Source organism: Lithobates pipiens, unplaced genomic scaffold (genome assembly GCF_037356315.1).
Source record: "Lithobates pipiens isolate NorthernLeopardFrog02 unplaced genomic scaffold, aLitPip1_a1.2 Scaffold_16, whole genome shotgun sequence".
In the NCBI taxonomy this organism is placed as follows: domain Eukaryota; kingdom Metazoa; phylum Chordata; class Amphibia; order Anura; family Ranidae; genus Lithobates; species Lithobates pipiens.
The window spans coordinates 364,169,671-364,241,759 of record NW_027507748.1 but is presented as its reverse complement, the minus strand read 5'-3'; the positions used below and the strand labels follow the sequence as shown (position 1 = coordinate 364,241,759).

At 44.6% G+C, this 72,089-nt stretch overlaps 1 long non-coding RNA gene across 1 annotated transcript; it reads right to left on the bottom strand.

Moving 5' to 3' along the window:
* Nucleotides 1-33,567: 33,567 nt before the first annotated feature.
* LOC143982905 (uncharacterized) lies at nt 33,568-62,136 on the bottom strand. Its single transcript, XR_013274530.1, has 3 exons — nt 61,988-62,136; nt 37,888-37,986; nt 33,568-33,880 (listed from the first exon to the last, which is right to left on the bottom strand). It is a non-coding gene; the product is annotated as an uncharacterized LOC143982905 (long non-coding RNA).
* Between the last annotated feature and the right edge of the window lie 9,953 nt (nt 62,137-72,089).

Sequence of the window (72,089 nt, the reverse complement as noted above, 5' to 3'; positions counted from 1 at the left end):
GTTAAACAGGGGCAGAAAATTGGGCCTTTGGTTTTGGTGGCGCTAGAACACTGAAAGCCCTAACAGTTACTCTTGTTGGGCACAGGAACAGGCCATGCTGTGAAAAATTAGATCCAATATTGTAATTACATGCCCCTGTTAAAAAGGGGCAGAAAAATTGGACCTTGGGTGGTGGTGGTGCCACAGCACTGTAACCCCTCACAGATACTCTTCTTGGGCACAGGAACAGTCCCTGCTGTGAAATATTAGATCAAAAATTGTAATTAAAAATTGGGTCTTGGGTGGTGGTGGTGCCCTAAATCAAAAATATTGTTGCAAGCTAGCATCATCAAGATTGAGGAGGATTAGAATAAACAGCATAGGCAGTCTTTAAGGGATCCCAGATCCATAGCAAATTCAATCAGCTACATCAGCACCAGACGCTTGATAGCTGCTGATCCAAGACTGATTATTTTTTATGAATGTGAACCTATCAACAGAGTCTGTGGACAGGCACACTCTTTGATCCGTTACAAACCCTCCAGCAGCACTGAATGTGCATTCAGAAAGCATGCTGGATGCAGGACAGGCCAGTAGCTCAATTGCATATTGAGCAAGTTCTGGCCAGTGGTCCATCCTCAAGACCCAGTAACCCTATTGGAAAGGTCTCCAAGTCTACACTTGCCCTTAGATATTCCTGCACCATATAATGCAGACACTGGTGATGGTTGCTTGAACCAATCAGACCTTGATGCTGAAGACTGAAAAATTGGTTAAAGGCATTGATCAGCTGGCCACCTTCTCCACCGCTCTTCCTCTGACTGAACAAAGCCTCAGCAACATGTTGTCCAGCACCAGGAAATGGTAAACTCCCAGGGTCTGGAAATGCATTACTCAAACCTTTCTTCAAGGTCTCCTGAAGATGTTTCATCCTCTGCTCCCTTTGGGCAGGATGAGTTCTGCAACTTTAACCTTGTAACATGGATCAAGAAGGGTTGCCAGCCAGTAATGATCCCTCTCCTTGATACCATAGGGTCCTTTCGCAGGCTTCGCAGGGAGGCGATGCAGTGCAAGTTTGCAGAGGCATTCGATTCTGAGTCCTCTGGGTCACTAAGGATTACATTATCCTTAACTACCTCCTCCCAGCCATGTACAACTCCTTGGGGTTCTGGGGACTGAAAACCATCCCTTAAAGACTGCTGCTGAGTTTATCCTCTACATTCATGCTGACACAATCCTCCTCCTCTTCTTCCTGTGTGTTTGGCGGGCCCGCAGGAATGCTATCCGGATAAAGGGGGCATTGAGAGGAATGGAAGTCCTCTTCTTCCTGCTGCTGTTCTGCCTTAAGTGCCCTGTCCATGATTCCACGAAGCGTGTGCTCAAACAGGAAGACTAGAGGCACAGTGTCACTGATGCATGCATTGTCGCTGCTCACTCTTGTGGCCTCCTCAAATGGTGACAGGACAGTATATGCATCCTTGATCAGTAGCCACTGGCGTGGCGAAAATAAGCCAAGTTCCCCTGACCCTGTCCTGGTGCCATACTCACACAGGTACTCATTGATGGCCCTCTGCTGTGTGTGCAGCCACTGCAGCATTGCCAGCGTTGAGTTCCACCTGGTGGGCATGTCACAATTGAGGCAGTTGGTGGACAGGTTGCATTCCATTTGAATGTCAGACAGCCAAAAACTGGCATTGTATGACCAGCGGAAATGACCACAGACTTTTCTGGCCTGCCTCAAGAGATCTTGTAGGCCTGGCTACCTGCTCAAGGAACGCTGCACCACCAAATTCAGGATGTGTGCCAAACATGGAACATGGGTCAAGTGTCTCTGTCGGAGGGGGGAGAGAAGGTTATGCCATGGTCGCATACAACCATTCCTGGCTGAAGCTGGCATGGCGTCAACTACCTCTGAGCCTGTTCCTGTAGAGCTGACAGAATCTCTGCCCCAGTGTGGCTCCTGTCCCCTAGGCATGTGGCATCTTTTAGCCCAACTGCTTGCATAGCTCCTTGAACGCTTACGGAGCACCGCTGGTTCAGAGAACAAATCTACAGAAGAGGCCATAGAGTAATAAGAAAAGGAGGGGGTGGAGGAGACCAGCATTTTGGAGGTGTGATGGTGGAACAAGCTCCAACAACACTGAACCCTGTCCTGCATCCTTCCCAGCTGCCAGCAGAGTTACCCAGTGCACAGTGAAGGAAAGGTAACGTCCCTGCCCATGCCTGCCGGACCATGAGTCAGCAGTAATGTGAACCTTACTGTGGACCGCCCTGTCCAACGAGGCAAAAACATTGCCTTCCCATGCCAGAATGGCCTTCAGTGAAAATAAATGGCGTTTTGGAACCTGCCACTGGGGTTCAGCACATTCCACAAATATACCAGCTTAAAAGGCAGCAGTTGCAATCCTAGCAGTTTGGCCAAGCTACCATTTAGACACCGAGCATGTGGATGGCTGGGACCGAATTTCTTTTTACAGTTCAGCAACTGGGGTAGGGAAATTTGCCTGCTAAAATCAATTGGTAGTGTACTGCTAGCAGATTGGCTACAAGTACTTGGGACACCTATTGCTATACCTTCATTCCTCTCAGTGCAAGTTTTTAAGAGGACTGGAGATATAGCAGGGTTGGAGATCCCAGATGAGGAGCAAGGAGAAGTCCGTATTTTTCTTTGATGTGGGTCTTTCAAGTGCTGTTGCCAATGGACTGCATGGCAGGTCGTCATATGTCTGGTCAATCATGTGGTGCCCAAGCGGATGCTGTTCTGGCCACGCTTGATCCGCTTCAGACATAGGTTGCAAACAGCAACGGTGCGATCTGCTGCACATGTGTCAAAAAAGGCGAACACCAAGAATCTTTTAAAAGTCAGCAGCGCCCTGCACCTGTGGAGCTCTGCAGTGTGATGCAATAGGGTGGCTGCCCTTAAGCTGCACCCTAGATGACATCCTGCCTCATTGGAGTTGGGCCTCCTCCTCCTCACTTTCATCCTCTCTTCTCTATGGCACCCAAGTACAGTCAGTGACCTCATCATCCCTTCCTTCCTTGTCACTAGAGCAAACTTGGCAGTATGTTGCAGCTGGGGGAACATGATTGCCAGTTTCTTGTCCTTCTGTGGCACCCCCTCTCTCTAGGCTCAAGCTACTCCCTTCCTCAACCTGGCAACCAACATCGGAGCCTTCAAATCACTCCATCCTCCAGCAGCATGTAACTGACACTGTGGTCAAATAATTCTGGGGACTCCTTCATGCATGATGGTGTGGCTACAAAAAGGAGTGACTGTGTACAAGGAGCCGGTGGAATAGGCCACTTTGGCAGCTGCGTTGGAAGGCAAACTACTCGGAGCCTGGATGACAGAGGATTAGTTATCCACTCCACCAACTCTTCTGCATGTTATGGCTCAATAACACGGCCAGCAACAGAAATAAAGGACAAGTGTGCCCCATGGCCACCTGCAGAGGATGCACCATGTCCACGACCACCACTGTTGACTGTAGGCACAGAGGCTGCTTGCCCTCTTTTAGTGGCCTGTAGCCTTACGAACATGTACTTTTTGTTTTGCAACACCACACTACACTGTTGTGTATACCTCCTGAAGTGATGGCCAATAGCTGTCACCCCAGTCACACCATCACGTTTTTGCGCACTGGTGAATTCATCAGGGCCAGGAGAAACTGCCCTACAGACAAGGATTTCTTGCAAGAATGCACAGCAATTCAAAAGCAACTCAAAGAAAGGGGCTATAATACACGGTCAATAGCTAGAAATAAAAATATAGCATTTCATAGCGATCGGGTGGAGATGATTCCGCATAGTGGCACAAATAAACACAAACAGTGTAATGATTACAATAGAAATAAAGTTAATTTTGTCACTACATTTTCTTTAGACTACAACAAAATTGTTGCGATTCTTAAAGCACATCTCCCCATTTTGTATGCTGACAAGGATCTGTACTCTGTTATCCAGGGGGGTTGCCAATTTTCCTGTAGAAGGGCCCCCAGTCTGGGAAGTGTGTTGTCATCCAGCTTATTTTGCTCTCAGAGTCAAACAAATCACAGACCTGGCTTTCCACTGTAGGTTCCTACGTGTGTGGCCACAACAGTACCTCAGTTTTTTCTTTTTCTACCAAGAAAACATATACCATCAAACAGTACATATATTGCAACTCTAAATCGGTGGTTTATGTTATTCAGTGTAGTGCCTGCAGTCTACAATACGTTGGGTGCACTATACGCCCATTGAGAGTTAGAATCTCAGAACATGTGAATGACACTACAAATATTAATGCTAAAAATATCTCAAATATGTCAAAACATTTCCGGGAATTCCATCATGGTAATCTTGACACTTTTTCCTTTTTTGGTGCTGAACAGGTTAAAAAAAAAACAAGAGGTGACACTCATCGTATTTTGCTTAAACGTGAAGTGTGGTGGATCCATACCCTCAATACTAGAAAACCGTATGGTTTGAATGACAGGGTGGACATGAATGTTTCTTTACATAATCGCATTTTTTAACATAGTCGCATTGTTTGATACATTTATTGGACCATTTTAAATATGCTTTATTTGTTCATGATATGTCCCTCATATGCCTGCTGTGCTTCTATCTTTCTTTTCTCCATGTGTTTTTAATTGTTTTGAGTGCTCTGATTAGGATGCACCCGCCCCAAGAGCATCCGAGTCGCCAGCCCTTTTCTGATTCAAGCACTGCCTGAAGTGTATTAGAAACTATACACCACTGAATGCACTGTATATATGGGCTACACTTAATTCAGAGTGCATATATATAAATATATAAATATATATATATATATATATATATATATATATATATATATATATATATATATATTATATCCTAGACTGATCACAGACCTGGCAAATCACAAACCTGGCTTTCCACTGTAGGTTCCTACATGTGTGGCCACAACAGTACAACAGTTTTTTCTTTTTCTACCAAGAAAACATATACCATCAAACAGTACATGAATTGCAACTCTAAAGCGGTGGTATATGTTATTCAGTGTAGTGCCTGCCAGGGGTCAAGTCCTGGGGAAAAAAGTGTGGGAACTCCCACCCAAGATCCACTCCCCCCACCAAAAAAAAAAAATGATACGCTCGTATGCACAAACGCTTCAAAAGTGGTATTTTTCATCCAATTTTCGTATTCTGTGTAGGAAGCTTAACTGTTAGTACATAAAAAACAATTCTCAATAAACATAAATACGGTAATTCTCTGAATAGTCAGCATTCATTCAATTGTGCTTCCATGCAAATGTGAACATCATGTTCTGATCTTTATTGGGGAATTCTATTTTGTATATAGAGTGTTTATGTGGTGAGTTTACACTTTTCATTGAACAGAGTTTGGATAACACATGGTTAAACGGAAAGGTCATAAATTAACTGCACATTATCTGGACAGAATGCTTGGGGAGATAGTGATGTGTTCCTGCTTAGGAGATGTATGTTAGCTTGGGGGGGCTGCAAACTCTGCAGGGCTCCAACACACACTCGCTGCTATTCCAACCTAAGCTATTTCCACATAAACTTCCCTCCTGGCATTAAACTTTGCCAGGTATTGTGCTCAGCTTACCACCCCAAACTGATGTTCCTCCGTCAGCTCACCTCTCTCCCTGCATGTCCTGTGAGCAGAATAGCTGTGCTCCTCCTCTGGGTTCTCTCATCATATGGCACTGAAGAAAGAGGAGGGGGAGATTCAGCGGGACACACAGAGCAAGTATGCAGGACAAGGAGGGGAGGATGAGGAGACAGAAAATCAGGAGGGGCCGGCGGGGAGGAGCGCATCATGAGAGGTCTGACTAAATACAATCTCTTAGCAGCAGGGACCTGATCTACCTGTCAGCTAGCTGTGATTGACAGGTAGATCGAAGCGGAAGCTGTCATGGGGCCCCCTACTGGCAATGCCTGAATGGTCAGGTGGGCGGCACTTACTATTGCGAGCTGTTTCGGCGGCTGCTAATGTAGCACCTGCCATACAGCTCGCATACTTCAAAGTCTTGCAGGACATGGCTGCTAATGGGAACTGAGTTCCTGTTTGTGGAAAACGTACAGGAACTCCGTTCCCGTGAGTTCCCGCAGGACTTGAGCCCTGGTGCCTGCAGTCTACAATACATTGGGTGCACTATACGCCCACTGAGAGTTAGAATCTCGGAACATGTGAATGACACTACAAATATTAATGCTAAAAATATCTCAAATGTGTCAAAACATTTCCGGGAATTCCATCATTGTAATCTTGACACTTTTTCCTTTTTTGGTGCTGAACAGGTTAAAAAAAAACAAGAGGAGGTGACACTCATTGTATTTTGCTTAAACGTGAAGTGTGGTGGATCCATACCCTCAATACTAGAAAACCGTATGGCTTGAATGATAGGATGGACATAAATCTTTTTTTAACATAATCAAATTTTTTAACATAGTCGCATTGGTTGATACATTTATTGCACCATTTTGAATATGCTTTATTTGTTCATGATATGTCCCACATATGCCTGCTGTGCTTCTCTCTTTCTTTTCTCCATGTGTTTTTAATTGTTCTGATTGCTCTGATTAGGATGCACCCGCCTCATTCGTGGGGTGCTTACTCTCAATATCAATTTTTAAATCAAACGTATGCTTTGATGAAGGCTTCTTAGCCGAAACGCATCAGTGTAGTATGTACCCGTGTACCCATGTAGCCAAATAAAGGACTTTTATTCAAGAGCATCCGTGTCGCCATCCCTTTTCTGATTCAAGCACTGCACTGAAGTGTATTAGAAACTATACACCACTGAATGCACTGTATATATGGGCTACACTTAATTCAGAGTGTGTGTATATATATATATATATATATATATATATATATATATATATATCCTAGACTATATATATATATATATATATATATATATATATATATATATATATATATATCCTAGACTATATATATATATATATATATATATATATATATATATATACACACCGCCTGAAGGGTATTAGAAACTGTGTACACTGTATTAGATACTGCGTACGTCACCAGAAAATGTAGTAGAAACTGTACACACTGTATTAGATACTGTGTACACTGCCTGCACTGTATTATAAACTGTACAATGGCTGCACTGTATTGTATACTGTGTACCACCACCAGAAGTGTAGTAGAAACTGTACACACTGTATTATATACTGTGTACACCACCTGCACTGTATTAGAAACTGTACTACAGCTACACTGTATTGTGTACTGTGTACACCACCAGAACTGTAGTAGAAACGGTACACACTGTATTAGATACTGTGTACAGCAACAGAAAATTAGTCGAAACTGCACACACTGTATTAGATACTGTGTACACCGCCTGAAGTGTATTAGAAACTGTACACACTAAATTAGATACTGTGTACACCACCAGATACGTAGTAGAAACTGTACACACTGTATTAGATACTGTGTACACCACCTGCACTGTATTAGAAACTGTACAACGGCTGCACTGTATTTTATACTGCGTACACCGCCAGAAGTGTAGTAGAAACTGTACATACTGTATTAGATACTGTGTACACCACCTGCACTTTATTAGAAACTGTACCATGGCTGCACTGTATTGTGTACTGTGTACACCACCATAAGTGTAGTAGAAACTGTACATATTGTATTAGATACTGTGTACACCACCAGAAAAGTAGTAGAAACTGTGCACACTGTATTAGTTACTGTGTACGCCACCTGCACGGTATTAGAAACTGTACAACTGCTGCACTGTATTGTATACCGTGTACACCCCCAGAAGTGTAGTAGAAATTGTACATACTGTATTAGATACTGTGTACACCACCTGCACTGTATTAGAAACTGTACTATGGCTGCACCGTATTGTGTACTGTGTACACCACCAGAAGTGTAGTAGAAATGGCACACACTGTATAAGATACTGTGTACACCACCAGCAAAGTAGTAGAAACTGTACACACTGTATAAGATACTGTGTACAATGCCTGAAGTGTATTATAAACTGTACACACTGTATTAGATACCGTGTACACCACCAGAAAAGTAGTAGAAAATGTACACACTGTATTAGTTACTGTGTACACCACCAGAAGTGTATTAGAAACTGTACACATTGTATTAGATACTGTGTACACCACCTGAAGTGTATTAGAAACTGTACACATTGTATTAGATACTGTGTACACCACCAGAAGTGTATTATAACCTGTACACACTGTATTAGATACTGTGTACACCACCAGAAAAGTAGTAGAAACTGTACACACTGTATTAGTTACTGTGTACACCACCAGAAGTGTAGTAGAAACTGTACACACTGTATTAGATACTGTGTACACCGCCTGAAGTGTATTAGAAACAGTACACCACCGAATCTAGATATAGGCTACAAAGAATGCAGAGTATATATACACACAAGACTGTATATACAGTATCTCACAAAAGTGAGTACACCCCTCACATTTTTGTAAATATTTTATTATATCATTTCATGTGACAACCCTGAATAAGTTACACTTTGCTACAATGTAAGTAGTAGTGAGTGTACAGCTTGTATAACAGTGTAAATTTGCTGTCACCTCAAAATAACGCAACACACAGCCAATAATGTCTAAATCGCTGGCAAGAAAAGTGAGTACACTACTAACTAAAAATGTTCAAATTGAGCCCAATTAGCCATTTTCCCTCCCCAGTGTCATGTGACTCGTTCGTTTTACAAGGTCTCAGGTGTAAAGAATTCTCTGAGGATCTGAAAAAAAATTGTTGCCCTACATGAAAATGCCAAGACACTGAAACTGAGCTGCAGCATGATGGCCAAGACCATCCAGCGGTTTAACAGGACAGGTTCCACTCAGAACAGGCCTCGCCATGGTCGACCAAAGAAGTTAAGTGCACATGCTCAGCATCATATCCAGAGGTTGTCTTTGGGAAATAGACATATGACTGCTGGCAGCATTGCTGCAGAGGTTGAAAGAGTGGGGGGTCAGCCTGTCAGTGCTCAGACCATACAACACACACTGAATCAAATTTCAAGCGTGTGTGTCAAGCGTGTGTGGCAGCAACCAGGTGAGGAGTAAAAAGACAAGTGTGTCTTGCCTACAGTCGAGCATAGTGGTGGGAGTGTCATGGTCTGGAGCTGTATGAGTGCTGCCGACACTAGGGAGATACAGTTCATTGAGAGAACCATGAATGCCAACATGTACTGTGACATACTGAAGCAAAGCATGATCCCCTCTCTTCGGAGACTGGGCCGCAGGACAGTATTCCAACATAACAACACCAAACACACCTCCAAGATGACCACTGCCTTGCTAAAGAAGCTGAGGGTAAAGGTGATGTACTGGTCAAGCATTTTTACAGATCTAAACCCTATTTAGCATCTGTGGGGAATCCTGAAATGGAAGGTGGGGGAGCATAAGGTCTCTATCAGCTCCATGATGTCATCATAGAGGAATGGAAGAGGTCTCCAGTGGCATCCTGTGAAGCTCTGGTCAGTGGCGTAACTAGAACCTTCAGGGCCCCAATGCAAGAAACCATGAAGGGCCCCCCTGAACCCCAGCCAGGGCCCTTCCCTCCGAGTCCGGCGGTGGAACTCCAGGGCGTGGTCACAGGTATGACCTTTGTGAGCCCTGTAGTTCCACCACTCGTATCAGTATTTTGTTTTTATTATATTTTTTAAATTTTTAGGTGCCCCATTGGGGTCTCCGTCCCCAGAAGAGATGAAGTCCTTTTCTCCAGGGCAGATGAAGTTACTGCCCCCAGGTGAGAAGGGGTCTCCATCCCCAGGGGAGGTGGGGGCCCGTCTCCACGTGAGAAGGGGTCCCTGTCCCCAGGGGGAGATGGAGGGGGTATGTAATGGTGTGTGGGGGATGGGGTCCTCTCACTCACCATGACCAAGCTGTAGGCCAAGCACTCATCCATGTTGGCTTGGGCTCCATCCAGTGTGCTGGACGGGTGATCAGCATATCTCCCAGAAAGACCTTTCATCATCTGTGTATGACAGGGGAGGAGGGGGGCTGGCAGACAAGCCTGCAGTGTCCTCCGGGGAGCCGGTTCTCAGGGGGGGCGGGACTCTGACTGGGGAGAACAGACATCGGACTGAGCGGCAATGCATGGAGCAGGAGAGGGGTACTCTGAGGAGCCGGCCGAGGACACAGGTCATGCGGGGAATGCACAACTAAAGAGCAGCCAGTGCGATAGTCGAGCATGGAGCTCTGCTAGCCACCCTCCACCTCCAGCCACCCGTGTGCATGGTGCACTGGTACCCCTAGCTGCCTATGCTGCTGCCGGCTATATGTAGAGGGGACTGCATGGGCCCCCTGCATCACAGGGCCCGGTTGCGGTCGCTACTGCTGCACCCCCTATAGTTACACCCCTGGCTCTGGTGAACTCCATGCCCAAGAGGGTGAAGGCAGTGCTGGAAAAATAATGGTAGCCACACCAAATTTTGATACTTTGGACCCAATTTGGACATTTTCTCTTAGGGGTGTACTCACTTTTGTTGCCAGCAGTTTAGACATTAATGGCTGTACGTTGAGTTATTTTGAGGGAACAGCAAATTTACACTGTTATACAAGCTGTACACTCACTACATTGTAGAAAAGTGTAATTTCTTCAGTGTTGTCACATGAAAATTTATAATAAAATATTTACAGAAATGTGAGGGGTGTACTGTATATTAATACACCACCTGAAGTGCATTAGAAACAGTACACCACAGAGTGCACTGTAGATATAGGCTACACTGGGTGCAGAGTATATATATATATATATATATATATACACGAGACTGCATATATATATATATATATATATATTAAAGCGGGAGTCCGCCGGGAGTTCCGCCGTTAGTTTTTTTTAAAAAGCCAGCAGCTACAATACTGCAGCTGCTGACTTTTAAAATAGTGACACTTACCCGCCCAGCGCGCCCGCGATGTCGGCACCCGAAGCCGATCTCTCGATCGTCTCTCGGGTGCTGCCGCCGCCATCTTGGGTATGGGAATCAGGAAGTGGAGCCTTTCGGCTTCATTTCCCGGCTCCCTACTGCGCATGCGCGAGTCGCGCTGCGCAATAAGGATGGTCCCCGCTGTCTCTGTGATCCGTGTGTTTCCCAGCAGGCAGCGAGGGACTTTCGGAAAGGGGCGTAGATTCTGTGGAAAGGGGCGTACCTTCTGCAGAATCTACGCCGGAAGTGGGTGCAGATACCTGTACTGTACAGGTACCTGCACCCCCCTCCCCCCTGAAAGGTGCCAAGTGTGGCGCCGGAGGGGGGGGGGATTCCAATGAGCGGAAGGTCCACTTTAGGGTGGACCTCCGCTTTAAAGTGGAAGCAAACTCCCTTATCGTTTTCAGCCAAGGAAGCTGCCATCTTTGCCTCTGTTTAATCTTCAACTGCTATGGTGCTGCATGTGTGATTCGTTATGACACCAGCCATTGGATGGCTTGATAGTTTGGCTGAGAACACAGCCAATGTGCAGTTAGCATTCCCGGCATGCCTTTTTTTTTAACTGTTTAAATCCATGGGTTTACTTCCACTTTAAAAATATATATTAATACCTTGCCTGCCCACTGACTGAATATTGAGTAAACACTGAATATATAGTCTATGCTAAATGTAGAATATATATATGTAAACAAGAAACCTACAGTACACTGCTCAGCGCCAAATTGTCCCAGCAATTCTGAGATATCTATTAAAATATATGCAGGTAGAAATAAAAACAGAAGTTAAAGTGGTTGTAAACCCTTACAACACACTTTGACCTACAGATAAGCCAGATTAAGGCTTACCTGTAGGTCTAAGAAATATCTCCTAAACCTACATGGTTTAGGAGATATTTGTCGAAAGACAGGTACCGCTGTCTATGGCGCATGCGCCGTAGACAGCAGCGCGCAGGCGCACTGAGCGTGCCACAGTTAACGGCGATATGCCGTGAGTGGCGGCTCCCGTGCGCAAGCGCGGGAGTGACGTCATTGCGGCTCTGACAAATGACAGCGCCGGAGCAGCGAGACCCACCAAGAAGATGGACGCTCCGGACTACAGGGGACAGCGGTGACTTCGCTGGCTCCTGTGTCAGGTAAGTGACACATAATGGGCTACTATGCGGGGGGGGGGGGCGTGAAGAGATGAGAGTGTCCGGCTAAAGTCTGCTCTATGGCGGTTTAACATGTACATTGGTACACAAATCATTGCCGAAGTCAGACCCTACAAAGTGCCCTTGCAGAGCTGCAGTGGGGTGCCGAGTGCAGGGACGCTCCCTGTGTGCCTCCTGCATTCGGCACTAGTAGACATCCATTACATACACTTCTCTATCAGAGGAGTGAACTCCGCTGGACAGATCATTTCTAGTCCCTGCCTCTGTCGTGATGTCATTCAGAGGCTGGGACAGGAAGAGAGAGAGGCACAGCGAGGGAGCATTACTTCCGGGTATCGCAGCTCCGGGGCTGTGGCCAGAGCTGCGATGACGTCACTCACGCGCATGCGAGCGGTAATTGCACACTCACTGAAGCAACAGCACATATGTGCCATTGCTTCAGTTTGTGTCAGTGCACATGTACTGATGACGTTGGCACATACAAATACAGGGGATATCTCCTAAAGGTTTAGTAGATATTCTGGGTAGTTACAGGTAAGCCTTATTATAGGCTTACCTGTAGTAAAAAGTGGTTTGTAAAGGTTTAATGTCTTGAGAACTGTGGTGGGTTTTGTGAGTGGGGTTTAATTAACTAACATTGCCATTAGCCAGTAATATGCAGTATGAATGGGTTAATGTACTAACACTGGCCACTAATTCAGCAGAAGGAGTTAACGAACACTGCCATTGACCTCTAATGCATCAGTGACCAGTAGCAGTTAATTAACCCCTTTGTGCTGCATTAGTGGTCAGTGTTAATTAACCCATTCATGCTGTTGTGGAAATTTTTATTAATGTATCTTCTCAGATGCCCTCCGGTGTCTGTTTTGCTATAATACAATCATGTGAGGGTATTCACACATACAGACGCTGATGGAAGACTATTGGATGCGGAAATCTTCCCGTGGACACGGCAGATCTGTTTGCTCTTTTAAAGATGTTTGTTTATGCCTTACCAGGGAACTGGCCACTCCATGGCGATCGCATTTAAACTCCTAAGTAAGCAGATCTGCATACTTGGTAACCATAACATAACCATACAAAATTATGCCCCACTGGGTCATGATAGAGTATGGCTCGCATCATTGGTAGCAGTGGGAATGTCCACACGATCGTGTTCAGAACCATGTGCTTGCCTCATGGTTTTGCACACGACCGTTTGCACACGTCACTACTGCTTCTATTTGAATATATACATTTGTGTGTGATTGGTTCTTTTGAATGACTACAAGTGTCTGATTGGCTGATTCTGAAGTCACCACGCTCTTTTGTTATGCATGTGTTTAGTATAAATAAAGGCAGCCTGGCTATTTCTCTTCAGGATTATACTGAGCTCAAGGTTATACCAGCATCTGTTTGTGTTACTTGGAGAGATAAACTAGCGTGCTTTCCCAGCATTATATAAGATGGCTGTATTTGTGCTTTTAAGCGCAAAGAAATTATATGCTTATAGGGAGAAGCTTAGAATTTCCCTGACAATGCTGTAATATAAAGTGGTTAATTAACGCTGTCCACTAATACAGCACAAAGGGGTTAATTAACAAAGCCACTGGCCACCACTGCATTAATGATCAATGGCAGTGTTAATTAACCACCCGTGCTGAATTAGTGGCCAGTGTTAATTAGCTCCTTCATGCTGCAGGATTTAAAATAGCCTACTGACCATCTATGCTGGGGGCTATTATTGCAGCTACTGCACCAATGCTGGGGATCATTGCAGATACTGGCACCAATCCTGGGGATCATTGCAGATACTGGCACCAATGCCAGTGTGAACAAAGTTAAAGCTATTGTCAGTCAACTTCTGTGTGCAGCAGCCCCCTTCAGCCTCCCAATACTTATGTCCATCCAAATCCAGCGATGTTGTAGGGGTTTCTCTGCTGCCCGGGACTCCCTTCTTCATTGGCTGAGACAACATTGGCTCCCGTTACTGTCAATCAAAGTCAGTCAGACAATGAGGGGAGATAGAGGCGGATCTGGGTCACTGCTACATGATTGAATGGACGCAGGGAGCTGTGGCTCGGCTCATAGCAAGCTGCTGGTTGTGGGGGCACTCAACAGGAGCCAAGAGCGCCAAAGAGGGACCCAAGAAGAGGAGGAGTGGGGCTGCTGTCTGCAAAACCACTGCACAGAGCAGATAAGTACTGTATAACATGTTTATTTTTAACTAAAAAAAAAAACAAGACTTTAGTATCACTTTATACTCCACCTACTACATGTTATCGCAAAAAATAATAAATATTTGCTTTGAAATATATATATATATATATATATATATATATATTGTATGAAGCTTTAAAACACTTTGTTGCTATTAATTATTTATTTTATTTCTCTATTCTGAAAGTTTTTTTTTTAATGTCATGTGGCTAGAACAGTACCAATCAACACTGTGCAGACACTGATTCATACATCAGCAGAATACCAGAAACTCCTCCCTTAGAAATTTCCCTGAGGACAGGAACGAACAGGGAAAATGTCATGTGACCTCTGAATAGCAATGATTAAATAAGGTATTCAGATGATTTTTTTTTATATAAAATAGATGTAATTCTCATATAAGCACTGCACAATTAAAGTAAATAAACGTGCTGCTACTTTAAATACAAATAATTAAACAAAAGTTGAAAAACAATGCAGTGTCAATCTACACAATCACAGTAGAGCAAAGAACAAGAAAACTTATTCAAAAGTTTCCATAATAAAAATCAAACAAATGTCCAACATAAATAAATTCAGGCATCAAAAAATCAATTGTCAAAGTAGTGCAACTGTTCATAAAAGTGGAAAATTTTGAATACAGATAGATAGATCCCTTATAGAATGAGGATCACCAGATTTTAGATTTCAATCGCATGTGTGATTTAATCACTTTAAGCTTTATGCAGATGATCAGCCCCATCTCCACTCAGATCTCCTCAGATTTGAAATAGATGACAGCTCTCCTTATTACTGTGTTTTTGAGACATCTTTGTTAGAATATGTTAGGAATTCAAAGCAAGAGTTTGCTTGTCCAAAGGCTTAGCTTGACAATAATTTAGGACTTTGGTGCCAGGAAAGTAAGTAAATGCTTTCTTACATCACTTGGGTCAGTCCCTTCCCAACATCTTCCTGAGCTCCTCCTAGCACCCGAATACGACTCCTTGCCCATTTCCTGAGGTGCCTGTGTGACCGAGCTGCTCCAAACCGACCTCCCGTGTCTCCGGGGCATTTGGTGAAGGATCTACATGTGTTCATAATTTTCCACTTTTATGAGCAGTTGAAAAGATGGACATTTTTTTGATTTTTATCATGGATACTTTTTAATGAGTTTTATTGTTCTTTGCACTACTGTGATTGTGTAGATCGACACTATATTGTTTTTCACCTTTTGTTTAATAAAATAAATGTAGCCGACAGTGGACTACACTTACCTTGTTCCTATGACCACCCCTGTTACTTTCCATCTATTCCTGTGTCCCTCTAGTGCTGTGCTCCAGTAAATGACATCATATCTTTAAGCCAAACAAGGGGGATTGCAGGACTAGTAGTCTCTTGAGCAGCTGGTCTGATGTTGTGAAACTACCCCCTGGACTACACATCCCAGAGGCCTCTCTGCAAAACCAACAGACCTCTGGGGGGAACTATGAAAGGGGCAGCAGATCAGCTTCTTTCTGTGCCTCAAGAGTGAACACCTCTCTTGCTGCTGCGGCCTACTGGGCTGAAGTCACGCAATTCAGTGACTTCAGCCCAGCCCCGGAGGGCCCAACTTTATTTATTATTCATGAGACATCATAGCAGCACCACTTTATCAGACGGATCGAACGATCGCCTATGTGTAGCAGCTGATCGGCCATCACCGCTTGCTTACCGGAAGGACATCTCATTCAGAATTGCTGTTCGGGAGTAGTGATGGACGAACTTCCGACGGGACGTTTCGCGAACGCGAAATGCGAACGGACCCAAACGTTCGCGAAACAGAACGTTCGCCGCGGGCCCCATTGACTTCAATGGGAGGCGAACTTTGCAAACCTTCATGTCGAATTTGCGGCCACGTGGTAATTATTAGGGGGTAAAACGTAGTCCCACCATCTGGACAATGACATAATACATGTATGAGGTGAATTTGGGATCGATAACTACAAGCATTTTTATTTTATTTGGGAAATTGTTCTAACAATTCAGGACTATGGAGCTAATGAAGGCAATGGAGGAGAGGGAAGGTCAGGGACCAGGGTAGGCAAAGAAGAGGGTGCAGGAGATGATCACCAGCAGCGTGACATACCGGAATGACACATGCACCGTGATAGAGGCATCTGACAGCAGCACCGTAATACAGAGCACTGACAGCAGCACCGTGACATACAGCGCTGACAGCAGCACCGTGACATACAGCGCTGACAGCAGCACCGTGACATACAGCGCTGACAGCAGCACCGTGACATACAGCGCTGACAGCAGCACCGTGACATACAGCGCTGACAGCAGCACCGTGACATACAGCGCTGACAGCAGCACCGTGACATACAGCGCTGACAGCAGCACCGTAAGCAGCCCCAGGAGGAAGTCAGCACAGCACAGGGATGGTGTGATCCCCTCATAATAAGAACCCCCAGGAGGAAGTCAGCACAGCACAGGGATAGTGTGATCCCTTCATAATAAGAACCCCCAGGAGGAAGTCAGCACAGCACAGGGATATCATAAGCAGCCCCAGTAGAAATATGACACCGCTCAACCTCTTCAAAGAGGAGGGTAGGGGCATATAGTACGGTGTGCTTTTTTGGGTCAAGGAAGTGAGCCAAATGAATTAAGAAGGTCTGTGTGCTTGATTAAAAAAATAGTTTATAGACATATACATGGTCTACTGGTCACATGTGTTGAATTCCTCCGAGATCCATGCCTCATTCATTTTTAGAAATGTGAGGTAGTTAACACTGTGGTGAGCTAGGCGAGTACGCTTATCGGTCACAATCCCCCCTGCTGCGCTGAACGTCCTTTCGGACAGGACACTGGATGAGGGGCAAGCCAACAGTTCGATTGCAAATTGGGCAAGCTCTGGCCAGAGGTCAAGCCTGCCCACCCAGTAGTCTAGGGGTTCATCACTCCTCAGAGCGTCCACATCGGCCGTTAACCCAATGTAGTCGGACACCTGACGGTCTAGGCGTTCCCTGATGCTGGATCCGGATGACACCTGTCGATGGGTCGGCTGAAAGAATGACCTCATATCCGAAGTCACCAACACATCTTCAAACCGGCCTCTTCTTGCAGGCGCTGTTGGATTGGTACCCGCAAATCCTTCTCTGGGAGTGGGAATTGCTCCTCTGCCAGCGCACGCAAAAGCAGAATGCAGCATTTCTCGAAGCAAGGCCTGGAAGTGCTGCATTCTGACAGCCCTCTGCGACGGCGGTAACATTTCCGCCATTTTGTGTTTGTACCGGGGGTCTAAGTACGTTGCCACCCAGTACTGGTCCTTGACCCTCATGCTTTTTATACGGGGGTCCCTATTAAAACACTGGAGCATGAAGGCCCCCATTTGCACTAAAGTGGAAGCGGTGTGGTGGCCTGGCTCCTGCTCATCATCCAGGATAATGTCGTCCTCTTCATTCTCCTCTCCCCATCCACGCACAACAGGGATCCCAGAAAGGTTTAAAGCATGCTCTTCTTGCTCCTGCTCATCCGCCCCGGCACCATCCTCCTCTGACTCCTCATCAGACTCCTGTTGTTGACTTGTCTCAGATAGAGTAGCCCCCCCTGGGAATTCATCCAGCATTGCGACTTCCTCATCTTCCCGCTCCTGCTCCTCCACAGCCTGATCAATGACACGACGCAATGCACGCTCCAGAAAGAAGGCATAAGGTACCATGTCACTGATGGCGCCATGGCTGCGACTGACCAGTTTGGTGATCTCCTCAAATGGCCGCAGAAGTCTGCATGTGTCGCGCATGAGCAGCCACTGGCGCGGTGAAAAAAAACCCAGCTCCCCAGAACCGTTTCTTTCGCAGAGTTCATACAGGTAGACGTTAACTGCACGTTTCTGCTGGAGCAGCCTATCAAGCATATAGAAGGTTGAGTTCCATCGCGTCGGGCAATCGCAAATAAGACGTCTGACCGGCAGATGGTGTCGCCGCTGAATGTCAGCAAGGCGAGCCATGGCCGTGTAAGATCTTCTGAAATGGGCCGAGATTTTCCTTGCCTGCCGCAAGATGTCCTGGACCCCAGGGTATTTGACAAGGAATCGCTGCACGACCAAGTTTAAGACGTGTGCCATGCACGGCACGTGCGTGATTTTGCCCTGTTTCAATGCGCTAAGCAGATTGGCACCGTTGTCACACACCACTTTACCAACTGTCAAATTGAGCGGTGTTAGCCACTCATCTGCCTGTGAACGCAAAGCTGAAAGGAGTGCCGGGCCAGTGTGGCTCTTTGCTTCCAGGCACAACAGACGCAGCACGGCATGGCAACGTCTCACCTGGCATGTGGAATAGGTTCTGGGGAGCTTGGGCGGTGCAGTGGAAGAGACGCTAGCAGCGGAAAAGGAGGAGGCAGCTGAGGAGGAGAGGGAGGAGGATGGAGTAGGAGGAGGAGAAGAAGAGTCAGGCCTGCATGCAATCCGTGGCGGTAAAACCAAATCTACACGGGTGCCACGGGTTACATGCTTGACGGCCGTCAGAAGGTTCACCCAGTGGGCAGTAAAACTGATATACCTTCCCTGCCCGTGTTTGCTAGACCACGTGTCTGTGGTCAGATGTATCTTGGCACCGACACTGTGTGCCAGAGATACATTCACTTGCCGCTGAACATGGCCATATAGCTCTGGGATGCCCTTCTCTGAGAAATACTTCCTTCCTGGGACCTTCCATTGTGGTGTTCCAATGGCCACAAATTTGCGAAAGGCCTCCGAGTCCACCAGTTTATATGGCAGTAGTTGGCGGGCTATGAGTTCTGACAAGCCAGCCGCCAACCGTTGGGCAAGAGGGTTATCCGGCATCATCATTTTTTTACGCTCAAACATTAGGCCCACGGAAGCCTGCCTTTTTGCAGAAAAATGTGAGCTTGGCGTGATGGAAGGTGGAGTGGAGGACAATTGTGAGGAGAGAGGAGAAGGAGAAGTAGAAGACGAGGCTGGACGGTGAGAGCCTGCAGTGTGGCTTTGTGTGTTCCGTTGCTCCCACTGGGCTCGGTGATGGCTGCTCATGTGCCTTCTTAAGGCGGTCGTCCCTAGGTGAGTATTGGGCTTACCGCGACTAACGCGTTGACTGCAAAGATTGCAGATGGCAACGCTATTGTCAGCAGCGGACACGTTAAAAAAAGCCCACACTGCGGAGCCATGTGCCGGTGTCCTGGGAGCGCCAGATGTGACCGTACATGGTCGATGACTCGCTCCTGATACATTTGCAGTCTGCTTTGTCCCTGCTGTGCAATGTAAGTCATTGCTGCTTCTCCTCCCTATCTGCTGGTCCATATCTCCCTCTGAACTCCCCTCCTCTTCCTCTCTTGTGGGCACCCACGTGACATCACTAGACACGTCATCATCAACGTCACCTTCCCCACCGCTATAAGTAGAGATCTCGGAGTAGGCAGCAACACCGGGGACCAACCTCCTCCTTGGGCTGATCTGGGTACTGGCGTCAGACTGCTGAGTAGCGCTTGTTGCTACCTCCTCTTCCTGATCCAATACCAAGAGTGGCTGCGCATCAGAAATGTCCTCTTGATATGGATCGGAAAATAATTCCAGTGACTCAAGCGGAAGGTATGTGGTGGTGGTGGTGGTGGTCGTGTTGTTGGTGGTAGTGTCTTTGGGGGTGCACATAGCAGAGAGTGAAGAAGAGGGTGCAGATCGAGAGGATGAGGAGGGTGCAGAAGAGTAAGGCTGAGCGAGCCACTCAACCAAGTCTGGTGCATCCTTTAAAGTAATTGAACGCACCTTCTGCAACTTCCCACTTTGGCTCAAGCCTGTTGCTCCTGCCCTACCCCTACCACCCCTGCGGAAGGGCCTGCCTCTTCCTCTGCATGTCATTTTTTAAATGACCCTGTGACAAAACTCTTAGTCCCTATACCGCTGAAGGACTGCTGCAGTATAGGTGAGCGGTCAGCAGTGGTGCACGTCAACCCTATCTATTGTGGACCTATAGCGGTCCTTACAGAACAGCAGACTGTACCGCACTCAAGCCTATGTACCGTAGCACCCTATACCAAGTTACCAGTCCTTATAAGAACTTTTGTGGACCAAGCAGGTTGTGTATTAGTGTTTAGCAGACTGTACGTCAGTCCCTATACCGCTGAAGGACTGCTGCAGTATAGGGCAGCGGTCAGCAGTGGTGCACGTCAACCCTATCTATTGTGGACCGATAGCGGTCCTTACAGAACAGCAGACTGTACCGCACTCAAGCCTATGTACCGTAGCACCCTATACCAAGTTACCAGTCCTTATAAGAACTTTTGTGGAACAAGCAGGTTGTGTGTTAGTGATTAGCAGACTGTACGTCAGTCCCTATACCGCTGAAGGACTGCTGCAGTATAGGTGAGCGGTCAGCAGTGGTGCACGTCAACCCTATCTATTGTGGACCGATAGCGGTCCTTACAGAACAGCAGACTGTACCGCACTCAAGCCTATGTACCGTAGCACCCTATACCAAGTTACCAGTCCTTATAAGAACTTTTGTGGAACAAGCAGGTTGTGTGTTAGTGATTAGCAGACTGTACGTCAGTCCCTATACCGCTGAAGGACTGCTGCAGTATAGGGCAGCGGTCAGCAGTGGTGCACGTCAACCCTATCTATTGTGGACCGATAGCGGTCCTTACAGAACAGCAGACTGTACCGCACTCAAGCCTATGTACCGTAGCACCCTATACCAAGTTACCAGTCCTTATAAGAACTTTTGTGGAACAAGCAGGTTGTGTGTTAGTGATTAGCAGACTGTACGTCAGTCCCTATACCGCTGAAGGACTGCTGCAGTATAGGGCAGCGGTCAGCAGTGGTGCACGTCAACCCTATCTATTGTGGACCGATAGCGGTCCTTACAGAACAGCAGACTGTACCGCACTCAAGCCTATGTACCGTAGCACCCTATACCAAGTTACCAGTCCTTATAAGAACTTTTGTGGAACAAGCAGGTTGTGTGTTAGTGATTAGCAGACTGTACGTCAGTCCCTATACCGCTGAAGGACTGCTGCAGTATAGGGCAGCGGTCAGCAGTGGTGCACGTCAACCCTATCTATTGTGGACCGATAGCGGTCCTTACAGAACAGCAGACTGTACCGCACTCAAGCCTATGTACCGTAGCACCCTATACCAAGTTACCAGTCCTTATAAGAACTTTTGTGGAACAAGCAGGTTGTGTGTTAGTGATTAGCAGACTGTACGTCAGTCCCTATACCGCTGAAGGACTGCTGCAGTATAGGTGAGCGGTCAGCAGTGGTGCACGTCAACCCTATCTATTGTGGACCTATAGCGGTCCTTACAGAACAGCAGACTGTACCGCACTCAAGCCTATGTACCGTAGCACCCTATACCAAGTTACCAGTCCTTATAAGAACTTTTGTGGACCAAGCAGGTTGTGTATTAGTGTTTAGCAGACTGTACGTCAGTCCCTATACCGCTGAAGGACTGCTGCAGTATAGGGCAGCGGTCAGCAGTGGTGCACGTCAACCCTATCTATTGTGGACCGATAGCGGTCCTTACAGAACAGCAGACTGTACCGCACTCAAGCCTATGTACCGTAGCACCCTATACCAAGTTACCAGTCCTTATAAGAACTTTTGTGGAACAAGTGAGTTGTGAATGTTTAGCAGACTGCAGCAGAAGGGCAGCAGTCAAGTATAATATCCTTTCTATATTTGGAAGAAAGAATATTATACATGTACAAGCCTATTACTGTACCACTGATACCAGTCCTGAAAAGAACCTTTGTGGAACTAATAATAACAGCAAGTCTTTAAAATTACCCTCACTGCCTGACAACACTGCTTCCTTCCTGTCCCTATACAAATTGGCAAAAAAAGAGAACGATTAGTGGTTACTGGAACAGCTCTTTTGTGGACCTTGATAGTAACAGCTAATGATGATGATGATGATGATGATGATGAAAGACTAATCTGGCTGTCCCTGTAGCATACACCGTCCTTTCCCTTTCTCTAAACTAACAAAAGACACTCAGGCTGCTGCAAGAATCAGCAGCACAGCAAACCTATCAACACCTAACACCTATACCAGTCCTGAAAAGAACTTTTGTGTACCAAATAGCTAGTGGTTTATCTCTCCCTACTCCACACAGGAACCTGTCCCTATCGTAACAGAAGAAAGAATGTAAAATGGCCACCGGATCGGGTGTATTTATAGGTTAGGGGGAATGTACAAGTGTCCATGTGCTGTCATGTCTCAATTGGCTGTCCTGTATCACATGATAAACGTGTCACCAAAGGTTAAAGTTCTTGTATACATTAAACACGTAAGTCCGCCGCGGCGAACGACGGAAAAAGGCGTTCGAACGTGCGGACCGCGAATGTCGGAAATTCGCCGCGAAACGACCGCCGGGCGAACCGTTCGGCCATCACTATTCGGGAGGTTCTTATCCAGTTCTGAGGTTGGTGAGAGGACAGTCGCCCATCGTTCACAATCCCTACCTGGTCATCTTGTTTGGACACTGTGTACAGACACCTTGCCCACGGAAACACTTTATTGCATTACATAAGACACTGTACATAGATATCCATATCCTGAGCTACTCTAAGGGTCATCACTAGCCAGATTAAGTTGCTCTGCCTATCATCACATCACTGCACCATATCTTGGATGTAATCTAATGAGCTCCATTACTGAAGATCACTGCAGGTCCTCACCCTGGACACTGCTGTTGTTATTGCTTAAAGGGTCGCTATCCTTTTCCTATTTTATCTGGTCTCTCATTAGGATGTGAAGGTTTAATAGGCCGGCCTGAGATTCCCCTTTAGCTTAACATATTGCTTTAACTAGTGGAATCTTTACATACAAACGCCTGTTTATTCTCTAGTTGGTATTCACTGTATATATGTATATCCTGCATGTCTGCTATTAAACTGCAATTAAGCTGGTTCTTGGGGGCTCCTCATCTGAGTTTGGCTGTTATTCAGAACTCAGTTGATTCATGGATCCTCCCCATGTACACATATCTTTACTTCAGTAAAACTTAAATGAATATCTATTTGACTTGACTTGTGCTGGAGAGTCATTTAAAGTTGCTTGCAAGAAGATGTCTGAACCCAGAGTGTCAGGTGGGTTGGAGTGTTAACTTGGTCAGGGCTGTGCAGATGAACAGGTAAATCAAAGCAGCCCTCAAGGGGACAGTGCTACATATACAATTAAATGCAGTGGTTTGATCTTTATACATAAATAAAAGGCTTAATAGCAATTAAACATTGTATGTTTAGTATAACTTTAAATTCTCTTTACAGTAAAAAATCACGAGCTTAGGGTTGTCAGAAACCATGAAACAGACTGAGACAGAAGTACAATCAAATCACACTTGTTTATTAATAAAAATAAAAAGGTAAATAGGAAAAAGCGTAGTCAAGCAAGCCAGAGTCCAGTAGCCAGATCTGGTAGTCAGCCAGTCCAAAGTTCATAAACCAGATCGGGTAATCAGCAGTCCAGACGTCAGGGATCCAAGGTGAGCAACTGCAAGCCGGATGGAAGCCAGGAGGGATGTAGCAAGCCAGTCTTGAAACAACAGCAGGAGATGGTTCCTAGTGATGTGACCAAACGTGAAGGCAATGGAGAAATTAGCTGGAAGACTTTAAATAGGCAGACCAGACGAGCATCATCGGAAACAGCTGGTAACAGTGGAGAGAGAAGAGAGCTGGCAATTAGCCGACAGCTGAGCGGCCAGCCCAGAGAAGGAAGGGCTAAGCCAGCCCTGACAAGGGTAGATTTGGTCATGCATTTAAATCTCCCTTTCTTCTGAAGCCTGATCCGCATTCAGATTGCTCTTCAAAGACTAATGACAAGAGAAATTTATATGACGCATTCTCTCCACCTGTATTAACACAGTTTTTGCCTGCAAACGTACTGCAACCATGTGCATTGCAGGTGGTTGCTAGGCCTTTACGACTCTTCCACATTTGCTTGACTGTGTAGCATTCGGCGGGCTTGCCGCCTGCTGATCGCTACATTTCAGGTGAACTTTGAATGAAGCATCGCGGCTGCAGCACGTGAACATCCCCATCTGCTGCCTATTGCACCTTAAAGGTGGGGTGGTTGGTGGGCGGCAAAAACGCTACTCAACTGTGCAATTTTTTTGCAGTTCTAAATTAAATCTTATTGCCAACATTGCCATAAATGTCAACAGTCAACAGATTGTGCTTTGTCAAAGTAAAAAACTATCCACAAATGCCACTGTAAACATGTCTCTCATTGCCACAAAGAAAGCAAGCAACCTCCTTCTGAAAATATAACTTGCCTGGTTGTATCTCATTTAAATCTTCAATATCCTGTAAGACAATGGCTCCAGTCAGAACTTCTAATCCTTACATTTGTTCCAGAATAGTGACTCAGAAGTTATTGAAGGCATTGGGGTTGATTTACTAATGACAAATAGGCTGGTCATTGGCAGCAGAAGTTGCAGTTTGCAGAAGTTGCAGTTTGCATGGGTTGCAGGAAAGAAATTCACTTGACAGACAGTGCTGACCGGTGGAATCCCTCCCACTAAGTTATTGTATTGTCCCGGTGGGGGGCGGGGGAAGCTGTCCCCCCTAGGAGCAGACAGGGATTATTGCTAGTGGCTATACCAGCCGCAAGTGATAATCGCATGCAAAATCCAGGCTGGTTGTACCCAAGTTGATCAATTGATATACTTGGGTACATTCAGCCTACCCATACACGGTTCAAATCTCGGCTGGTTGGTGCTGAACTGGCTGAGATTCCAACCATCTATGGCTGGCCTTAGTGAATGTGGTGAAATTTCCCAAGCACATGCAAGGAAAATAAAAAAAATAGCAGTTTTGTGTGCACATGATTGGATGGTGGCGGTATGCAGAGCTTCACCTTATTCACTAAGCTCTGGGAAAAAAATCCCCTGAAAAATGTAGTCTGTATTTACCTTTAGTAAATCTACCCCATTGGCTCACCATGGCAGCTAGGAAAGTAGTACTTTGAGCGTGGGGGTTACAATCAGCATAATCCTTCCGTATAGGCTTTATTTAAGAGTGACGGCACAGACTGGGCTGTAAACATTTTTTACATCAGATGATTGTAATGTTTACTAATGAAACAGACTATACAGTGTAATAACATATGTCAGATGGTGTTAGAGTTTACATAGGGTTAACCTCTTCCTCCCCTGCTGAAGCCCAAGTACTGCATTCTAGGATTGAATATTTATCAATGGCACCAAAGGCAGGGGAGCATGAAGATGTTCAGTCAGATGGGGGGTCTTCCTTTCTAGAGAATGTTTCATTTTACCCTGAATGGGCAAAGTGACAGATTACCTTTAATTGTCCTTGCAAGAACAGCTGCTGAAAGAACGAAAATTTTAGCTGTGAAATTTAAGGATGCATTGGTCCAGAGTGTCGGCAGCTACAGAGGTCATTGTGAACTTGTTTTACAGCTCAGCTGCCATTTGTTAAGCATAGAAGCAAATACTTGGCTGTCCATAACCTGACCATAGGTCTACATTAAAGATATCCTGCATGTAAAACCACAGAAAAATCCTTTAAGTGCTTACTTAGTGTTTTTCCTTTGCATATGTAGTACTGACCCCCGAAGGAGCTGCTGGTTTTCTTGGGCTTACCGTTACCTTCTTGACCTCGCCTCCGTCTAGGGGTTCTCGTGGTATATGGCCCAAATAAATGCAGAAACTGACACTGAATCTTCTTTTGGGTTATTTATTTAGAAGATAACACAGTCTCTTAATGCAGGATAGAGGTTTAGGAAGGAAGTTCAGGTACTTTTGGAACTGCAAAAATAGAAAGTCTCTTATAGAAGAAATCCAGAGAATAAACGTTTCACAACTGGATTCTCACAACCTCCGGATAGACCTCCTCTCACTAGGCCTAGCAGTCATTAGGGTGTTAAGTATAGCAAAGTCTCTGCCACAGTCTTGGATGTAGAACACTTGACAAACAAAGTCTCTGCCACAGACTTGGATGTAACTGAGGGACGTAGACAAATTTAGAGAACTATCATAGGGTACCAGTATCACTCAACCGGTCCGGTGCTACCGTAGGAAATATAGATCAGCAAAGTGACCTTTAACTGAGCCCCCAGGCTCCTTCAGAGAAGCCAGCCTTGGGCATAGCCTTCTCCCGAAGAGTTCTCCCCTGGATGCTTCTCCAGTTGCTGGGCTTCTCCTCAGATGATACGGCACCTGTCCACCCTTGGATCATTAGGGCCTCAAATCCATTCAGGCCTGTCCCTGCAGTTGCTTCGCCTTGGGCTATCCAGCCCCGAGGCTCGGAATTGCATGTATCTGCACCCCATGCCAGGAGGGCCATGGGGGCTGGTCAGGAGGACCAGGACCAAACAGACAGAAAATATCTTCTGGACTGGAACCCCGAAGCACGTGATCTCAGTACCTTAAATACCACCTCCCAGAATGCACAGCAGGAAAACCCTCCCACTGGGCTGGATCCGAGAAAAGAATGACACTCAATACACCCAACTAGACTGCGTTCTACCACTTGCTGGCGGAGACAGCGACACCTGCAGCCCAGGAGAACTCAGTGCAATCCAGATAGACTGGTACTGAAACCATAATTTAGCAAAATTAGCCCCAAAACCCAACTGTAGTTTTAGGAATAGTAATTTTTCAAAACATATAGCGCATGCTCATCAGGAGCCGGCGCTACACATATATTCACCTGCAATTTGAACTTGCTAGAAAAATCAACTAGTCCATTCTGTAGGTCAGCCTCTGTTCTTCTGGTAGTGTCTACTGTCTGTGCTGGCCTGGCTCCTCCACCACTCCATTCACTTTCCTACATAACTTTTTTTGGAAATGTCGGCAGAGGAGCAATACAAAATTATATAGCATTACTTGAGCGGGAGCTGGGGCTATTGACATCTCATCAAGGATGGCGGTGCCCAGTACCAGTCTAAGGGCTTTAGACTGCCTACACAAAGGAGGCTTTTATGGGAAAATAACATGCAAAAATATGTTAAATGCACATAAAATCTTATGGAAATATTTTTGTTGAAATTAATGATCTGTTTTAAGGATTGATAATACTTTTAATAGATATATTTATTTTCACTTTAATTACAGTTTATCCATTTACTTTCAAATGCATCATCAGCTAATAAAGATACATGGCTGAATGTTTGCATACAGCGCTGCCTATTTGTGGAGAGGGAGTGGCTGTGTAGTAATGTTGACATTATGTAATGATTTGTTGACGACACAAGCTTGTCGGAGTCCTTGATAAGGATTATCCTGTCCATTTCCTATGCTATGTCTCACATAACACAAATCTTGATCAGAGCAGGTTGTATGGCATGATGAGGTGCATGTCAAATATGGGCAGAAGGTTCTAATATACTGTAAATGAAGGCTTCTCCGAGAATGAGACAAAGTTCATAAAGCACTACAAGGACAAGCTGGAACCACAGGGACACGTTAGTTATTGCAGGATATCAGCTTCATATGCGAGTGTACTGCCTTGGAAACTTTATTTCCCTGAGTGTTCTGTGTTTTTACAAGACCATTTTTCCTGGTCCCTAACTTCCTCCTATGGTCACCTGCAGTCCTTGGTGCGTTGTGGTGGTTGTGGACTCTTTAAATCATCATTGATTGTAGCTTACACAGTTGTCTCAAATCCTGGGAAGGCTTGTGATCTAAGTGGACAGCATTCCCCGAGGAAGCCCAGATTGAGGACGAAACATGTTGGGAACTCCATCAAATTTTCTATATCCATAAGGATTGTACCCTATGTAGTTGCTGTGGAATTGTTTTTAGACAATGTTTCTTAACCTTTGTTCAAATAAAATGTATACATTTTAGTATACCTCCTTGGATCAATTTATTAGTATATGCGCCTTAAAAATCCCACAAGTATTCCTATATCTATACAAGGACATGCTTTTTTAGGTCTAGAGGACCAGAAGTAGCAGTTTTACCTACCTAATCCTCTGCTCCTGCAGGCTCCATTCCACACGGCTAGACTGGTTCTCTTCTCCCCCATGGTCTGGAAGTCTAGGTTTCTCTGGCATCATGAAGTGCAATGCAGAACCCATAGCCCTGCTATGGATGTGAAGACTCAGAGAAATATTCCACCACCACAGTGTAGCGTAGGGAAGCATAGGAAAGTAGAGGAGTGCGAACAAAGGACTTGTTTAGATGTGTTTCCAGAGGTAAAAGCAGGTAGTTAAGCTGTGCTTTTACCACCTCCCAACCACCCACCTAAGCATGGGCATGCAGCTGCTCAGGGCTCTACGCATGATGTACACATGTTTGCAGACACAATGTCATGTTGCATTCGTCAGGCTGTACCCATCAAATGTAACTTGCCATTGCCTAGAGGCGATTCAGTTCGCATTGTGCACTATACAAGTATTTCATTCATTCATTCATTCATTGTGTCTGCAATGCATGTGTGCAGATCTAAATGAACAGGGCTCCACCACAACCGAATGCAATAGATGTGATTGCTACACAATGGGTTGCCATTTTCTAGGTTAAAACACTTCTGAAATGGCAGCCTGAGTGTGGTCTGCAGGGAAGAGGTATACAGCTGTTACCAGCTGGGCCGTAGCAGTAGACGTAGAGGGCAGAGTGCCCCCCCCCCCCCCCCCCTGGGCTGAACTCAGGACAAGACCCAGAGCTCAGTGTGTTCACTGATTAAATAAAGCCTCCCAGCATACCATTAGAGCCTGCCTCTCTGACATAGGCCAGGGCTGTATCCATACCTCCCAACTTTTGAACTTCAGAATGAGGGACACTTGAAGGAGCAAGTGACCGACAGCGTACTACGTGCACTGCGGAAAAAGCGAGTGTGGTGCGGTGTGACAGTAGGACAGGCAGTAGGACACTGCGCATTAATGCAGCCTCACTGTGTCCATCAATTGCAGCTTTACTGTGCCGGTGAATGCAGCCTCACTGTGCCCATGAATGCAGCCACACTGTGCCCATGAATGCAGTCTCACTGTCATCCAGTGTAGGAGGCAGGACCTTATTACAGCACTGCCGAACACACACAGACCCAGCTCCATGACACACAAGAGGAGGAAGAGAGAGGGTGGGAGGAGAGAGGGAGGGAGGGGAGTGCTGCAGCCACAGATCAAAGCGGCATCCATGCTGCTGGAGAAGATACAGTGAGAAGGTGGGTGGAGCTAACTACTAGGTGCGGAGGAGGAAGTTAAATCCTCCTCCAGCTCCCCTCTGAATGCTGGGGACCTGCTCTCCTTCTCGTGATGATGTCACTGGTTGCTAGATGCCAGGCAGGCCACGGCCACAGCAACCAGTTTGGGCAGTGAACCAGGCAGCAGCCGGTGGTGAATAAAAGAAGGTCTCGGCCAGGATTACAGCACACCAGGGCAGTGAGTGACAGCGGCGATATTTTAAGGGGGCATCAGATCGGCCCAGGGGGCAATTCCGGGTCACTGTATTGTATTGAATAAAGGGATCCAGGACAGACCTCCCAAAGAAGGAACTTTCCCAGGCAACCCAGGACAGTTGGGAGGTATGCTGTATTTATATTCATGCTGCCATCGGCATAGCTTCACACCTATCATCCAGAAACGTCTTAAGTTTCCTTGATACAGAGGAAGCTATAGGCCAGACTGGTAGCAGCTAAACAAACTGAGCAGACCTGACTAGCAGATTGCAGCTGCACATACAGCCACATTTGTCTTTTAAAACACAACTATTACTAACTTATCTAATCCTAGCACCCACTTAGGAGGGTGTTACACACGTAGTCAGGAAGTGCCTGCATGGAGGCTGCAGGAAATCAGCAGCACTGACATGCAACAAAGGATTAAGAAAAATGTTTTTTTTTTTTTGTTTTGTTTTTAAATGTAGCCGTTAAACTAAATGTCTTTCAGTTAGGGTTTACATGTACTTTAATTGCAGGGATCTGATTATAAAGTGCTACTGGTAGCCTTTATGAATATATAAATAAATATAATTATGTATCTTAACTTAATACTAAGGTTAGATATAAAAACTGGCACTGTATATAAATTTGTAGGCAGTAATATGCAGGCTCCTTTAGCCTGTCATCATTCATTGTAATCTATCAATCTATCTCACCCCTGTAAGCATGAATGTACATGCATGCTGGATGTTGCACTGGATTTAATGGAAAGGTACATAAACATTTTGCGCTAATCCTGAACTGTGCCATGTATCTCCCATGAACTGTTCACACACATGAAAAGCACCCCTGCCTTTTTTTAAACATGATTTCAGGACGCACCCAGGCTCCAGGCCTCCCGCCAGATACGGTTATATTTATCCTGTGAGATCACAGATCATTAACCCCTTCCTAACCCTGCAGCTAGATCAGCATGAGATAACACGGAAGAGCCGCCTACTAGAATTGGGTAATGTATTTATTAAAGAGAAATGCTGTGAGTATACAGAATACATTTTAATCAGTAAGAGTTTCAGAGGAACCCTTGCCCCAGACATTTCTTGAACCAGAGTCCCTAATTGATCTCTAGGCAATAAGTAACCATCCGCCTTGCCAGGTCACTGCGCAGGGTGACGTTTTCTCCTCCTGTTTTCCTTTAGACCTTGCTCTTTCCAGTCAATATTTAACAGCACAGACCTCTTTCAGCAAAATCCTATTAGTGCCAGTACTGTAAAGACGTAGATCTGGTTTACTATAATTTCAGCTATGGTTAATATATTCATTTACTTTTTTTTGGCTTCAAATGCATTTGACACACTTGTGGTTTGGTGTCAGTATACTATCTTAAAGAAATCACGCTCTAAACAAGAAAAAGTCTGCAAATACTTCTTTAGGTGGAATGTGAACAAATGATATCCTGCTTATATTGTCCCCCTACAGCACAGTACAGGCAGGTTGGAGCAGGTGTTGAATATCTGGTACAGCTGTTCCCTCCAGCATCTGCAGAGACACATGGCCAAGCCACCAGAGTGACCTAATACGTCTCCCTAAAGTTAGCCTGCTTTTTAAGGAGTCAGGAGAGGGAATGTGTTTTGCATCAAGTAACTTTCCAGAGAGTGCGTGGCGGGGAAATATGATTCAGATAGTCAGTACACACCTCCAGCAATTTCATTCCTTCAAACATGTCTGTGCAAAGGACAATCCCAGCTAGCTGTGGGCCACACCAACTGATAACAGCATGGACTGAAGATGTAGGAGCAGTATAAATAAGCATAGGCTGGTTTACATCTGCTTTCATTGACAGACCTTCCAGTGAAAGGCTACCTGCTTTTGACCTGGTGGTCTAATTATGTCTGGGTGGTCCGTAGTTACAAACTAGCCTGCCATAACTGGTTATTACGGACGAGAAAGCAGTGGCTGCTAGCAAAGATCATCCAGGAACCTTATCCTGAATATTCATGTCAGTAACTTACTCTCAACAAGCTGAGTAAATTAACTTTTCGTCATTATAAGTATTGAATTTTTCCACTCAAACAGCGAATCAGGAAGAACTGCATGACTCATTCAGTTCTTTGTTTCTTTATACTCGCTGGCTGGTAACGGAACACATACAGATACTCAAGACTTGAATGTGATGGCAACATTGTGTGTTTGTTCCTTTCTGTTCATAATGTCTAAAAATGACATATGACTTGAATTAGGGTGTAAAGTACCGCTAAACTCTGGTTGAAAAAAAAAAGAACTTCAGGCAAAGCTTTTTTTCCCCATGCAGTGAGGCTATGGCCGCACTGCATGGGTGAACTGTTTGTTTTGCCCAGGGGCGCATGGAAAATCTATATTTACTCGATCCTTCGATCATACGGGAAAAAACACCGATCCCATACGTCCAGCGGTGGACTGTTCCTGCTATTCTCACGTCCAGAGCCAGTCTATGGGTCTGATGATGTCAGGAGCAGTCCATTAACAAGACCGCTAGCTCGTAGGAGGGCAGGAGCGGTGGGGACTGTTCTTGTGCTCGAAGGATCAGCGGATTAGGTAAGTATATCTCCACTCTCCTCACCCCTAGACAAAAATACGCAGTTTACTACTGCAGTGCGGCACAGCCCCACTGCATAGGAAAATAAAAATGTTGTCCGGAGTTCTTTTTTAACTCAGAAAAGCAACTTCTATTGCTCACTTTTGCTGCTGTGATGCCTTCTTGTTAGAGGGTGGCTACATTTATTTATTTATTTATTTATTTTTCAAAGAAATTTTTATTGAGAATTTTGATGAATACAAATGTATAAAGCATATTGCGATTTACATGTTAGTAAGATCAATGCGGGTGGCTACATTTATTATCCATGATCACGTAGGAACATAGTCACCCTCTCTTGCTTACTCATGAAATGGACTAGTGAATATGAACTACAGTATGTACTATGTAGGTGCACCTGACTGCAACTAACACGCACTTCACGTTTCAAACAGAAGTGAGGGGATGGTGGGGAGGTGAGGTTCAAGACCTCACAACGGATGTTACAAGGGTGCAGATAACACAGTAAGAAACAATTTAGCCCTTGTTCACACTGCTGCAGGTTCAAAGTCACACGACTTTGAATCTGACATCCCTATGTGACTTTGTCGCAGCTTGCATACGACTTCTTTAACAGAAGTCAATGCAAGTCATGTTGAAGTGGCACCAAAGTATTGCAGAAAACTTTTTCTAAGTCAGAGCGAGTTCCAGTGCCGTTATTGGGGGGTGACTTGTCATGCAACTTTGAACTCTCACCTCGCATGACAAGTCGCGGAAGTGTGAACCGTGGCTAAATGATAAATAGATTACAGGGCCAATAGGTAGTGGCTGTGTATGGATTCTTTTTGGAAAATAAGGATATTGTTCAGTGTCACTTTAAATATGAAATAAGGTGGCCATCCTCTTTCTTATCCTTCATTGAAGAGAAAAAAATGAATGTTGGAGTTCATGTACCCTTCTTCAGAGTAACCAATAAGAATCCTTGTTTGATTTTTAAGTGTATGTCAAGCCAAATATATATATACATTTTTTTTGATAAAGTGAGAAGGATTGGAATCCCTGTCTAGATTTACTGATAATGGATGCTCCCTCACCTTCCTTGATGGCAACAGTTTCCCAACACAAGTAAAAGAAAATCTACAACAAGGTCGCAGACAAAAAAAACAACTTACAGGGGTTCTAGCTTTTCGCTTCTGTACTAAAAAGTGTTTTTTTTTTTTTGCATGTGTAATTGTTGGAGAATGCCTCCCTTTTCTTGTCTGATAAAATGTGGTCATTAGGACAAGAAGAGAGTGTAAACCTTTCTAATGGAGCCTAGGATAGCAGTAACAATCTCACAGGGTTTCTAACCCATCCCCATTTTATCCAAAATAAAGAAAAACAAGTTTTGGCTACATGCATGTTTATTGGTTGCTGCACACAAGAAGAAATGTTCTTGTTAGCACACTTTTGTGTGCATAAACTCCATTGATTTAATCTAATCTAAATACACAATAAAACAACACATAGCATATATATGCAGAAAATCTGTGGCATATAATGTATACAGATCATGCTGTCATAAACACGTGGAAATAATAGTGCCTTTCCATACAGGCTCACCCTCAAAGAAAGAGGAGATAGCTGCATATCTCGTGAGCATTTAAGGGGCTTCCGGTTCCTCTTAACTGTCACTTCTGATAATGGATTTATCTACAAGTCTTGGTACCTAGTAAAGACAAAACTAAGTTAAAAGATAATCAACCAAGAAATTGCCTGCGCATCAGCTTCAACAGTCAGTAAAAAAAAATTAACTAACAATAAATAAAATAAATAAATAAATAAATAAATAAAACTAAAATAAATAAAAGCAACAGTACATAAACAATGATCAAATACACACAAAAAAAAAAAAAAATATATATTATTTATTTACTAATTATTATTACTAAATTGTTTCTGCTTCCATGAAATGTTGCTGTCCATGAAATCAGCACTTTCTCTGTGAAATCAATTTCCTCTGTCTTTTGCAATCATGGACTTTACTGAGAGCAGCAGAAGCCATTGAGTTGATTTTTGTCGGTATACCAGAGAGAGAATACACAACTAAATTGTATAACACATGTATCTCTGAAAGTGAATTGCTAGATTAATATATTCTATATATATTACATACAGGGCTGCTGTTAGAAATCACAAAGCCATACAGCCTACCTAACATTAATCACAAAAAAATACACTAAAATCAATATTAGCGGACACAGACATAACATAGCTTACAAAATGCCTGATAAATGTAAAAGATAAAACTTTATTGAGGTAATAAAATGTTATTTATGTAGATGAGGTCTTGGGGCTCAATCACATAGGTGCTGGGCCTGTACGAATCAGTGTTTTTTTTTTTTTTTTAAATGTGGCTATTGCTGTGTGTAGGCAGCCTATGTTACACTAAGGGGATTTAGCAGCTGTACGAACACAGCAGCAGGTCCTCATTTGACAGGCATGTTGATGCAGGTGTATGGACCCTGAACATTGACAGTGCGCATTCGTGGCACTCAACCACACCTGCACACCTATCAAATTAGGACCTGCGGCTGTGTTCATACAGCTGCTGCATCCTCATAGAGTAACAGGTGGCCCCCGCTGCACAAACAAACAGCGCATTCACACTATATAGACCAAAAAACCCATGTGAATGAGCCCTTCATTTTTTAAATAATTTTTTACATTTTTTTCACAATTATTTGTTACAATTTTTTACAATTATTTGTTACAATTTTTTAAAATATTTTTTATTTAATTTTTTTTTTACATTTTTAAACATTATAAAAATATTTACAATTTACATTTTATTATTATTTTTTTTTACAATTTGTTATTTTTAAAATAGTTTTGTATATATTTTTTTACAACGCTGCTGGGGTGGGGGGATTTGCTGAGATATCAGTGGTCTAAACAGACCTTTGAGACAGAGAAAGGAATTGAGGACACATATTCTTCAATTTCTTTCTCTGTAGCCTCAGCTACACTGAAGCGACAGAGGCTCCTGTTCATTCATAAACTAAAGCATAGTAAATACAGTTTACTATGCTCAGTTATCAATAGACACAGGAGGAGTGTTCAGATGACTTGCACTGTCCATTCAAAAAAAGGAAGGAGCTGGTAAATGACATATTTACTGGGGGCGGGGGGGGGGGTGTCACAGTGACAGGGGGGCACATGGTGGGAATCAGAAGCAGGCAGAACAGGAAGGGGGGTTGGTGTTGTTGAAGCAATTACAGGAACGATGTCCTGTGTCTCTCACTGCTGCAATTGAAAGGCGGCGGGAGGGAGAGAAACTGGCTTTCAGCTGCTGCAGAAACCCACACAGGGCATCCTTCTGTAATTGCCCAGCTTCAACAATACCCTGTTTGGGCCCCCCGTGTGCCTGGGCCCCCTACAGGACAGGTGGTACCCCTCTATTGGCGACCCTGTTTACATATCAAGTTTGAACTGCAATTAGAATTAGAATTCACAGAGCAATAGTCTTACTTACTACAGAGAAACAAAATTAGCTACTAGCTCTGTTATATTAAATGTCTCAAGTACAACTGCTGCTGGAGTACCAAATTAAGAATTGCCATTGCTAAGTATCTCTTGTTGTTAACACATTAAGACCAAGATTGATAAGTGTTTTGTCAAAAGGGCTTTTCAATAAGAGAACTGCCATAATGACCATCAAACCTCAGCAGCCTGCAATGATGTCTGTAGGCTGGCCTCCTTCCTGAGATGGATGGTACCTGAGAGTGAAACCTAGGACTGCTTTTTCTGTAACCCCTCATATGTTATGAGTAAAGTTGAAGTTTAGCTATTATTTATTCATTTTGTTGCTCTGTGGCTTTGGTGACATAGCTTACCTGCAATAAAGGATATCTAACATTTTGCGGAAGTCTAGTTCCTGCAGAAATCTTCACTGCAAGGGCGCTGATCGTCTCCTATGACTGGAGAGAGACATAGCTGCAGGCTATGAAAAATGCTCCTGATGAGGACCTGTTCCCTCCTTCTCTGGAGAGATTCTTTGATTGCATTTACTCCATGTAACATAGTTATTTTACTGATAATGTTCAGAGAATTAAGTTGCATATATGATCAGTTTCTTTAACCTCCCTGGCGGTATGATTATTTCAGATTTTTGGTGCTGAAAGCGGTATAATTATTTTGCATGGAAATTTGGCAGTTTATATTGCAGTCCTGTAATTCTTAGGAATAACTCACTTAAATCTGTCCAAACCAGAGTCTAACATCCCGGGTATGATAAAGTTTGAAAAATGAAATTATAATATAATAAATAATTATAAATAATTATACCAAATAATAATATAATAATAATAAAAATGATTCAATAATGTAATCAATCAAGAACACTGAAATTTGCTCAGTTGCAGAAATGTCACTGTCATTACTTTTCAGTATTTGATGACGGATCTCCCCACAAATTGATATCGCTCAATTCTGCGAGTGATTCTAATTTATTATCGCTGTTTTCTAGCTGGTCTAAAACCATTTTTGATGTAAAGGTTTTGGTTGCTATGGACAATCTCCAGTTTCCAGGCATAAAGAACAGTTTTTATAATATAAAACTGCATGCAGGATACTGGACAGACCACTAGGGACAAAGGGGATGTGAAATAATTACATGCAGCAATGCAGCAATGTAATCTGTAAGATTACATTATACTGTATGTAATGTGTGTGTTTTACTTTTTGAATTTGGCGCCGTTCTCCATCCCTGTGCGTCGCAACACTTGCAGGGAACAGAGCCCGGTGATGTGATGAATCGAGCGGAGGACGAGCAGCTCACAGTGCGGGGGGACATCGCTGGATCCAGGGGACAAGGTAAGTAAACTCATCCTGGATCCAGCGATGCAATACCGAGTCGAGCTCGGGGGTTTACCGCTTTTGGTTCTGAATTTCACCCCCCCCCCAGCCAGACTCGGGAATACCGCCAGGGGTTTAAAGAGGTTGTATCCCTTCTCTGTGTAATTTGTACCTATAGGTAAGCCTAGAATAAGTCTAGAATAAGGCTTACGTATAGGTAATGTAAATATCTCCTAAACATGTGCCGTGTAGGAGATATTTACTTAGTTTTGCAGCAATGATGTCACCAGCGCATGCGCTGTGAAGAAACGCCTCCGTGCCGCTTCTTCACGAGAGAGTGCTGTTACTGGCGGCTCACGAGCGCATGCATGGGAGTGACATCACACGGCTCTGGCCAGTCGCAGAGCTGGAGTCCGCCCCCAGAAAGAAGAGGGGTGAACATGGATGTGGCCTGCAGCAGGGACAGTGCAGGCTTCATTTGCAGTTAATTTGTATTTGTTTTTGCTCTTGTATATGTATAACCCCCTTTTTTTCTTTTTTTTACTATTTAATAAATTTTGTATAAACTCTTAGTATTTGTCATAATTGTAGCACCACGATAATCCCCTTTTCCTTTTCTGGAATTTTTGCTATTCTTCATTTGCAGTTAAGTGTCACATAATGTGCTAGTATGCGATGCATACTAGCACGTTATACTTTTAGTTTGCAGGGGCAAAGGAAGGAAGTAAAACCCATCAGGGTTTACTTCCTCTTTAAGGTCATTGCAAATTAATTTAAGATGAACAGGGCTAGGAAATTCTAACTCTCCTTAAAGTGTTACTAAACCCACAACAGTAAAATCAGTCTGTATATGCAGTAAAGCATACTTGTTATACTTACTGTGGAACCAAAGGGGTTAATCCTCCGCATTCTGTGAAAAGGCTGTTTGATCCTGTCTTTCCTGATCTTCCCCTTCTTCCACTGTCACCAATCCATCTCCTGATAAGACAGAGCCTTTGGTGTCACTCTGCACATGCTCAGTTTGGTGTATATTGCTAGAGAGTTTTTTTTTTTTTATCTTGGGAGGGTGCATGTGATCAGCACAGGTTCAATCAGCACTGTCCAGACAGAGGGTTAGGGGTCCTGAAGCCTCATAGGACAGTCAGAATAGAATGAAAACTCCTCCTACAAGCTTTAACCAGACACTTATAGAAGTCACAAGACTGCTGATGTGAAAAGGTATTTAGCAGTTTATATTTACTAAATTAATTGCATTTTCATGTTCTATGTACTGTGGGAGACCGGATATAGTGAATGCATGGTCCAGGGTTAGTAACATTTTAAGATCTGAATATTGAACTAAGAGTCTAAGCTCCAAGCACTAAAATGGTGGCAGCATAGACATTTTTTATTTCAAATCATGAAATCAAGCATCAAGTCCAAGCACAACTTAGGAGTGTAAATATGAAAGAATCTCAGCCACACTCCACTTAGCTCATCTTGCTGTATTCTTTAATAATCAATGAATTGATTGCATACTGTAATATCTCTACCCAAATAAAACCCAAAATGTTTCACCACTCCTGGCTTGCTCACAAGGATAGGTGAAGTCTTGGGGGGGGGGGGCTTCCCCTATCTTTGTGAGCTAGCCAGGAATGGTGAAACGTGTCAAGGAAGGTTGGCTTTTGGGAGGAGACATTACTGTATTCAATCAATTCATTGATTATTAAAGAATACTGCAAGAGGAGCTAAGTGGAGTGTGGTTGAGATTCTTTCATATTTTCAATAGAGACTAGAGATGGACTATGATAACCAACACCTGGGTTGCCAACATACAAGAGAGGCCAGTCTTGAGCAGAGCTATGGGTCTGTGCGTGTTTCTGTTCTAACTTAGGAGTGGAGATTCTGATGCTTACAAAAGCCTTTTTCTTGACTTTTTGAGTCAGTAAGTAAATATTGCATTGTTTTATATGGACAAATAACGACTGTCTGAGGACAAGTCTCCATTCATAATCAACTAAATTCTAAAGGCCCGGAATCACGATCAGAAAATCGGAAGTAACATTTTGTCCGACAAATGATCTACCGATTTTCTGATCATTAGTATGGTGACAAAAGCTGAATGTGCAGGCTAAAAATATTTTAGTGTTTGTGAACACAATGTCTGATTTTCCTCTAATTACTTCAGTTTTCATCCAAAATAAATCATAAGAGCAAGACTACGCATGCTCAGAAATGAAAGAACACAAACAAAACAATTTAACACATTACATCGCTTCTGAAGTTGAATTCTGTCCTATGAGAATTTTTGTATGTTGAGTAACCTCTTCACTTTCAATATCAGACTAGCATGTAACAAAAAACGGACGAAAATTTGTCCGATAATCTGATCATGTGTAGCCTGCTTAAGGAAGACCAAGCAAAAAAGATTCCATTGACATTTATTTTGCAGGACGTTCAATAGATACCAGACTGAAAGCAGCTGGTATTTGTGTATGCCTCATGAGCTCTTACCTCTTCATTCAATTTCCAGAGCCTGTAGTGCTAAATGGCCAACCAGTGTGGTAAAGTTAAATAAATATTAGTTTCACCAATAGCCTATTCAATTCGGCAGTGACTGCTCAACTGGAAAGCAAAGGAAAACTGTAATCATAGACTTCAGTAGTGAAACTGATTATGTTGCACAGAATGTTCTTTACTGCGTGGAACAAATATTTGAATAGCAAAAGTTAATTCAACCCAAAGCTTGCCAACTCTTGAAGAGCTACAAGTGACAGGAAGCCATGTTAGTTGTGGCTTTGATAAATGGTAGGAGCACTTGGGCCAGGATCACAGACAACTGAAATTTTCAGCAGTAGAAAAGCAAGCCAGTGTATCTGCACCCAGTTTAGCTGGCTTTTCTGCCAATTACTTATTTCACTGATGAGGCACTGCAATGGTTCTTGGCTCAGTTCTCATGTGATATGATCTCGTGAATGTTTAATGAGAAGCATGGAAATCCTATGAAAATCTGACAAGATAACAGCCAACAACACAGAGCTCAGCTGCCTGGCCCACACCCACAGCTCCGTTTCTCAATTCCTTCTTGTAAGCTTAATTTTACTATGGCCATGGTTATACATTATTATGGGCGTGTAAAGGAAACTAAATTAGTCGATTATATTAAATTCCACTGTACCAAGAAATTACTATATGATAAATAATCATATTATTCCTTTGCACCAAGTTATAAGGCTAGGTTTGCACGTGTGGCTAAATTTCCGTGTCTCTGAAAAGCAATCTGTGTTCACATTGCTTGACAAGCAGTGAGGAGGACGCCTCCTCACCATCTGTTTTAACCTCGCAAATGCAAGCAGTTTTTGGGTGTTTGCAGCACACCCCTATTCACTTTGGATGAGTTACATTTGGCGGTGGTACTGCCCATGCCAGAACAAGGCAGAAGCCAGAATTTTTGCCACAGGCACAAAGCATCACAACTGCAACACACCTATAAACTGCCTTTGCAGCTTTTGGGGGGGGGGGGGGGGCAATGGGGTGCCAAAAACATGGCTCAACTGTCTGTTTTTGAGCTCAATGTTTCTGACATCTGACATCTCCATACACATCTTCTATTCATTTTAAGTCTAAATCCTCGTCTATTCAATAAGAATATTGGATGAATGATCGTCCGATTTTCGTTGCATGCTAGTCTCATATCAAAAATTAAGAGGTTGCTCAACTTACAAAAATTCTCGTATGACACAATACAACTTCGGAAGTGATGTCATGTGTTGAATTGTAATGTATTCTTTTGCTTCTGAGCATGTATAGCCTTGGTCTTCCAATTTTGTTTTGAAGGAAAACTGTATTAATTAAACGAAAATCAGACATTGGGGGTTATTTACCAAAGGAAAATCCACTTTGCACTGCAAGTGCACTTGGAAGTAAAGTCGCTGTAGATCCGAGGGGGACATGCAAGGAAAATAAAAAACAGCATTTTCGCTTGAACATGATTGGATGATAAAATCAGCAGAGCTTCCACTCATTTCAGATCTACCCCTTAGATTTAGAGGGACTGCACTTCCAGGTGCACTTGCAGTGCAAAGTGGATTTGCCTTTCGTAAATAACCCCCATTGTGTTCACATATGATAAAAATAACCTAGCCTGCACCTTCAATTTCTGTCATCCAGTCAGAATCAGCTGTCAAAAGCACTACACTAAGGATGAGCACACCCCACGTGCAGAGCCCGCCAGGAAGTCAGCACTGCAACAATGTCTCACTGCCTGTGATTAGCGCTGCACAGTGCCGACTTCCTGGCGGGCTCTGCACGTAGGGTGTGCAAACACGCCGGAGCTCATCCTTACACTTCACTAATGTTCAAATAGTCAGCCGATAATTTGTCATATAGACATTTTCGTCCAATTTTTCTATTGTGTGTACAGGTCTTTAGCCTACAATCACACAACAGTTTGTGTGCGCCTGGCAGCAGCGATCACTAGATTCTTGACAGCAGTTATAATCGTTGTTTGCATACGCACTGTGCAACCAACACTACCTATCATTGGCGGTTGTCAGATTTTTACCCTGTAAAAATCAATGGCAACGCGGCCCAGTGGCATAACTAGAACCTTCAGGGCCCCGATGCAAGAAACCATGAAGGGCCCCCCTGAACCCCAGCCAGGGCCCTTCCCTCCGAGTCCGGTGGTGGAACTCCAGGGCGTGGTCACAGGTATGACCTTTGTGAGCCCTGTAGTTCCACCACTCGTATCAGTATTTTTTTTTTTATATATATTTTTTAAATTTTTAGGTGCCCCATTGGGGTCTCCGTCCCCAGAAGAGAAAAAGTCCTTTTCTCCAGGGCAGATGAAGTTACAGGTGAGAAGGGGTCCCCATCCCCAGGGGAGGTGGGGGCCCCTGTCTCCACGTAAGAAGGGGTCCCTGTCCCCAGGGGGAGATGGAGGGGGTATGTAATGGTGTTTGGGGGATGGGGTCCTCTCACTCACCATGACCAAGCTGTAGGCCACGCACTCATCCATGTTGGCCTGGGCTCCATCCAGTGTGCTGGACGGGTGATCAGCATATCTCCCAGAAAGACCTTTCATCATCTGTGTATGACAGGGGAGGAGGGGGGCTGGCAGACAAGCCTGCAGTGTCCTCCGGGGAGCCGGTTCTCATAGGGCTGCACTGCATCTGTGTGCTTAAAGTTTGTTTACCTGGGAGAAGTATGCAGTGCAGTGTGGGCCGGACTCAGGGGGGGGCGGGACTCTGGCTGGGGAGAACAGACATCGGACTGAGCGGCAATGCATGGAGCAGGAGAGGGGTACTCTGAGGAGCCGGCCGAGGACACAGGTCATGCGGGGAATGCATAACTAAAGAGCAGCCAGTGCGATAGTCGAGCATGGAGCTCTGCTAGCCACCCTCCACCTCCAGCCACCCGTGTGCATGGTGCACTGGTACCCCTAGCTGCCTATGCTGCTGCCGGCTATATGTAGAGGGGGCTGCATGGGCCCCCTGCATCACAGGGCCCGGTTGCAGTCGCTACTGCTGCACCCCCTATAGTTACACCCCTGGCAACGCCACTGCTGTTCACATGTACCTACTGATCCGAGTGGTTACATGTAAATACTGACCCTGGAAGCAGACAGAGTGCATCCAGGGTCAGAGTTTCTGCTTAATTTTGGTGACGCCCACACACTGGCCGCAACTAATCATACAGTTTGTATGCTGCCATAGTACAGAATGTTTCTCCATCCAGAGTCAGCATTTAGCCACCTCTGAGCTCAGTAAACTATCCATGGTTAAACTGCAATGTGAATGTAGCCTAATTCTCCTTCATGCCATTTATTGTGAGGCCTCTTCAATTGGACTGACACTCCTCTGATCTAATGTTGCATGGATAATCATACTATGGATAATCATACTATCCACCTTGTTCCAAGGTTAACTGGCACTGCTTACCTTTGCAAGTTATTACAATGCCTATGTGACTGTGTGGGCTACAGGTCAGCATTCACACACCTATGCCATGTACCAATACCTTGCAAAACTGGTTACGTGACTTAAAATTATGTAAAGGAGTGCCTACTCTAATCAATGCTGAATATGAATGAACACTGCAGCTACTGAGAGGAAAAGGATTGTTAGTATATGTAATAATGCGCCAGGACATTTTGTTTTATGTTTCGCCAATGACGGCAAACAGTGTACAACAGAGAATATCAGGCTTATGCAATGGAAAATGTGACTTGCATATTTAGGTTTACAATAAAGCAAATAAAGTACAATCATTTTTTTTGTATATTGAAAATAATACTTGTTAGTTCAGACAAGGGTAAGGTATTAGGGGCTTCTAATTGAAACTCTAGGTAATATATAATTTAAAGGCTAATTCCATCTTTTTGACCATGTTAGGCCGCGTACACACGCGCGGACTGTTCGCCCAACTTTGTCCGTCAAACAGTTTCGGCAAACAGTCCGCTCAAAATTAGCATGGACGGACATGGCCACACACGACGGACGAACAGTTTGCTGAAACCGTGCGCGATGACGTGAACGGCACGTACGACGGGACGAAAAATACGACGTCCTATACACTGCATTATAACTTTCGGCGTGTAAATCCTTTCTGAGCATGCGCGGAACTTATTTTGACGAACAAGCCTACACACGAGCGGACTGTTCGCTGAAACAAGGTTTCAGCTGACAGTTTTTTGGAAATTCCGTAAAACCTTGTTCGTCAAACTGTCCGCTGAAACTGTCCGCTGAAAGCCCACACACGAGCGGACTGTCCGCCCAAACACTGTTCAGCGGACAAAGTTGGGCGAACAGTCCGCGCGTGTGTACGCGGCCTTATGCTCATATTTAGGGTGTAACATGTAACATATTCTGAGCAAACTTCCCCAACCCCCAAACCCCCCATCCTTCTCTGACAGTGTGTGGAAGTTCTTCTCTCTGGTGGTGGCAGTTGTCACTTTTACATTTTGCATGGCTGTACATGGTTCTACTCACGCAGTAGTGATTGCTTTACAGAGATCTCAGAATCAGGAGTATTTTATGAAAGCAGCCGGCCTCTGTGCAAGATTTTAGGTTGGGCCCCCTGGCCAGAAAATTATAAAAATTTGGTGCGTGGAGCATGCCTTGGCAAAAATGGGTGTGTTTCTAATTGCGCTGAATATTGGGTGTGAACTAGTGCAAACTCAGACATCGCATCTGATTCGCACATTGCTATGTAGATTGCATGAGATGTCTCCACGATGCATATTCAGCCATTCAGTTTGTATGGCTGAATTTGCATCGCATTCGGATCAAAATGGTACAGGACCCTTTTTTTAGTCTGCACTGAAATCAGATCGCATTGGGTGTTTAAACCAATGCAATCCAATTCCTGTACCATTTCACAGTTCGCACTGCGATCTGCGAACCAATATGGGGGTGTCAATAACATTACACTGACACCTGCAGCGGTTTACAGAGGGCAGTGTGAACTGCCTGTGAGCGGCATTCGATGTGGGAACCCGCAGTGGAATCCCGCTGGTTTCCGCATAGCACAAGTGTGAACCCAGCCTTAGCGATGTGGTTAACCACTTGCCGCCCCCCACCGTATAGCAAAATGACGTTGGCATAGTGGTTTTAATATCCTGATCAGAAGACATATGACGTGATCAGGATATTAAGCCGCTGCGCGCCCTCGGGGCGCGCATTGCGGCGATCATTGTTGCAGTGTGTCAGTCTGCCACCCCACAACTATGATCTCGGTAAAGAGTCTCTGACGGAGACTCTTTACCATGTGATCAGCTGTGTCCAATCACGGCTGATCACAGTGTAAATAGGAGGAGCCGGTGATCGGCTTTTGCTCACTCGCGCCTGTCAGACGCGAGTAGAGGAGAGCCGATCGGCTCCTCTTCTGACAGGGGGGGTCTGTGCTGATCGATTATCAGCACAGCCCCCCCGAGGATCGCCTCACTGGACCACCAGGGATGCCACCAGACCACCATGGATGCGCAGCACCATGGTTGCCAGTCAGTGCCCACAATGGATGCCAATCAATGTCCATAATGGATGCCAATCAGTGCAACTGATTGCCATGCATTATTGTTTGGCACTGATTGGCATCCATCCCTACAATACTGTACACTACAATGCCCATCTGTGTTGCCTATCAGTGCCCATCTGTGCCGCCTATCAGTGACCATCCATGCTGCCTATCAGTGCCCATCCATGCTGCCTATCCATGCCCATCCGTGCCGCCTATCCATGCCTATCCATGCCACCCATCCATGCCACCCATCCATGCCAATCCATGCCACCTATCAGTGCCGCCTATCAGTGCCACTTCATTGATGCCACATCATTGGTGCCTATCAGTGCCGCCTTATCAGCGCCCGTCACTGCAGCCCCGTCAGTGCCCATCAGTGAAGGAGAAAACGTACTTATTTACAAAGTTTTGTAACTGAAACAAAAAAAAATGTTTTTTTCAAAATTTTCTGCCTTTTTTTATTTGTTTAGCAGAAAATAAAAATCTCAGAGGTGATCAAATACCACCAAAAGAAAGCTCTATTTGTGTGAAAAAAATGATAAAAATTTAGTTTGAGTACGGTGTAGCATGACCGCGCAATTGTCATTCAAAGTGCGACAGCGCTGAAAACTCAAAATTCGTCTGCGCAGGAAGGTGTATAAGTGCCATGTATTGAAGTGGTTAAACAGAGTTAACTTACATAGTACAGAATGAGACAGTATTGAACAGGGAATGTACACTACAGTATCTGTGGAAGTATATTAGAGATAGGGGCCTAAAATTAGACACTGGGGCACTTGTAGGGGTTAGTAATAGAGGACTTACTACTGATCCCTGATCTCTGTATCACTTACTACTGACCCCTGATCTTTGTGTCACTTGCTACTGAAATCTGGACTCATCGTCATTTGTTATGGACCGGATTCATTACCGACGTTTGAACTCTGCATCACTTATTAATGACCCCTGAACCACTCTTTGCTGACCTCTGCATCACTTACTGCTGACCCTTGACTCATTACTGACCTCTGAACTCTGCATAATTTACTACTGACTCCTGAACATTGAGTCACTTACTACTGACCCATGAGCTCTGCATCACTTACTGTTAATCCCTGAACTCTGCATCACTTATTACTGAACCCTTAACTATGCATAATTTACTGCTGACCCCTTACCCGTAAACTCTACATTATTTACTACTGCCCTCTGAACACTGCATTACTTACTACTGATCTTTGAGTCACATACTACTGACTCCTGAACCCTGCATTACTTACTGCTGATCCCTGAATTTCACATCACTTACTACTGATCTTTGAGTTATTACTGTCTTCTGACCTCTGCATCATTTACTACTGATCTCTGAACCGTTTACCACTTACCCCTGAACTCTTCATCACTTACTACTGACCCCTGAACTCTGCTTCACTTACTGTTGATCCCTGAATTCTGTATCACTTACTACTGACCCCTTAACTCTGCGTCACTTATTACTGACACCTTAACTGCACCACTTACTACTAACCCCTGCATTACTTACTACTGAACTCTGCATTACTTACTACTGATCTCTCCATCACTTACTACTGACCCCTGAACTCTGCATCACCTACTGCTGACCCCTGAATGCTTCATCACTTATTGCTGACTTCTGAACTCTGCATGACGTACTACAGAATTTTGAGTCATTATTGACCCCTGAATACTGCATCACTTACTACTGACCCTCTGCGTCATTTACCACTGACCCCTGAACTCTGGTCACTTACTACTGACACCCGACAAATTACTGAACTCTGCATCACTTACTACTGGCCCCTTAACTCTGCATCATTTACTACTGACCCCTGAACTCTGTGTCACTTACTACTAACCCCTGAATTCCATGTCACTTACTACTGACCTCTGAATTCTGCATCATTTACAACTGACCTCTGCATTACTACTGACTTTTGCATCACTTACAACAGAGTTCAGAGGTTAAAAGTAAGTGATGAAAATTTCAGAGGTCGGTAGTGACACAGAGTACAGGATGCAGTAGTAAGTGACCCCCTGTCTCACAGTACAAAAAGCCCTCTTCTGCACGGTTTTCCTTCTTCCTGGATTCTCGGCAGTGTTCAGAGTACTGCAACTCCAGTTCTTCTCCTCCTTCTCCAATGCTGGTCCAGTAGGCGGGGTTAAATTACAGGTAATCATAGCCTTGCCTCTTGGAACTCTGAATCACTTACTACTAACCCTTGAACTCTGAGTTATTTATTACTGACACAACTCAACTATTTAAAGAAGGATCAAATCTGAATGCTATCATCTGCTTGCTAAAATCAATGCAGTGTCACCTCTACATTCAATGCATGCTAATTTAAAGAGTTCCTTCCAGAACTGAGAACTCGCATGGGATGTGCTGGTAGTTTAACTGGCTCCTGTCTAAATTGGCCCTAGTATGTGTGTGTATGCATGTGAGCTAGGGACCTTAGATTGTAAGCTCCTTGATGACAGCAAATTATTTATTCCCATGTTGAAGAAATCTTGTTAAAACCTAATTGCTGTATGCATGCATAGCTGGAATGTTGACATGCTGAAATTTAGGCCTCATTCTCATAGGCAATGATACCTAGATCTGATGAATAGGCTGTTTTTTGCAGCAATTCAACCTTCAGGTGCTGTGTACTGGCAGCTTATTGAAGTCTATAAAGATGCAGCAGTTAGCATTAGCAGTTCATTGACTGATTTTACCTGTTGTCCAGAGTTGTTCATTAAGTCCTTGTTCCTCGGGGGCGTCGATACCCATATAGCAGGAATGGGTTGTTTTTTGCAGCATCTCATCTTCTAGGTGCTGCTGGCAGGCAGCCCACTGAAGTCTATTAGGATGAAGCGGCTGTTCAAACGCAGCCTGGAAGTAGAGATGTTGCAAAATAAAAAAAACAACCCCTCCGAGCTATCTGAGTATTATTGCACGTCTGAGTGCAGTCTAAATTTCAGCAGGTCAACATGCCAGCTATACTTTGCATGCATATAGCAATTAAAAACACATTCACTATGAAAAGTGAGGAAAATGGCATGAATTTAGGGTGTGTGTTCTTTTGATATCAGTAATTACCTTGTAACATGTTATTGATTGGACAGCTGAGCTTAGTTGCTGAGGTATACCTGAGATAGAAAGTACAAAGGGTATATGACTGCTAACAATAAAGTTATAGCTCAAAAGAAAAATCAAATTACATTTTCTATCCTTCATTATATTGTTCAGTGGCGGAACTTTCACAGTCGCAGCAGTTGCACTTGCTGTGGGGGGTCCCCGAGACCCAGCATCTCCCCGTGCACCTCTGGCTGTCCATTTAGAATGCAGTGGGGGGAGATGGGAGGCGATGATCGGCAGCTCTATGTTGCCCGTGGGTGGCGGGATCTCCCTGGGGCTAGTAGTTCTCTTCTCGAGTGTCAGTGTATGCAGTGGAGAGGGGAGGGGCCTCTCCACTGGCCAGGCATGTATCAGTTTCACTCTTCAGTGTACAAGTGAATTGCTCTGCTTGTACACTGTTGCTGTACATGCCCTGGGTCAGAGGCCCCTCCCCTTTCCACTGTATACACTGACACTCAGGAGGAGAACTACTAGCTCCAGGGAGATCTCGCCACTCGTGGACACCATAGAGCTGCCGATCGTCGTCAGGGGTACAGAGATGTGCTGGGGTTTGGAGGTACACAGACAGCGGAGACCAGCCAGGTACAGGGGAGCCTCTGGAAGGAGGGGGGGGAGGGCGGCTGTCTGGGGACACTGATGTAAGGAAGGTGTCCTCTGGTCTTCAGCTGGAGAACGGGGTCCCAGAGGGAGGGAGTCTGCCCCTCTTCTGTAGAAGCTGCCATGCGGCTTTGGGTAGTTGACCTGAGGGCCTGAGGAGCTGAACTCAGATGTCCTGCAGAGCTGACTGGAAGGGAGACACTGGAAAGGATCTGAATCTGCCTAAAGTGAATACAGATCTGTGTCGTGGGCCCTGTCCTGTGAGGGCCACTCCTTTAGCTAGAAGAGTCAGTGGACGGATGTCAGTCAAGGGGATGCTAGTGAGTATCCTGAAGATAAAGTAGTTGCATCAAGTCTGCTGCTAGAGTGAGCAAAACTGACTTATTTTTTCCATACAAGTGTCAGTATGGTTCACCAAAGAGTCTGCATTCACAAGTAATCTGGTGAGGCCTAGTGAGAGTTGTCCTCACCTGTAAATAGTTCCAGTTGGAGTATCCCACTATTCCCTTCTCCCATCCAAGTTCCAACAATAAATAGGTAAATGCACACAGCATCCGTCACTGGAGACCGGATTGGCTTCAGAAAAGGTATTTATAGCGATTTCTTCTTTACAGGGCTAGATAGATTCATTTTAGAATGTGGCTGCGAGTAGGTTTACAGTAATTTAGGTTTTGGGTGAACTTCCACTTTAAGCTGAGTATATTGTACATGCATCGAAGTTCAGCTGGTTCAGAAGCACCCGGCCAAATTTTGGTACATGTGTAGCCCTGTCATTCAACATAGGCTGGTCTTACAACTGGCTTCTGACGGAGTGCTGCCTATCTTGCGCCCACATTTTCTACTAAACCCAGGCCATGGATTGGACCAGCACTTTGCCATTCAGAGAGGGGATTGTTTCAAATGGAGCAGTGTTGCTCCTTCATTATATTCAGACAGCTGGTTGAATGAAAAATAATTCTCTCTATGTTTAACCTGTTTTAGGTCAACTCTATAAGAGCAGTGTGAAAAGCGAGCTTCGCCAAAGGATTTGCAAGTTTTGCTGAAGGTTTTAAAGTGCCAATAAACTTCAGTTTGTAAATGTTGAAGACAGAGCCCAAAGGGAGATTTGATTGCCACTTGGACATGGCTGCCAGGTTGACAGTTGGGCCCTGTTCTGTGTCTCGAGCTGCTGTCACCACTCATAAAAACAGAGTGGGACCAGATGTCCAGTTGAAGCTCCATTAACATTTGCCATTTTGGGATCTCGGGCAGAATCGCAGCCTCAAATCGCATGTTTGGGTGCCATTCGTATTCAATGGCATCTAAACGCAGGGCTATTTTCCTACGAAGATCCTGCTCCTGTTTGGGTCACAAGTTTCCCGTGTTGCGGTTTGCTCAGATTTCCACGTGGTTTATCGAGGAAAAACTGAACAGCGTTTTAGGTGCCATTGATGAATGGTAACCGAACATGCATTTTGTGATTGTAGTGCATTGCTGGACCCTGGGACAGGTAAGTGTCCGATTATTAAAAGTCAGCAGCTGCAGTATTTGTAGCTGCTGACTTTTAATTATTTTTTTTTTATAGTGGGAACACCGCTTTAATGCATTCTATGAAGGAGCATATAACTCAATCCCAGCAGCTGACAGGAGCAGTGGGGAAAGGGAAAATAAAGCTGGCCATACACTGTGCTGATATTCACCACTCACATGCAGCTACCATTCAGTTTTTAGCAGCTGCAGTAGCTGTAGTGGGAGATTTGTCTTTCTGTGATGTATTGTGTGGGTAGAGGAATCTGTTAGATGTGGGCCGAATTTAAAAAAATCTAATTGTGAATGGTCAGCTTAAAAAGGAAGTAAACTCTCCCACTCTGATGCTTTTCATTTAGTCCATTATAATAAGTAATTATCAAACTATAGCAACTGTAATACACCCCAAATCGCATATTACTTACTGTTTAAAGAAACTTTACAAAAATTTGTTTCCAGGAGTAAGGCAGCGCCATCTTAAGTATTGTTTTCTGAGTCCACAGTAGAGTGTATTTGCGCCCTTACATTGAGCACTTCCTGTACTGTTAACCAAACCTCCTTCTCAATCCAACATTTCTGTGACAACCCTGCTTCCCTGTTCATAGCTGACCTGTTTTATTTCATAGTATTTACTTGTGCTGATTATCTAGTGTTTGCCTGCGTGAGTTCTATTAGCTTCAGCTGATAAGACTGCAGTAATGCTGTCCCATGCCCTGCTTTACACTACATGTGATGTCACATGGTCATATGGTGTGTAGGAGGAAGCTCTGAGTGATTATGCAGCCTCCTGGGAGTTCAGTGTTGTGTGCCGTAGTAAGTCCTGATAACAGATAGATAAGCACATAGAGAGTGTGCCATAAATCAGGGGAGATCTGGGCATGCTCAGTGTGACTTCATTCTAAAGAACAAAAAGGATTAGAACAATACTAAGCAAGTAAGGAGATATCTACAAGCAGCGTTCATTAGTGTTCATTAGGGTTTTTTATGCTGATTTACATGGGACAAAGTTGTGGGGGAGGGTTTACAACCACTTTAAAGTGTTACTAAACTCACAACAGTAAAATCAGTCTGTATATGCTTTTGCACAGAGTAGCCGGAATCCTCCTCTTCTCAGGTGCCTCTTTGCTGCTCCTGGCCCCTCCCTCCTAATGAGTGCCCCCTCAGCCACCAGCTCTCTATGGGGGCACCCAAGGCGAGTCAGAGTGTATCCATTTAACCACTTAACAACCGGCCCATAGCCGAATGATGTCTACAGGGCGGTTGTTTAACTCTGGGAGGCCGTTATATGACGTCCTCCCAGAATTCTGCTCTCGCGCGCCCCCCTGGGGCACGCACTCGAGAGCATCCGTGACTCACGGATAACGGTAAACGCCCGCTCATTGCGGCCGTTTACCACTTGATCGCTCCATCAAATGACGGAGTGATCACTTGTAAACAAACCGGCGTCATGTTATGACGCCGGTTCCTCCCTCCCCCTCTCTGTACTGATCGGTACAGCGGAGGGGGAAGAGATCGGTGTCAGCAGCGCTGTGGGCTGCATCTGCAGTGCCCACATCGCTGCTCACCGAAATTTAACCCCTCAATTCCCTGCCATTACTCTGCAATACCCTGCAATACTTTGCAGTACCAGCAAATACTCTGCAATACCCGCAAATACTCTGCCATACTCTGCAATACCCGCAAATACTCTGCAATAGCCACAAATACTCTGCAATACTCTGCAATACCCGCAAATACTCTGCAATACCCACAAATACTCTGCAATACTCTGCAATACCCGCAAATACTCTGCAATACCCGCAAATACTCTGCAACACCTGCCAATACTCTGCAACACCCGCAAATACTCTGCAGCACCCGCCAATACTCTGCAATACCTGCCAATACTCTGCAACACCCGCCAATACTCTGCAATACCAGCTAATACTCTGCACTACCCTCCAATACTCTGCAGTACCCACCAATACTCTGCAGTAAAATTCCAGCCAATACTCTGCAATACCCTGCCAATACTCTGCAATACCCTGCCATAAATTGCCATACTCGGAGATACCCAGCCATACTCGGAAATACCCTGCAATACCCAGCCATATTCGGTGATACCCTGCAATACCCAGCCATAGACATCCCCCCCCCCCCCCGCTGCCCTCCGGTGCTTCTACCGACTCGCCAATACGATCAAAGCCAGAATCTTTTTTATTTTTTTTATTTCAGGCTTTCCAGCCTAATGGTTAGATGTGGGGTCTTATTGACCCCATATCTCACTGTAAAGAGGACCTGTCATGCCATATTCCTATTACAAGGGATGTTTACATTCCTTGTAATAGGAATAAAAGTGATCAAAAAATTTATTGTTGGGGAAAAAAATGTCAAACTAAAATAAATAAAGTAAAATGAACAATACATTTTTTTTTTTTTAAAGCGCCCCTGTCTCCATGGGCTTGCATGCAGAAGCGAACGCATACGTAAGTCCCGCCCACATATGAAAACAGTGTTCAAACCACACATATGAGGTATCGCTGTGAACGTTAGAGTGAGAGCAATAATTCTAGCCCTAGACCTCCTCTGTAACTCAAAACATATAACCAGTAAAAAAAAATTTAAAGCGTCGCCTATGGGGATTTTTAAGTAGCGACGTTTGGCGCCATTCTACGAGCGTGTGCAATTTTGAAGAGTGACATGTTAGGTATCTATTTACTCAGCGTAACTTCATCTTTCACATTATGCAAAAATTGGGCTAACTTTACTGTGTTTTTTTTTTAAGCACAAAACTGTTTTTTTTCCAACAAAAAAGCATTCAAAAAATTGCTGCGCAAATACAGTGCGAGATGCAACGACCATCCTTGTATTCTCCAGGGTGTTTGCTAAAAAAACATATATAATGTTTTGGGATTCTATGTAATTTTCTAGCAAATAAATGATTATTTTTACATGTAGAAATGTCAGAATTGTCCTGGGTGCTCCAGAACGCCTGATGGCGCTCCCTGCATGTTAGGCCTCTGTATGTGGCCACACTGTGTAAAAGTGTCATACATGTGGTACCGCCGTACTCGGGAGGAATGTGTTTTGGTGTGTAATTTTTGGTATGCATATGCTGTGTGTGAGAAATAAACTGATAATATGACAATTCTGTGAAAAAAAAAAAGTAAAAAAAATCTTGATTTTGCAAAGAATTGTGGGAAAAAATGACAACTTCAAAAAACTCATCATGCCTCTTAATAATACATTGGAATGTCTTCTTTCCAAAAAGGGGTCATTTGGGCGGTATTTGTACTTTTCTGGCATGTTAGGGTCTCAAGAATTGAAATAGGCCGTCAGTACTTCAGGTGTGATCAATTTTCAGATATTGGCACCATAGCTTGTGGACTCTATAACTTTCACAAAGACCAAATAATATCCACCAATTTGTACTTATTTTTACCAAAGATATGTAGTAGTATAAATTTTGGCCAAAATTTATGAAGAAAAATTACTAATCTGCTAAATTTTATAACAGAAACAAAGAAAAAATCATTTTTTTACAGAATTTTCGGCATTTTTTCTTTTATAGCACAAAAAATAAAAAAACGAGCGGTGATTAAATACCACCAAAAGAAAGCTCTATTTGTGTGAAAAAAAGGACAAAAATTTCATGTAGGTCCAGTGTTGCATGACTGAGTAATTGTCATTCAAAATGTGAGAGCACCGAAAGCTGAAAATTGGTCTGGTTATTAAGGGTGTTTAAGTGCCCAGTGGTCAAGTGGTTAAACACGGAGCCCTAACCTGACCTGTCCCCTCTCTCCCTTGATTGACTGACAGCCTCGGGCAGGGCCAATCCTTAATATTGATTGGACCTTGGGTAAACATTTTCTTGGGTCCCCCATGCAATTTCGCTCTCCACCTGCTCTGAATCTACAATAAATGGCAGCTAGATTCAAAATCCGTTTATTGAATCAGATCAGGCAGCAATTGCGTTTTGTTGCCAGAGGTTACAGTGCATCATTACCACTCACTGACTGGCTGCTAGAGGTTACAGCACACATTATGGCTCACTTATTATTTACTAGAGGTTACAACACATGGCTTCTGCTTGTTGATTGGTTGCTATAGATTATTGTACATCGATACTGCTCACTGATTAGTTGCTAGAGGTTACCGGTCATCCTTATGACCCAATTGTTTGCTAGAGGTTACTGCACGTTATTACTGCTTACTGATTGGTTGCTAGAGGTTACTGCATATCCTTACCACTCAATGATTGATTGCAAGAGGTTAGTGCACATCATTACTGTTCACTGATTGGTTGCTAAAGGTTACAGAACATCATCTTCTCACTGCCTGCACACCATGGACTGGGGAGGGTAGGGGACCCGTCAATAGACAGAAAACTCCTAGGCATCCTAGGACTCCTGCAACCAGTGGCAATGCTGGGGAAGGGGGGGTGTGATCGGTGGCAATGCTGGAGGGTTGATGGGATCAGTGGCAGTGGTGGGGGGATGTGATTAGTTAGGAGGCAGTACACTGTGGCAAATTCTGTATAAAGTAGAGCAAAGCTGGAAATCTTTGTCAAGTATAGAGTCCGGAATTCTACACTGACCCCTAATGTAATGGGGAATTTACAATGACCACCAATGTGTTATTTACATATTAATGCCGCTGTTATTTACATATCAATGCAGGGTCTGCAGGTGAGTCATCTGTACACTGCAATAGGCAGAGCTGAGCAGCATTAGTAACAGAACTTCACACTGAGATATCGGGACACAGATGGGACTAAAATGTCAAGGGACAAGGGAATTTAAACTGGGATAATTGTCAATTATGAGGCAGCTGCTTTGGTCCCCACAACAACGATGAGGCCCAGGGCAGCTGCCACTTTTGCCCTGACTTAAAAACGACCCTGGCCGCCGGAGCCAATGGCACCATGGCTGTATCTCAGCCAATCAGGAGGAGTGTCCCGGACGGCTTAGATACTTGTGGGCATCGCTCGAGAAAGAAGGGGATCAGGTAAGTAACTGTGGGGTGCTGTGGTGTCTGCTACTCACAGAAGGTTTTTTAGCTTAATTCATAGAATGCATTAAGCTAAAAAACCTTTTGCCTTTACAACTCTTTTAAGCAGACAGTGATAGAAGGCACAAGACTTCTCTAACTGCTGATGAGAAAATGTATTTATCCTTTTATATTTACTAAAACTATTGCAGTTCCATGTACTGCGGGAGACCAGATATAGTGAATGCAGGCTCCTGGGTTTAGTAACACTTTAAGTAAATGCATTTATGGAGGTCTCCCAACTGGAATGAGATCAGGCACACGACTACATACCCACCTGAGCTATCCTGCTAGGAAGCTGTCAAAGCAGACAGCCAATCGTAGGCAGTAGAAACATTTCCCACCCTGCAACCTCATGTATATTGTAGACGTGCAGCTGCGCAGCAGGGCGTGCCTCCACCGCCTATGATTGGCTTTCTGCTTTGACAGCTTCCTGGCGGGATAGCTTATGCAGGACACCCCTGAACTCATCCTTAAATACAGTGAATCTGTTGCTTTGCCCTGCATGGACAAAGCACAGAATAGCAGACATCCTGTGACATTTGTCCTTCAGAGGGACCTTTAAAATTTGAAATGGACTACAGATTCACTTTTAGTTTTTATTGTTGATAACAGAAAGATATAATACATGAGCAGACCAAGCAGTAACAATATTTTCCCTTTGATGACATACGTTTTATGGAGTTTAAAGAGAAATGGAAATGCCCACTGTGTTTAGTTAAATTGGTGCTCTTTGCAACCCCAGTAAGCCCACCTCCAGCTTTAGTTTTAGCTCTTTAGTATATGCATCGATGAACAAACAGTGTCCAGGTCAAACAAAACTGCTGACATATTCCTCCTGATTACTGGCCGCTGCAGAATGAGAAGATGATCACAAACAAATGTTAGCATTTAACGTTCACCCTTTCCTTTATTCCCTTTTCTCTCTAACACATGATACAGTAAGAAGACAGGATACTAAACTGTCACCTATTAAAGACTAAATATATTGGTATTGGGTCAATCTTTTTTAGGTTATAAGTTTTAAAATGCAGGGAGGAGTTGAAACCCCTATCATGTTATTTTGTTTTCTGTCTTTGTCCCATTGGGGAGATTTTCCTTTACTTTATGCCTTGGAGACACAGCATTTCCCAAAAGAGAATATCTAGCTTAGACAGCTGTCACCACAATATTTGTCTCCTTTGGAATCTTTCATCTCACCTGTTGCTCTCAGACAACTTTAAAGCCTAATATTAGGTATGGCATTTTTTTTACATACTGTAGCTATATTGAACCATATTATTATATACTATATAACATAGCTATATTACCATATCTGTAGAATCCCTTTCATAGCTGGGAAGCTCCATTAGCTTCCAGCTTCTGTGACTGGCAGCGGCCCTGCTGCATTTTGAACACAGAAAGTCCTTAATGCCACTGGCACCATTCAGAGAACACTTTTCTGATTGGACGAGGTGGAGATTATGACATCACCGTCCACCTCATCCAATCAGAGAACTCTCTGCATACATTCAGATTCTCTGTATGACACTGGTGCTGAGCCTGTGGTAACTATGTAGCAGGGCAGTCACTCTGAATAGGATGTGGAAGACACAGCTAATACCCTGATCCTCTGCTTCCATGGGGATCAGCCAGGTATGGAACATGCATACTTACTGTGATGAACCGCTTGGCACCCCACTTGGCTGCTACCGCAAGATACATCTTCCTCCAATTTGGAACCAAGAACCAGGTATTATAGCTATGCACTGCACCCAGAAACTAGACAACACTAGCTTAGGTGCAAACTGGAACTCTGATTCCATGATGACCGACTCCTAGAACACTTATTTGATATCACCCAACACTGGGTTTCCGATGGTGGTTTGGACTGCCTGTAGGGAGGAAGCAGCTCCCACTGCTGCCTCCAAATGTAACAGACCACTTGGCACCCCACCTGGGTGCTTCCGTCAAGATACAGCTTCCTCCACTCTGGAACCAGGATCCAGGTATTATAGCTGAGTATTGCACCTAAGAACTAGACGACACTAGCTTAGCTGTAAAGTGGAACTGGCCTTATTGTAAACTCAAACAGCATAATTAGCACACAAAATCAGATAAGAGCTCGATCACATTATCCTAAACAATGCAAACTGTAAACAGTAACATCTTCAGTATATCTAACAGTACATCTAATGAACAGCTAACATAAACATAAACATCCCACAATGGTGTGGAAATAATGTTAGTCACATCTCCAAGAGGATTAGCAGACAGACATAAACAATAGGTTACTCAATTAACAATGGAAATTCACACCTAGGAGGCACACAATGGGGAAATTATATCATGAAAGAAAGACAATTTAGTAAACAGATTATAGCAGGAGACAGCAGCATCACGTTGTTTTGAGCTGATTTTTTAACAACTATTCTGAGTCTAGAAGGGGGTGAAGCAGTCCTTGTTTGAGCACAGAGGGCCCAGCTTTGTATCCAGGCCCTAGGTCAGCAGAGTCTGTGTGCTTTTGGGGAGACATGGACCTGAATCTGAACAAAACCACTCCAAAGGTCCCCCAGAAACACACCTCCAAAAGAATAGAGCCCCCTCAAATGCCAGGGCCCATAGTCAGCAGGCAAGAGGCTACCCTACAGTCACCTCCAATGACCCTGTCCCAGTTGGGTCTGTCACACTTACATTGGTCCAAGCTGAACCAAAGTAAGCTGAGTCAATCCCCGAACACAGCAACCCCACCTCTCTCCCTGGAACTCAGGTGCAGTGACCCAGCTCACCAGCAATGACAGCCTGTTCACATGCAGATGCAAACCATCCACGTCCTCCAGAAGAGTCAATCTCAGAATACAGCAACCCCAGCAGTGGCAGCTGGTTGGTTGGTTGGTCGGACCTCCCATGCATCTTCAGCATGGCGGCCGTGCGATTCCTCCTTCCTCTTATACCAAAGGGATCGCTTCTCCTTTTGGTCAATTGGGAAACGGGTCTCAGGACCTCCTTTCTGATTGGCAGGGAGGAGTATCGGTGTGACAACAGCTATAATACATTCGCTATTGTCACACAACTGGGTGGGCTCAGGCGCAGTGCTCTGCACCCATGAGCCCACCCTTTTTAAGAGCCTATTAGAGCCTCTGGCTCTAATCACGTGCTTCAAAAAAAAAACACATTGGAATCCAGGCGTCTGGCGCCCTTCCTGTAAATTAGGGGGCTGGATGCATGGATAGGGGGGTGGCCCCTGCGCCCCTAATGCAGCAGCCGCCACTGTTAATGTTAACTATGCAGTATCATCCATATCTGGATTAGTAGGAGAGAGCAGAGTGATTATTTCATCATTATGGTAATTGGTTATCGCTGTCTAAGCTGGGACACTTCAGTAATCTACATAGATTGCCTAGCTGTTGGTAAAGCCACCAACTGGATCACAACACTGGCCGAACAAAATGACAGATATTTGGTAGGTAAATCAGTTAGCATTTATGTATTTCTTGTGTTCATATTTATATATATCTGTTTTCCTTGAATTTAAAGACTGCAGTTAGAGGAAATTATAACAACATATCGCAGAGTACAAAGTTCATGTTTTAGACATATTATTTGCTTTATATAGATGCTGTCATAAACTGAACAAACAAATAAAAAGTGAAACATGGCGTGTCACTAGAGTTTAGTTTTGCTAAAAGTATCACACGTCATCCCTTTCTTCTAAGGGCCCAGTCACATTGTGGTCCATTAATACCTGTTACTTTGCTCGTAGTTGTGCGTTGTCTTAGCCCTTGTACACACGGTCGGAGATTCCGACAACCAAATCCGTCGGATTTTGTCCGTCGGATTTTGTCCGACGGATCTTGTCCGAAACTGTTGCATACACACGGTCGGACAAAGTTGTCGGAAAATCCTATCTTTCAGAACGCGATGACGTAATTTTTTATTTTTTTGCAAATCTGTTTATTAAGATTTAAACAGTGAACAAGCAACAAGCAAACCAAAAAAACAAACAAAAAAAAACAAACAAAAAACAAAAAAAAAAAGGAACACATACATTTGTCACGACTAGGGTTACAGGCGTGGCGTGTACAGGGTTGTAATATAAGACAGTTTGTTACATACAAAATATGTCGGAGAATTTAAGGCACCTCAGCGGCCACATAGAGCCGTCTCCATGTACAGTAGGACAGCTCGGACCTAACACATGCTACTCAGACACACAACATTTTCACCGGTGCAGATTCCTATTCATTAACAGATGATAATGTGTTAAGTAGGCTGCGGGTCTGAGGCCGTGGAGGCGTCTGCCAGCCAGCTGGACCAGACCTTGTCATATTTTTGCGGGCAACCCCTATTAACATAGCAGTCTTTGTAAAGAGGCAGGCTGCCGTTGACCAATTTCTTCCACAGGGAGAGAGGAGGAGGAGTTGGCTTACGCCAGCTTAGGGCTATGGCCTTGCGGGCGTAGAAGAGAAGCAGCCCAACCAGGGTGCGCCGCGCCACAGTGGGAATTACTTGATCTATCAGGCCCAGTATGCAAATTTCTATAGAGTGTTGGAGCGATATGGAGGTGACCTGTGTTATGACCCCTAGTATCTCCTTCCAATAATCAACAATGGCTGGGCAGGTCCAAAAAATATGAGTGAAGTCCCCTGGTATTGTCCCACAACGCCAACACCCCGGGGGGGAGGCGGGGTTCATTTTGTGCAATCTGTATGGGGTGAAATATGCTCGGTGGACCAGAACGTGATGACGTAATTTAGTTACGATGGGACTACGTTCAGGCTAGTAGCCAATAGCTTTGATGTAGGAATTTAATTTGAGCATGCGTGGCACTTTGTCCGATCGGAATTCTCTACACATGATCGGAGTATGTCCGATCAGAGCAGTTTGTTGGAAAATATTTCCAGCAAGTTGGAAAATTTGGTCCGACGGATATTCCGATGGAAACAGTCCGATGCAGACCACACACAGTCGGAATATCCGACAAACCGCTCCGATCGGACACATTCAGACGGAATCTCTGACCGTGTGTACAAGGGCTAAAGGCCACCTGTAGGGAGGTGCAGTGTGGTGCAGCATCAGTAATCACACACAGTTGCAGAGAACAGAACTTGTATTAACCACTTTAGGACCAGACTTTTTCTGCAAACATTGTAATTTTTTTATGTCACACGGTATTTGTGCAGCTGTTTTGGAAAAAAATACACTTTAATTAATAAAAAATACAATATTTAGCCCAATTTTGTGTAAAATGTGAAAGATGATGTTACGCCGAGTAAATAGATGCCTAACATGTCGTTCTCTATAATTTTGCGTGCTCGAGGAATGGTGAAAAACGACAGTACTTAAAAATATCCATAGGCTAAGTTTTAACCACTTTGGCCCCAGAAGGATTTACCCCCTGAATGACCAGGCCATTTTTGTGATAAGGCACTGCGTCGCTTTGACTGACAATTGCGTGGTCGTGCGATGTTGTACCCAAACAAAATTGATGTGATTTCTGGTAAAAATATTTAGGGTCTTTTTTTTTTTTTTACTGGTAATGGTGGTGATCTGCAATTTTTTGCGGGACTGCAACATTTCGGTGGATAAATCTGACCCTAAGTGTCACTTTTTGGGGACTAGTGACACCAATACAGTGATCAGTGCTATAAAGAAAAGCACTGATCACTGTATAAATGACACTGGCCGGGAAGGGGTTAACACTAGGGGGCGATCAAGAGGTTAACTTTTATACCATCCATACCATCCATACTCCTCCCCTATGCCTCTTACACACAAAAACAGTTCTTTAAAATGATATTGAATATCCTCAATGTTACCAGCTCTAGAATGGGCACACATTTGTTCCATCTTCGCCCTGTCTTGCTTCCGGGTTCTGTGCCTTTGGTCACTTGCCTTGGCCGGGCTGTGTTGCTGTCACTTCCACGCATATACATTAGGATCCTCTCTCTCTCTCTCTCTCTCTCTAATCCCCCTCTATCTCTCATCCTCCCTCCTTTACCCCTCACCCCTCTCTTATACCCTTTCTCTCTCTCTCGCTCTCTCTCTCTCTCTCATCCTCCCTCTCTCTATTTAATTTAATTTGTTATAACAAAAAATTGTTTGCTTTTTTAATTATTATTTATTTATTTTTAATAAAAATCCCCACCATAATCCTCAGCACCAGGCCCATGATGTTCTTAATCCGGCCCTGAGCTTCCCACACACTACAACAGATCAAAAAAAAAAACACAAGACATTTATCAATGCAGAACACCACAAAACATGGTACGTGTGTTGTGCTCTGCACTCTACTGTACAATCTGTTGGGGTGCCATTCACAATAAAAATTCACAATGAATGGCATTGCAAAGCACCACACATAGAGCAAGTGCATTGTGCAAGTTGATACAATGCACAATAGGTCCTAAAGGTATCCATAAATGTAAAATGCTTTCTGTATGGGCCAAGTACTTTTGGCACAATCGCTAGGTGATCCTCCCATATATTTAGACACCAGCAGGTGGTGATTTTTTTGCAACCAAGGCACCTGAGGACATTCTGTTCACTGTGCATATCTTTTACAATAGGAGTTTCCTTTTATGGGGAGAAATTTTCAATCACGTTTAAGCCATGTGAAAAGTGATGCAGAGCCTTCAGGATTTCTCATTACAATAATGTGATTGAATGTTCTTTTGCAAGACCGAATGACCGGGGAGGGTCTGATGGTCCCCTGTTGAGACATGTTTTAGGGAAGCCGGGGAGGGCTGAACTAACCTGCAGGCTTGTCCTCTCTCACAGGTCGCCCCCAAGTTAGCACCAGCGCTCTGGCCGCAGGGAGTGCGCACCATCACTGAGGCTGTTTGAATCTCCACCGCCAGCCGCTCTCCTCATTGCCGAGGTTTCAGGAAGTCCTGTCTTCCAAGCCTCACTCTGAGGCATGCCCACATCAGCCGAAGTCACAGTGCAACCCGGAGGAGCGTGAATAGCGGCGTGGAGAGCAGAGCAAGGCGATGAGAAGCGGTTGGCCGGCTGTACCTGCCCCACCAGCGGTACCAGCAGCCCAGGACCCGGCTAACCTCCTAATGGAACAAGAGGAAGGGAAAGCAGCTACTGCAGGCAGATCCAGGTCGGGACCCGGTGAGTACAACCCCCTTGGAAAGGGAGGTGGGTAAGAAAATCCAGATTCTTGGTGTCAAGAATCCTGGAAGAGTCAGGACAGGCTGAAATTTACCTTACCCTTCCTCCCTCCCCATTACAAGCCTGCAGTCTGGGGGAAGACATATAATGTTATATATATTATGTATCTTATCTTGCAGAGTCCCCCGGCAGAGCCCAGGAGGCCCCAGATAAACACCCTCCTGCCGCTACAGGGCATAGCTCCTCAAAAAAGTGTGGTTATTGTATGGACAAACTCCCCAAGTCTCACTCAAAGCCCTTCTGCTATAAATACATAAATAAATTAGCAGGAAAAGAGGCTTTGGCATTGATTAAAATTTTTCTCATCCATACAAACGGAAATGCTGGCACCTGTTAAAGCCTTCCATGATGCCGCTGGCCAGTCAACAGCTCAGGGCCCTGAGACAGAGGAGCTCACCCCTAGAGAGGGCACATCCTCCCAGGAAAGCCTCTCTGGAGGGGGACCTAGTGCCCTTATCCTACCCCCGCAGTCACTCCCTCTTGCCCAGATAGACGAGGAAGAGGAGGATGGGGGAGATATGGATAGCCAGGCTAGATCTGAGCATGGCTAAAAAATGTTTGGCCCTGGCTTTTCCCTCTTCCCTTTGAAAAAAGTTGGGTCCCAGGAGAGGTGTGTGTATGCTGGTGCAGTGTGAATCACACAGCCTATCTTTGCAGCTCTCCAGATGGGACAACAACTTGGAAGGTGGTGATTTTGGCCGCTATTCTCCTCCTTCAGTGCGTCCTGAGGTTGGAAAAGCAAGCCCTGTGGCTGTGGCAAAAAAGGGGAAAGACAACAAAACAATGTTTTTTTGTCTTTCCCCTTTTTTGCCACACTTCTTCGATGTAATGTCATTCTTGAACTTTTAAAGTTTGCTACACAGCAGAACTATTTTTGGTTTCAGGAAAAGTTCTTTCTACAAACCAAGGTGTGGCCATGGGGTCTAAGTTCGCCCCCAGTTTGGCCAACCTATTCATGGCCAAGTAGGAGGAGGATGTCGTCTATGCTCTCGAGAGACCCGAGTTGGTCCTGTGGGCCAGATACATAGACGACTTCCTCCTCCTTTGGAATGGATACCGTGCCTCCCTTGATGTATTCATGACCTCTCTTAATGTAAATGATAGGGGTATCAATTTGAGTTATGAGGCTAGTACTACCTCCATCCACTTTCTGGATCTTGAGATCCATGTGGCGGATCAACATCTAGAATTTAAAACCCTCAATGCCTTAAGTCCGTTCCTCGAAGCCAGTTCCTCAGGTTGAGGAGAAACTGCACACGAGTGGAAGACTTCAATACCCAGGCCACTATTCTGAAGAACCGATTAATTGAAAAGGGGTATCAGCCTTCACTGTTAGAGGTTGAGATTGATAAAATATCTAAATTAGACAGGAATTCACTTTTGGTACCTACCACGAGAGTCAACAATGTGGACAAGTTCAGGTGGTCTTTTTTTACGTCTTATTCTGTTCAGTCTAGACAAATTAAAAACATTGTGCGGAAACATTGGGGCGTACTTCAGAGTGATAACATTTTGAGTCCCAATATTCCAAACAATGTGGGTGTCATTTTTAGGGGTGCTCGTTCTATTCAGGGACAAATTGCACCTAACGTTATTGATCCCCCCAAACATACTCCTTTTTTTCAACATTGCAAGGGGTACTATCCATGTCGTAAGTGCAATGTTTGTTTGAACAATGTTTGTGGTAGACCCAATGTACTTACCACATTGAACATTTTACTACCTGTGCAACGAAATTTATAGTTTACATGTTGACTTGCCCTTGCAATAAACAATATATAGGTCGTACTATTCGCACATTTTCTATTAGAGTCAATGAGCATTTGGCCAATATTAGGGGAGGCAAGACCAACTACACTGTCCCCCGGCATTATTTAGAGCACCACGGCCGTGACCCCAGTGGAACACAGTTTGTCATAATTGACAGATTTGTCCCACATTGGAGGGGGGGGGTCACGTATACGTGGTGTATCTTGATTAGAAACCTATTGGATTTTTCATCTCAGGACGTATTTGCCCTTTGGCTTAAACGTGGAATGGGATATCAATTTGTTTATTAATAAATCTTAGTCGTTACGTTTTTAATTTTTTCCAGAGTTACACCCTGTGTTTCCGATGTGTCCTGAATACACGGACGTATGTTTGATATTTTGGTGTTGTTTTTTGGCTTGGTCAGTGCCATTGCCCGATGTGTACTGCCTCCCATTTAGGTCTTTTTGACGTCCGGTGTCACGCCATGTGTTCTTAGTTGGTCCAGAATGCATGGACGTGCACCAGTTGTTATTGACCTAGTGTGTGACACCGCCTTTTGTATACCGCCTACCATTATGGTCTTTTAGACCTGTTGGGAGTTGGTGCCTCTTCTTTGTTTGTTTTTTGTGGGGGGCTCTGGGTTTCCATGCATTTATTTATTTTTGTAGTTTGCGTAGTGGAGGGTTTGTTGCTGCCCCCGCCACACATGTCACTTCCGTCACTAAGACTTCATTGTCTTTTGTCCGACATGACATCACTTTCCCATGTGGTGTTGTGTTTGTTTTCCCCCGTCTCTTCCGGTGTTGGGACTTTGCCATCCCATACCGAAAGTGACGTTAGTCTTAGAATTATTGTTTATGTTTAATGCCTTCTCCCAGAAGTGTTGTCACTTCCGCTTTTTACCGCCTGCGTTCCACGCCATGTTGGCGGGTGGAGCGCAGGCGGAAGCAAGCTGCCATGCAGTCCGTCTGTGCTCCACACCTCGTTATCGGGTGGAGCGCACGTGTCTGCGGTATTGCCGTGTTTGTCTCTCGTTGGTCCCCCAAGGTTTTGTTTGTCACCTGATGTGTTAAGTCCGTTTTTGTTTGGATAAAACTGGTCCATGCTGGACTCTCTCCTCGGATGTGATTGGTTGGCCATTGCCTCTTTTGATTGGTGAGAATTTTCGTGGGCATCCGCAATGTTTGTTATATGGATTTTTATTAGATACTGGCAGCCAATGTCGGGTCAATGACATAGGTGATTGTATGGCTGCCTCTCTTTCATTGGCCATTGTGCTCATTGACCATTCAGGAAGTGATGTCATTGGTGTATACAGCCAGGGTATGTGTATTTAAAGCTGAGCAATATGGGGGAGCTGTTTGATGCCCAGGTAGAAGTCCAACTTGGACGAAACACGTAAGTCCGCTTCTTATGCTCCTCATATTGCTTTTTAGAATTATGTGATCACTATTTTTATTTTATTTCATTTTTATTATTCCTTGTTGCTGCAATTTTGTCTAGTTGCTGGTATATTTTGTAAATAAAAACGCCACAATATATTTTTTGATCTACACCAGGGATATGCAATTAGCGGACCTCCAGCTGTTGCAGAACTACAAGTCCCATGAGACATTGCAAGACTCTGACAGTCACAAGCATGATACCCAGAGGCAGAATGGGACTCGTAGTTTTGCTGGAAGTCCGCTAATTGCATATCCCTGATCTACACCATTGGGAGCGTGTTTTTTTTATGTTTTTCATGACATTTGCTCCATGAATGCATTGACCACTCTGAGAAACATATCTACATTGGACCTCTTTGGTACCCCGTATCTGGCCCGTTGGATTTCCCAGATGATATACGTCGATTGATGCTGACGGAGGATCCAGTATGACCTGCTCTCCAAGTGGTTTTCGTTCCATGCTTGTTAGATCTGGTGTCGCTGACATACAGGTTCACCAACTCTGGTAAGAGTGTTTAATCATATTTACCTGTCTGGATGTTACTATCCTTTGAAGTACAGTTGGCTGTTGGCTTCCCCTGCTTGTGATTGACCTCAGATTCATGGTGGCCTTATTATCCTTCTAGATGGACTTCTAGTGGACTCATTTTGAATATATCACTGATTTATTTCATATTTTTTAGCGCTACATTTTTTCCTTTTCTTTGTCATATGAATTTTTGTCACATTTGTATGTAGCTGCTTTATGCATTTTTTCCTTTTCACTTTTTTATAGTGCAGTAATTTTCCCTTTTTCTTTTTAACAAAACAATGAGTACTTCCCTTTGCCTTGGGAGCTTAACAGCAGAATCCCTAATAACAGCCAGGTGGCTTTAGGATGTTGAGATAGGACACCCTCTCTCAATCCAGGGTGCTACTATCCTTGCCCTTGTGTCTGGGAATAAATAGCCCAGAAGCTTCAGCTAGACAAATGTACACAGCTTCCTTGTAAATCGGATGCTGTGGTTATTGCAAAACGAGCTTACCAGCCTACCACTATAAAGCCCTAATATAGTACATCAATATGGGTGAATCTAGTGAAGAGGTGTGATCTGTTAGGCTGTTCCTGCCACTAAACTTTCCTAAACAGTTAATAGGAAGATTGTGAGGTGGTTTACAGGAACCTGGAAATTCCAGGAATAATAACATCTTTCCCCTGGTCAGCAAATGCATACCAGGTCATCTAAATCTAGGTCAGCTGCTATGAATCTAGCAGGTGGCTCCACAATGGTGCATTTAGAGGTTTTTTGATAAGGGGCGGTGTCACATGGCTTTATGTCACATGGGTTGGTGTCACATGGTGACCCCGCCCCCTTACGATGTCACAGTCCCCATGTGACATCAACCCATGTGACCAACCCATGTGACATAAAGCCATGTGACACCGCCCCTTGTCCCTATATAAGTGGCAGCGCAGGGCGTCCCTGGCATTGCGGCCGGAGAGATCGTCGAGTCAACATCTCCTGGAGAAGAAGGAGAAGAAGAAGAAGAAGAAGAAGAAGAACGGAAGGCGGCGGCGACAGAAGACCAGGCCACCGCCTGTAAAAGAGCTATAAGAAGGCGCGGTGGCCCGGCAGAAGAACCGAAGAGGGGGACAAGACCCCCGAAGTCGGGAGAAGAGGCCGGCGGGGAGGAAGAAAGCCGGACTCCTCCGCTAGCAAAAGAGCTACAAGAAGATAGCGGAGGAGTCCGGCGAGAAGACCCCCGAAGACGGAAGACCCCCGGAGCTGTGCAATAAAGTATTTTATCTTGTGTGTTGTGTTTTTTTTTGTACTTTTATTTTACAGGTGAATGGGTAGGGGTACATTGTACCCCATACTCATTCACATAGGGTGGGGGGCCGGTATCCGGGGGCCCCCTTATTAAAGGGGGCTCCCGGATTCCGATAAGCCCCCCGCCCGCAGACCCCGACAACCAACGGCCAGGGTTGTCGGGAAGAGGCCCTTGTCCTCATCAACATGGGGACAAGGTGCTTTGGGGTGGGGGGGCTGCGCGGCCCCCCCTTCCCCAAGGCACCCCCCATGTTGAGGGCACGCGGCCTGGTACGGCTCAGGAGGGGGGGGGGGGGCGCTCGCTCGCCCCCCTTTCCTGGCCGGCCGGGTAGCGTGCTCGGACAAGGGTCTGTTGTGGACTTGGGGGGGACCCCCACGCCGATTTTTTTCGACGTTGGGGGTTCCCCTTTAAGTCCATACCAGGCGGCGGGGCCAGCGACGTCTCCTTCGCGGGCCCCGCCTACCTGGAGACTTTCCTCCGCGTGTGTGGGCGAGTCCGTTCATTTCGAAAGTACGGCGGACTTAGTCGCCGTATTAGTCCGCTGAAAAAGTGCCGTGTGTGGGCAAGTAGCCCGTTCAGAAATTCCGATGGACAGTCTGGCGGACGTCCGCCAGACTAAGTACGTCGGACAGACGGCTACGTGTGTACGCGGCTTTAGTGTCACTCTGCTGGTTATGACTGCACGTGGTCCGGCACCAGCAGTACACAACAGTAGGTCGCAGGTGTCTTGTCTGTTATCGTACTAAGCTGGCTATGCAACTGCCCATTTCTGTTGGTTATATGGCCATACAGAGTTCAGTATCCAGAATACGCAACACCGTACTAGTTCTTGGCCTTCTGTCTGGCATCTATTACCTTAGTTTGCGGTACATCAGAAAAACACAACAGTGAAAGGTGTCTGTGTCTTCTCTGTCTTTCATATTGGTTGCTCAGAAAAAAATCACATTTGCATTTGGTAGTGTCCTTTCTGTTAGATATATGAATTTACCTTGTTGAGCATCAGAAGCACACATTTGAAGTTTGTGTTCTTTCTCTGTGCTTAAAGTGTAAGTAAACCCACCTGTCGTTTTCAGCCAAGGAAGCTGCCATCTTGGCCTCTGTTTAATCCATAACTGCCATGATGCAGCACATGTGATCAGTTAAGATACCAGCCATTGGATTATTTGACAGTTTGGTTGAAAGCACAACCAATGGGAGTGTCACATTTCTGGCATATGCCAGAAATGTAACTGTTGTGTGGATGGGTTTACTTACGCTTTAATTTAGATGATGGTATCTTAATACACAACATTTTATGTTTTTTTGTGTCTTCTCTGTTCTACAGGTGACTGTACATCAGAAAATGCAACAGTGAAGGCTGGGTGTGTCTTCCTGTTTTTGCATTCCATATAAAGCTTGAGCTGGCTACCCTTCCGAAATACAAGGTTTATGGCCATTTATGTAATAAATACCCTCTTCGTGGGTAGAAAACCAGTGACTTAAAAGATTTATTCTAACGTATGGAAGACCTTCTGTTGCTTGGGTAAAGAAAGGCAGATAACCTCCACCACTGTTCCAGAACGGAGTAGACTTGGGCCTAGCGGTCAGCACCCTTCGGGTTCAGATAGTGGCCCTCTCAGTCTACCTCAATATTTTCTGTTGGCCAGGGAAAGGATTCCCCCTGACGCCAAAAGTAGTTTTCCTCCATGGGACCTAACGAGGGTATTAGAGGCGTTATCTAAACAACCTTTTGAACCTATAGAAGAGGTTCCCTTTAAGTTTCTAACCTTAAAATGGTAATTTTTGTTATCAGTTACTATGGCCAGGAGGGTCGGTGACCTGCAAGGTCTGTCCATTAAGGAACTTTTCCTATTGGTTCCTTTTGGTACAGCCAGATAGGATCACCCTTAGGGCAGATCCCTTATATCTACCAAAGGTAGCATCTTTATTTAATAGGATGCCGTTCTTCTGTGATAAACCAAAAAATGAGAAAGAAAAGACATTTCATTGTCTAGATGTAACAAGATGTCTCCTTACCTGTCAAGAAAGAACAAAGAGTTTTAGGAGGTCCAGTCACCAGCTAGTTCTATGCACTGGGTCTAGGAAGAGGCTTCAGGCTTCTAAAGCCTCAGTTTATAGATGGATCAGAGAAGCTATCTGTTTAGCATATGAGAGTTCTGGAGTTCCAGCACCAGCAAAAGTTACCAGTTCAGGATTACTTTATTACATACTGAGGATCAAGGGGAAGGGTGGGGACTTATAACAAAGTTGTCAAGTGATTGTGTTTCCTGTAGGGAGGAGCCCTCATCTCTCAGGTGTGCCGTCCTGGAAGGTTCGTAGAAATACCGTTACCGGTAAGTCTAACATAGGTTTTAACACAAATAGAGCTTTCTTTTGGTGGTATGTAATCACCACTGGCTTTTTTATTTCTTGCTAAATAAAATAATTTTTTTTTTTTTATAGTTTTGTTATAAAATTTAGCAAACAGGCAATTTTTTCTCCTTCGCTGATGTGTGCTGATGAGGCTGCACTAATGGGTACTGATAAGGCGGCACTTATGGGCACTGATAGGTGGCACTGGTCCGCACTGATGAGGCTATACTGGTAGGCGGTACTGATTGCTACTGATAGGTAGCACTGATGGGCTCTGATAGGCGGCACTGAAGGGCACTGATACTGATTAGCAGCACTGGTGGGCACTGAAAGGCAGCATTGGTGGGCACTGGTGGGACTGCACTGATAGTCAGGACACTGATAATCAGTGCCCTAATTATAAGTGCAGATGTCCCTTTAACACAAGCCAGTTATCGTCTCTCTTCTCCTATCCTCTCGCTGTCAGAGCGAGGAAAGGAAAGCCAAGCCGATAACCGGCTTGTGTTTACATCATGATCAGCTATCATTTGTAAGTAAAGGGCTGCTGTGATTGGCCCTTTACCCTAATCTGTAATTCGCTGAGTCCGAAGGATCACGGGAGGACATCCATGTACACCCTCCTGGCAAAATAAGCCTGTGCTGTAGCTATCTTTCAGCTGTGGGTGGAAAGTAATTAAAAAAGGCCTGGAATCTTTCCTAAATGTACATAATATAACTGGGTACTAATATTTATAGGTAAAATTGAGCCATGGAATATCCAATTGCCTCTTGGGGGATCAGGAAGGATTTTTTTCTCCTGCTGTAGCAAATTGGATCATGATTTGCTGGGGGTTTTTTTTTTGCCTTCCTCTGGATCAACGGTGAATATAGGATTGTATAATTGTTTTTTCTTTCTCCTTTTATTGATTGAACTAGATGGACTTGTGTCTTTTTTCAACTGGACTAACTATGTACCTACCAGGTGGTTACAATGACCGCAGACTTTCCACTGAGCAGTCATTTATAAGGAATGCAAGAAGTGGAACGAAAGCGTTCCTCAGTCTACTTTACTTCAGTGACCATTCTCTCGGGTTGTATATTTTAACCACTACAATACAGGGCACTTTCACCCCCTTCCTTCCCAGCCCAATTTTCAGCTTTCATCGCTCTCGCACTTTCAATGACAATTGCGCGGTCATGCTACGCTGTACCCAAATTAAATTGTTATAATTTTGTTTGCACAAATAGAGCTTTATTTTGGTGTTATTTATTAACGACTCCGTTTTTTATTTTTTGTGATATAAGCAAAAAAAGAGCGGAAATTTTGAAAAAAAAATATATTTTCTTCTTTCTATTTTAAAAGAAATCCAAAAAAATCTAATTTTGTCATAAATTTAAGCAAAAATGTATTCTGCTACATGTCTTTGGTAAAAAAAAATTGGTTAAGTGTATAATAATTGGTTTGTGTGATCACGGACATATGTACGCAAATGATCATGTACATATGTGTGCAGGTGATCACGGACATATGTGTACAGATAATCATTGGGACATGTGATTTTAGTGGGACATATGTGGGGGACATGTTTTTATTATTAGGGACATGTGTTTTTATTATTTGGGGACATGTATGTTTTGGGGACATATGTGGGGACATTGTGTTTATACTGTGTGGTGTGTTTACACTAGACTAGTGATCAGTGAGTAAAAAGCTGTAAAAAACATCTCATACTCACTGATCATCAGCCGGCTGCAGCGATCTGCTCTCCTCTCCTCAGCGATGACTTCTGTGTGAGGAGAGGAGGAGCCGATTGCCTAGCAACCGGCTGTTTGTTTACATCACATGATGGCCGTGATTGGACACGGCCGTCATGTGATCAGGATGGGCAATCACAGAGCCCTCCTGCCGATCCGAGATGCGCCGTGTCCGGGTGACACGAGTGCATCGGGATCGCGCCGCTGCGGGGGCACACGCGCGCGCGATCCCCCTCCTTCTGAAGGACGTTCCTGAACGTCCTCTCAGAAGTAGAGAGCTCCCACCCGGCCGTATATGTACATTGGCCGGGTGGGAAGTGGTTAAAGGAGAAGTCCCGCCTGAGCTCGTTTGGCTGGGCTTCTCCTATGGATCACAGGAGTGCAATTTGTTTTGCACTCCTGTGACCTGTTTTCAGCAGAGAGCGGTTTGTAGTCCACTCTCTGCTGATGTCACCAATATCAGTCCAGGAACCGCGTCATCCCGAATCTGGGAGTCTGGATTTGCCAGGTGCCTGGACTGATAGCAGTTTCAGCCTCTCAGCAAGCCGCTGAGACGAAAGTTCCCTGCCCCTCCACAGCTCAGC